Source organism: Strongylocentrotus purpuratus, unplaced genomic scaffold (genome assembly GCF_000002235.5).
Source record: "Strongylocentrotus purpuratus isolate Spur 01 unplaced genomic scaffold, Spur_5.0 spur5_scaffold_7, whole genome shotgun sequence".
In the NCBI taxonomy this organism is placed as follows: Eukaryota; Metazoa; Echinodermata; class Echinoidea; order Camarodonta; family Strongylocentrotidae; genus Strongylocentrotus; species Strongylocentrotus purpuratus.
Window position 1 is genome coordinate 9,175,610 of NW_022145613.1, and position 72,089 is coordinate 9,247,698.

At 37.6% G+C, this 72,089-nt stretch overlaps 3 protein-coding genes and 1 non-coding gene across 6 annotated transcripts; 1 reads left to right on the top strand and 3 right to left on the bottom strand.

The window, feature by feature from the left end:
• Nucleotides 1-549: 549 nt before the first annotated feature.
• Nucleotides 550-15,062, bottom strand: LOC578649 (dolichyl-diphosphooligosaccharide--protein glycosyltransferase subunit 2). Its single transcript, XM_011670761.2, has 16 exons — nucleotides 14,952-15,062; nucleotides 12,573-12,766; nucleotides 11,810-11,905; nucleotides 10,591-10,699; nucleotides 10,007-10,070; nucleotides 9,459-9,579; nucleotides 9,010-9,096; nucleotides 8,174-8,281; nucleotides 7,367-7,560; nucleotides 6,644-6,853; nucleotides 6,169-6,280; nucleotides 5,274-5,471; nucleotides 4,372-4,554; nucleotides 3,740-3,815; nucleotides 2,906-3,046; nucleotides 550-1,362 (listed from the first exon to the last, which is right to left on the bottom strand). Exons 1-15 carry the CDS (start codon nucleotides 14,959-14,961, stop codon nucleotides 2,910-2,912), a joined length of 1,899 nt encoding a protein of 632 aa, XP_011669063.1. The 5' UTR covers nucleotides 14,962-15,062; the 3' UTR covers nucleotides 550-1,362; nucleotides 2,906-2,909.
• Nucleotides 11,045-11,116, bottom strand: LOC115920088. The gene has a single exon (XR_004062176.1). It is a non-coding gene; the product is annotated as a small nucleolar RNA SNORD61 (small nucleolar RNA).
• Nucleotides 15,063-20,412: 5,350 nt separating the features above from the next.
• On the top strand, nucleotides 20,413-43,467 carry LOC578713 (hyalin). Of its 3 annotated transcripts, XM_030974722.1 has the most exons (12): nucleotides 20,413-21,179; nucleotides 27,912-28,133; nucleotides 28,999-29,268; nucleotides 30,069-30,317; nucleotides 36,376-36,660; nucleotides 37,179-37,418; nucleotides 39,091-39,114; nucleotides 40,062-40,166; nucleotides 40,578-40,607; nucleotides 41,181-41,213; nucleotides 42,668-42,846; nucleotides 43,183-43,467. In XM_030974722.1, exons 1-12 carry the CDS (start codon nucleotides 21,086-21,088, stop codon nucleotides 43,402-43,404), a joined length of 1,953 nt encoding a protein of 650 aa, XP_030830582.1. In that variant the 5' UTR covers nucleotides 20,413-21,085; the 3' UTR covers nucleotides 43,405-43,467. The 3 variants fall into 3 exon arrangements, with proteins under 3 accessions (XP_030830582.1, XP_030830583.1, XP_030830584.1); XM_030974723.1 differs by lacking the exon at nucleotides 40,062-40,166; XM_030974724.1 differs by lacking the exons at nucleotides 28,999-29,268; nucleotides 30,069-30,317 and having other exon boundaries at nucleotides 20,415-21,179.
• Nucleotides 43,468-50,331: 6,864 nt separating this feature from the next.
• Nucleotides 50,332-56,469, bottom strand: LOC578973. Its single transcript, XM_779108.5, has 2 exons — nucleotides 55,884-56,469; nucleotides 50,332-51,553 (listed from the first exon to the last, which is right to left on the bottom strand). The coding sequence occupies exons 1-2, from the start codon at nucleotides 56,183-56,185 to the stop codon at nucleotides 50,920-50,922; spliced, it is 936 nt and encodes a 311-aa protein (XP_784201.1). The 5' UTR covers nucleotides 56,186-56,469; the 3' UTR covers nucleotides 50,332-50,919.
• Between the last annotated feature and the right edge of the window lie 15,620 nt (nucleotides 56,470-72,089).

A 72,089-nucleotide genomic window follows, 5' to 3' on the forward strand; every position in this document is an offset into this window, starting at 1 on the left:
AAACCGCATGTCTTGAAGAAGAACAAAATTTTACAAAGAGGGCAGTTACAAATTTAATATACGATGGACAGATGGCACGTTCTTTTAAAAGAACTGAAAGCAACTGCTTTAGTGTTGCATTTATTGCAACTGTAAGCTATCATATATAATTCCAACAGTTTATAGCACATCACCCCAAATAAAACACTGTTTTGCAAGGCGAGGCATCACATGTTATAAATTCCAGGGTTATCAAACGATACAGATAAGTAGTACAGTCAAACCTGTCTATAGCAACCGCCCAAGGGAAACACAAAAAGTGGTCTTTGTAGACAGGTTCCTTTAGTACATGTTTCAATGAGAAACCATTTTCAAGGGAAACAAAAATTGTGCTTGTTGTAGACAGGTGGTCTTTGTAGACAGGTGGTCACTAAAGCAGGTTTGACTGTACCATGATAATGATGCCCAACACCTATGTGAAGATGCTAAATAGACAAAAATACAATAAACTCAATTCGGGTTACAAATGATTCCACATTTTATACTATTCAACAATTATGGGTGCAATTATGGGTGAAAGTTGAAATCCAGTCATCTGTTTTATTTTTTTAAATATACTTTATAAGCATGACAGAACACACATTTCAATATGGTTCACAATAGAATCTGCTTAATTTAACTGGAATTGACACATTTAGACAAAATCAAGAAAACAACCCCATTTTGAACAAGGTACATTGTTGGAGAAACCTTAGTAATCCAAGGAAATAAAGTAATACATTTAAGATGCCCCTGCACAGACGTACAAGTACAAACCAGAATGCAAAGAAGAACATTTATGCAGAGGTTTGAACATATCAAGAATGCAAAATTCCTACACAATAATGGCAATCTTACTTGGAAGTTTGACAAAAATGCAAATTCTACATGCTACCTTATTTAGACATACAGTAGGCTAGTATATTTACTTCTGCTTGTTAAGTTTTGTGTTGTCCTGCATGTATTGTTCATAAACATATGAATAAGAAACATGATCTTTATGGTACTCTACAATTTTCTAACTACATCAAACAAAAGTTCTATAACGTCTATACTCAACTGAAATGTCCAAGAGCGAAAAAAAAACTACAAAAAAGCCCTTCACCAGTAATTTTATAAAGATAAACTATTCTTAGATTCACTAAAAATTAGTGACTTTCAAAAATTTACAAAACAGCAATATTTTACTTGTAATGACTGAACCTTTGTATTTCACATGTATATAAATTCCCCTCAATTAAACAATGAGGTACATTACAGTTCAAATTAAATTGCATTATTCTCCTCTTGTTGTTTGGTTGGTCGGGACGAATTGATGACCTTTCTCTTATTGTTGTGTAAAACCTGCAAGAAAGGAAGAAAAAGAGATTGGAGAATAGGCATTAAGAATTTATTTGACGGTTGAAAGGACTTCATTTTGCCAACACATATTACTGAATTGGTAGCTTGACAGATAATCTGAGGGGAATTAAGGAGAGGAGGTTGAAAATCTAGACTAAGAGAGTGATGCACATATTTTTTTTGTTCACTCTCCTAAAAATGGAAAAATTTTATTCATAAGGTTTTCTCCCCCCACTGCCTGTAAATGTTCTGCCTTGATTTGATACACGCCTCAATATAAAGGCTGAAAGAAGTAAATGACCATTCCATACCACAAACACGTTTTATACACACTTACACAGAATCTCCATCATAGCTTTATGACTATTTATCATTATATATATTTTATATATTTTTCGCATTAAGAAATAATTTATGATACATACTGATCGTGATTTTTAACTCTACAGAGCAAAAGTAATCAACTCTTCATAAAACAAATGAGATTTTCCACAGTTTTGAATGATGGGGAAAGAGAGAATGATTCCTTTTCAGCAAAAAATTGTCATCAATTTATCAAGAATAGATAGTCAAATATTCTCAACCTGAGTTACAGGAACATCATCAAAGGTTTGCAGTCAATCAATTCTTCCATCAAGACTATGGTTGTATAACGCATGCTCCAGTAACAAACACTCTGCCATAAAACCTTGGCCTAGATGAACCCTTGCCCTACCCCAATAGATACCTATACCTTATCTAAAAACTCAAAATGGCAACCCTTGCCAGAACCCTGTATCTTTGACAACATAAATCTTGCAGCCATTGTAATTGGAGCAAAATGTTGGATCACCCAAAAGAAAATCTGTATCGACTTAGTGAGAGAGAGATTCATAGTGAATATTGTGTGACCATCTGATTTCTTTCCTCTGCTCAGCACATTTTGCTGTTCTCCTTATAAAGACAAAAGGTATTTAAATAGTTTTTTTTACGCACTTTGTTACTTCTTTTGTTGCGTGATACGAGATATGAGAGGAAAGGGGAAGGTAATGTGTAGATAAAGAGGTATTGAATAGTTTGTTTCACTCACTATATTACTTCTTTGGCTGTGCAACGCCAAAGATACCCGGTAACAGGTAAGGGATAGGGATCAGGGGCAAGAGTTGGTAGGTAATGAATGAATAGAATAAATTTCAAGATGATGACGTGGATCTTAATTAAATGATTAGTTGAGAGCGTACACGTGACCAGGCATGTATTTTGCCTAACACATAATTTTGATAATGACCAGTTGTTATCAAATACTAATGACCGGTCATTAGTAAAATCATGTTATGAAATATCATTTTATAAAACAAATAAGACATAATCTTATAAAACAAATAGTACACATCATTTTGTTCGGGCATTAGTACAATTTAGCACACTCGGTACCTTGAAAACAGTCCAACCACCCTCGGCTATCGCCTCGTGCATGTTAGACTGTTCCAAAGGCACCTTGTGTTTAATTCTTACTAATGCCCTCACTGCTGTGTATTATTTGTACATAATTTTTGTTTTTACTCACTATGCTACTTCTTTTGCTGTGCGATGCCACTGAGGAGACGGTTACCAAACAGGAAGGTGATGCCCCCCAGGATGGTCAGGTACTGAAGCGTAGAGAACATGTTCAGACACGTCCAGTAGCAGTAGTACAAGGCAAAGATTCCTGCAGGAGGGATACAACACAAGTGGTAGAAGGATATTGGTTCGGAAACATTTCTTTAACTCTGATGCCAAAGAGTTGTCCATCATATCTTAACTGTATTTCCACATATACATCAGCTTAGTGAATTTGTAGAGAAAATTGTTTGTGGGGGATATCATTTTAGACACCATGTAACCTTGTAAAGTAGGGATATGACAAGTGGTAGAAGGATATTGGTGTGGAAGCATTTTTCCAACTCTGATTCCCAAGAGTTGTCCATGATATCTTGTGGACTCTTAATTTTTTTTCTCCAAATATACATCAGCTTAGTGAAGTTATACGGTATATAAAATCGTTTGTGGGAGATAAGAATTCAGACAGCATGTAACCTTGTAAAGCGTAGGAAACCTGTAATGCTATTCTCAGTTTAAAACTATTTTACATATAGCTTGTGACGTGGTTGATGACCTTACTGGCCAACAAAGAAAGAAACTACCATCTGAAATCTACATAGACTCAATGGGATATCATCTAAAAACAACAAGTTTTGAGAGTAAAAAGGACATTGGCCATTTTTTTGCAGGAACATCTGTCCATGGTTTACATCATAAGAACTTACAAATTTATTTTTACTGAAAAATATATGAAATTTGTGCATTTTTTTAATACAAATGCTTCCTTTTATTCCAGGATAAGAGTAGGAATGTAGCTTACCTCCTAGACCAAGATGAAAGCCCAAGGCACTGGGGGATGGGGAGAAGTTATTGATGTTGGCTCCAAGCTTGGCCCACTAAAATCACAAACATACAATAGACAAACAATGAATACCGAGTTCAGAATGCATAATACAATACAATAACAAAGATGTGCAACAATGAACAGATATGTATGTAGTTTTTGTGAAGCCATACAAAAAGTAAAACCAGCTTGTCCCAAATTAACATGGACTCATTAGATTTCCTTTCATCTCAAATATTGTTATAAGAACAGCAGTGTAGCAAAGCAGCCTTCATTTTCCCTCCAGTCTGCTTTTCATCTTGTAGGTGGTTCCAACACCTCCAGAGTATCCATTTAATAGAAGGACATTTATAGTAAACTCTCCAACTTTGGCATAAACCAACCCACAAAACTGAATATAAAAGTTCAGTGTGGATACTTAGTGCAGGCATGGGATAATGAAAATGTGCCTAATATTACAAAAAAAAGTGATACAACCAAGTTGAAATGACACAAATCAAAGGAAACTTATTGGGTGCAACTTTGAAAGTATGTAAATAACATTTTTCATCCTTTCATAGACTATTTCAATACACAATCTGACAGTGATAAGTTCCACGCGTGTTTACCAGGAGGAAGAGAAGAACAAGGGGAGCCAAGACGAGGACGGTGAAAGCATTGGAGACGACCGAGGGAGGACGCTTCTCAGCGACACGGAACATGTGCTCGATCTTGGGTAGCTGCTTGTACTGGCTGCCGGCTGGGAGAGAGGGCCTGGCTTCCGACTCGGGGAACTGCAGGGACACCTCGGCCTGTGGATAAAATGAGGATGGAAAATAAGAATGGAATACATTCCTTGAGGTTCATGAAGGTGTCAGTTCTTACCAACTGCCTGTATTAGTCTGTCTAATGTAAAGATGCTCATTAAAAGGAAACAACTTTTGTGTCAATTGCAAATGGCTTTACAGAACACAGACACCAGGATAATTACTAAAACTATATCTAATTGGAAGACTAATAATATTTTAAGGGTGTCTGGAATTTAGGGTTTCCATTATTGATAAAATAAATGCATTTATGTATTTAAGAATTATTTTTCAAAAGGTACACACTGAAAGAAGACCTGTCATGCCCAAAAGCGCAGATACATTTCAACATTTCGATGTTGAGAAGGAATAAATGTTTAAAATACAAAATTGCTTTTTCCCCGACACAGAAATGAGATACATACACTTTTGAAGTTGATTCTCAAGAAATGTAACTTATCCCAAATAAATCAAACAATACTAACACAGTCAAATCTGCTTTAGTGACCACCTGTCTACAAGGACCACATTTTTTGTTTCTCTTGAAAATGGTTTCTCATTGAAGCATGTACTAAAGGAACCTGTCTACAAAGACCACCTGTCTACAAAGACCACCTGTCTACAAAGACCACTTTTTGTGTTTCCCTTGGGTGGTCGCTATAGACAGGTTTGACTGTAGTAAGACAAAGTTCATTTCTGCTAATTGTTCATCAACTTGAACCTACCAAGTTCCAGAAGAATGGATTCTGGATGACGGCATCTCCGATGATGAGGTCGATGGAGTAGCGTCCAGACAGATCCTTGAAGTATTCCTTGCCGCTCTCAGCGACGTCCAGGGTGAACTTGTAGACCTTGCCGGAATCCGCCTCGGCCGTGAAGATGACCTCCTGCTTGGTCTTCACGTTGGTGATGCGGACAAAGGTCTGGAAGAGAAGAATAGACATTTCTGAAGGTGTGACTTCTCATAAAGCAGTAGAGGAAAAATCATGCAGAGGCAGAGAGCAGTTTAGCATTTTAGCTATGGTAACTAAGTAGGAAACCTCACATTTCTATAGAACACTCCAACAAATACATAAGAAAATAAAAGAAAGAAAAAAAAAAAAAAAGGAGGTTGTCTGGGTATTAAACGCATCGTTTAACAATGTTAAATCTGAGATGCATGGCCCTACGTGTTATCAGTGTCTGTGATATGGTGTAATATTGAGCCCTACAAAAATTGTGCTTCAAAATGATCACGAAGTGCCTCAAAAAAGTAAAAATCTTTGAGTGACCGGGTTTACCTTACTCATTTTCCCCAATAGACTGTAGTGTTATAAAACCCATTAGGAAAACAAATTTTTGAATTTTGATTTCCAAACATAAATATCTTGATAATCATACAGACGATTGGCTTGTAAAAGTCATGGGATTCCTTACTGACCTAAAGGTTTATAATTATGATTGCAGCATGAGCTAAATCCAGGATTTTTTAACTATATATCAGGCTATGTCCTGAAAACTGACAACCCTGTGTACTCTGTAATATGATTCATCCCTACAGGTACTTAACACATTGATCAGATTGCAATCTTATATTGGGTTAATGAACTACAGTTTGGTAATAAATAAACCGTAGTATACCTGGTGAGCCTCGATGGGCTGTCCAGACTTGTCCTTGAGGCTGAACTTGACCACCAGGTTCTGATGATGGTCAGCCTCGATGCCCTTGGTCACCTTCTCAGGGTACTTGACCCTAGAAACAGAAACACAAAAAGGATGAGATTAATGGAGATCACAATGCTACCACTAAGACAGTAAAACCTTTACTAAGTGACAGATTATCGTCTAATAGTATCTATGCATCCTCATCCAGTGATGTTTTTTTCTTTAAAAAATAAGGTTTCTTTCTTTTATGCATGCACTAGGGACTACTAGGTTTGAATACCAAAGCCGGATAACCCCTGCAGTATAAAATTCTAAATCCTTTCAGCACACCAGGGTCTTTATTTTCCATAAAAAAATAAAAGGTCAAAGATGAAATAAATATTTCTGAAATATTCAATACAATGAGCAAGACTGCCATTCCATCAATAAATCTTACAATGGAGTAACTTACCTCATGGTCTTGGCTGTGATGGACTGATCCTTGTCGATCACGTTGATCTCTGCAGTGTCCAGTGTGACCTGGGTCGTGACCTTGACCGTGACCGCACCATCGGCCAGACCAATAAGGCGGGTGTCGGCCTGGGAGGGCGTGGCATCCAGGACCACACGGTAGAAGTCGGGCGACAGCTTAGATTCCATGAGGTTCACTTGGTAGATGGATCTAAAAAGAAAACAAAAATAGATAAAATGCATAAATATGGGGTGGTAATGATGAATGAAGGGTAATCTTGGTACTGGGGAAGGCTGGAAAACTCACTACATGTATATGTATGGATAATGTAGAATTCTATAAAGATCTACAAATATAAAAAGAATTTAAGTACCATATTGAATAATAAACCCCTCCATATATGATGTGACATGCACTTTGCAATAACTTCCAAGACCATTACACTCACCCAATGTCACAGTAAATCAAGTTTGTGTTTTTTTGTTGAGCACAATGCATGTATTAGCTTAGGTAGTAACGAGCGAGCTAATTCACATAGGTGTCGTACTACATGTAAAGATATTATATGATACAACTATATCCTTCTATTGAATAAAACAAACAGAAAAGCAATAAGGCCGACCTTGAAGATAACAACTCCATACAAAATCGTAAATGCATTACTATTAAGATTATTTGGGCTACTTGGCTAGCTCCGTTCAGGAGGAAATAAATCAAACGTACGGGTCACTAGTGCCAGAGAGGGGCAGGTTGCTAGCAGCTGTGTCTCCCTCACTCTGGGACTGGACGGAGGTGGCCACGACGATCAGCTTGCCCAGGCTGGCTGAGAACAGGTTGGATACTCGCACACTGATGCTGGGCTGGGCAGAAGTGACGGCCACTGGGCCGGCCAGGGCGAATGCCACTGGAATTTGGAACTGAAATATAACGATATAACACACAGGATTATTGAATAAAATCATCACCACCAGTATCAGGTTACATTTTTACACAGAAGTCACATTAGTACTGATTAGTACTGACCACTACTGATAGTCCCTGTCCAGGCATGAAATACTCCAGTTTTAATTCGTCAAACATAGCAGGCTAGGGATGCAAATCGGTTTACACTGAATTTAATGTTTTAGGTTTAGTGTTAGGTCCACGACTGAAATATGAGGATTGCAGGGCAATCACTGCTGGTCCATGTGTGGTGGAAGTAGGTGAAACCTTCTTGAGATGTGTACATGTCTAGATGAATAATCCTCAGACTACCACCACTAGATGACTACCTGAATGATCACCTCCTAGGATAATTATCTATCTATGATTGCAGTACTCATCATTGTCTTTGTACCTGTTTTCCAAGAACTTCATTACACTATGGAAATCAGATTTTCTGTAAAAATCACGTGAGACCGTACTTCATATGTGATCTTCCAAGAAGTATGCAGAATCCTGCAAATGTTTTTTCTTCTCCTTTTTCTCTGAGGAGCTACACTTTTGACCATTAATATACATGGGGGACCCACATGATGATTTTCACCTTACCTTGTTATCTGACAGGGCTTTGGTTCCACTGAGGACAAAGTATGCATTACGGACGCTCTGTGTAGATTGTCTGCTAACGATGTAATTTCCTAAAAGCACTACTTGCTCCTGCAAATACACAAGCAGAGAAAAATAAGATTATTAGCAACAATAGGGAATTTGTACAAAATGGGAGCACAGATTGAACAGAACAGCTGGAAACAAGAAAATAGAAAGGGATAAAAACGGGTACCACCTTAATATGGGTGACATTAGTCTTCTTGTTAGCACTTTAGTGAGAAACCCGGGAGTATTCACTCTTATTTTCAAAATAATGGAATTTGGACCTGTAATATAACGATGAAACAAACAGGATTATTGAATAAAATCATCACCAACATTATCAGGTTACATTTTTACACAAAATTCGCATTAGTACTGATCAACTTGAATTACTTAAAGGTATAAACCAGTTTTGGAAACTTGACAGTACTTCAGAGAGAAGGGAATTCCATTTTTTTTTGTAAGCTGGCAATTTGTGACAAAATATACATATTTTACATAATTTCCAACAGTTTCAATAAGCTGAGATGACAAGGTAATATTAAGAGAACAAGAGAACTAACAATTGCTTTTGGTCAAAAGCCATTCTGTGATCCTCAGTGTAGGAAAGAGGGATTTGCCTTCAGCTCTTATGAAAACAGCAACAGTTCCTTTATTTGCCAGCATTTGAATGTCATGTATACTCTATCCACACAATCGTACAAAAAGATCTCCGCAAACTTGCAGAATCAAAACATTTTTGTTTCAATATCATGAGGGGTAAATACGGTTCTATTTCCAGTCAGATATCTTACCTCGCTAATAACTGGTGCTTTATTGACTACTCCAGATAGTTTATATGCTCCTTCTATGAAAATTGTTGTCTGCTGTAACGAATCAAACTGTGGAAAGAGAAATACAAGAATCAAATTAGCAACCGAAACATCCCACACCATTATACAATTATCATCCCTTTTCACACTAACATAATTTAATAAGAAGCCCATGCAAAGTCATCAACTGCAATAAAAATAATACAAGTCTTGAGCACATCACATATATCTTTAATCACACTGGGGATCATTATGTGTAAGGGCTATTTTTGTGCACTGCAATTCTTATCTACTTCATCAACACTGTATTTTTACCATTCATTGACACCTGCAGTAGTTTAAATTCTTATATTCCCTTTTTGAGGGGTTTGAACTATCTTACACATGTGGTATGAGCATTACATATGTTGGTAAATGGGCACTTTTCTCACCTGTAAATATTTTTCTCCTACTTCATCTGCTTGTGCTACAATATCTTCTATGAGATCATGGTATTTATCGACATTGGTTTCATTAGACAACATGGATGCCACATGGAGAGCCAAACTGGAACTGCGGTAATAAAAATTGATAGATGTTATACAGGGTTTTCAACTTTACAAGCACAAGAACTCTTGAGATATTTCATTCACACTAAAAATATCAAAATTTTAAAGAGATACTATAAAACCTATCAAACATACATTAAATGTACATGAAAACACAAAACAAATATGCAACCATGTAAAGAACTACTGTACATACACAATACATATTATTTCAACAAAGAGAATCCTTTCTGTGTTGACCTTGTTTGTCAGTTACACAATAAAAATGATGTTGAGTAATACATCAACCCCCTTCTAAACATCTATAAGTATACCATTAACCCCAAATCAAATTTGTTCATAGTATTCATGACTTTTGAAAAGTTACAGGCACACGTAATCTTTCAATTTATGTTCAAGAGCCTACTGCCAAAAGACCAGGTAGGTCTTACCTCAAAACACTGTCGTCTTTCTTCAGTCCGGCATCCAAAGCCTTTGCCACTTCAGCAGAGTTAACTACAAGAAAACAAGAGAGGATCAAGATTATCAGTTAGAAGTCACTTTAACATTTATATTGGTGGTAAAATGAAGTGCAGTGTCGTAATCATTGTTCTGCATATGTACATTTAGTAGAGAATTGATTTGTTTTTTCTTGCAATAGACAAAAAGAGAGTGATGGTATTTAGAATAACGGGTTTTCCACTTATTGAATAAATGCATGAGCATTATCCCAAAGCATGTACCATTGACAGATAAGAGAGAGGAATGGGAGATAGAGTACTGAAAGAGAGATGTGAAAAATGACACAATATAATATATACAACTTGTAGTAGTGGTGCTTACTGAGTGAGAGATGAAAACAATGAAAAGAGGAATTTTGTAATGAGAAAAATACAAATTAAATAAGATTTAGCTAGATGGTTGGACAGAGAATATACGAGAGAGGAAGGGTGGGGAATGGAGAGATAGAGATTGAGAGAGGGAGCGGAGCTGACAGAGAGGAATAGAGAGAGATACAAAGACTCTGAATACTTACTGGTGAGGCCAAGGGCAGCCAGCGCTGAGACAGCATAGAAAACTGTCGCTACGTCTGAGCTATCGGTGACAGCGGAATTCAACACTTGCTGTCCATTGCTCAAGGGCACCTACAAAGGCAAATAATAATGACCCATTAATTTTCAATCTAGTGATGTCAATTTACTACGTCATAATCAGTTTGTACAATGAAGTGGCTCTAATCTTTTAATACCATTTCCTTGTCAGTGATAAATATCCTTCACTGTTAAGACAAATGCATTAATTAACTAGATGGATCGTATACTGCGTGCAGTCGAAAATGATGCCTCCACCATAGACAATTTTAAAAATATGGTCTCGTATGTATATCAGTAAACAAACAGTATAAATAGCAACTGTATAAATTGTTATTTCTACAAAAAAAATATTATATTTGTCAACTAGCACCTTCAATAACTAAGTTCAGCCATCAGACATTCAGAACTTCTTAGAGGTATTTCAAATATTCCTCATGAATAATATCAGTCAAAGAAAGTCATCCTTATGTCTGTAAATCACATTGCGAATGTGTATTTTAATATAGATGGAATACTAGATGGATTATAAAAATGATGCCTCTGCCATAGAGCAATTTTACAAACCAAAACAGAAGCAATTTTTAAAATTCAAGTGTGATTGTAATCCATTAACAGGTTCTCAGAATATCGGATTACAAGCTTTTTTTCATATAAATGTATGATCCTTTGATCTTTGACTTCATGAGCCCAAAATCTAATCAGTTCATTGGCTCTGCACGATACATACATGTCTCGAATTTGATGGTAATCAGTAAATCTGTTAAAATGATAATATGATTACAAGCTATTTTTGCAAGTTTGGCGGGAATCCCATCAATCAATTCTTGAGATAATGCGATCATGAGAACGGGACGTACAGACGGACGGACAACCCGAAAATATAATGCCTCCGGCATAAAACAGAAGAGCATACTTTCACTCCTAGTACCTCAGTCACTCCAGCAAGACCGACAGCTGACCAAAAACAGACCAAACAAAAATTGATAATACTCCAAATAGCCAAAAATCGGTCGGTTTAAAGTCAATGTGGCGGTGTGATTGAGATGATTAGCAGCGCGATAGTCAGATACCACATGAACATGGGTGTTATACTGTTATTCACACAGTCAATAAGAAGGCATCGGGTCGTGAAATTTTCTTCTTTCGTTTGCTGAAACTCACCTTGCAGTTGCCCAGAGTTTTGGCAGCCGTGGTGGCATGATAGATGGACTGGATACTGTTGGCATCCAGATGCTCCTTCAAAAAGGTGCAGGCCTCCTGGGAAAAATAAAATACATGAGAAACATCAATTTAAATGCCATCAATTCATTTCAAAAGCTGGTTAACACTATATCTTGTTTACATCTGTTCAGAGTCATAACGATGTCACCTCTGTGATGATGTATAGGAGATATCATCGCCCTTCTGGCTCCCAACAAACAATATGTCTTTGTTAACTCAAAAAATATTTCAAGAAAAGAGAGCAATATTTGTTGTCATATACCATCATCCCAAGTAAACATCATCCCAAGTAAAGCAACAAATCATTAAAAGAGGAGTCTAAGATCTAAGTACTCCTTTGACCTGTAATGTTTATATCCAGTTTTTAGAGAAAGTAATGAATCTAGACTAAATGATGTAGTTGATATTAAAGTTTTCTTCTTTATTCTTGAGAAATATCCTCCGTCAAGCTGAGTTCAGAGACTTGCAAGGACAGGAGTTTTAATCCAGAAGCAATGAACAAAATCCTTGACAGCTATTCAAGAGCTCTCAGTCTTACATTGACCAGGGACCTGTTTCACAAAGCTTTTTTTCAATGTCAAATTACAAAAATCAGTGACAAATCTGCTGAAACCAATCAGAAGCAAGGATTTCAGTAGCTTATAACAAAAACTGTAATTTGTCACTGAAGACAAGTTTTGTGAAATGGGGCCCAGGTACTCACCTGGGGCTGGGGGATGGGAGCATTGAGCAGCTTCAGTCCCAAGATGGCATAGTGGGCCGTGCTCAGATCCGCGTAGGGCTTGGCCTGCTCAAAGATGGCCTTGAACCTGGCCTGGCTGTCCAAGGACAGGGTAGAGATGGGACTCAGCGACTGTCCCACAACCGTGAAGACCAGGACCAGCAGAAATACCAAGCCTATGTGTATAAACAAAATAAACATAAATCGATCATTGATATGTTGTACAAGAGGTCCAAGATCCTGTATTAGGGACTTTTAGATTTGCACATCGACATAGTGGATTGCTACGTGTGACATCCTTTAAGGTCCTTTTAGGCACTTTAAAATGACGTCACACGTAGCAGTCCACTATGTCGATGTGCAAATCTAAAAGTCCCTTTTGTTGCAATTACATTTACAGACTACCTGTGTATTAAAGCTGTAATGTTATTTCCACAAAATGAATCCTGTAGTAGTGTAGTTTATACAAAGTTGACAGAAGCTTTAAAAACTAAGAATTTTCAGAGATTTTTTAACACAAACGTGAAGGACAATTTTGTCACCTCTTTAGTGGTTCTGTTTCTTAAAGTCCACCCGGCTCGCAACAATCATTCGTGAACGACCTCTTAGTGGGCTCTCACAAAAATATATCGTGTAAGAAAAACATGGACTCTCATTTCACTCACTCCCGCAACCACTAAATGCATATCGTACTGACAGTGGGGTACTGCGCGTGCGTGAGGCTAGCAACCATAATGATTAATTATTCTCATGAATTTAATGAGGATTTGAGATTTAACCAGTAGCTAACTTAACACAAGCGCACCTGCACCCCACCGTCAGTACGCTTTACGGATATTACAGTATGCAATTTTACTGTGCAGCGATTTGCCGTGAAAACCTGTAAGAAAGTGTAGAGTATAGGAGGGGTTTTTTGCCACTTAAGACAAAATCCTATTTTTTGGACTCTTTACTTCCTATTTATTATCATTTCTTGTTTAAATCATGAAGCAAATATTATTATTATTTAAACAAAAAAAGAATCCCAGAAAAAAAATCATGAATTGCCTTGACAATATTCATTTCAATTTTCACTGTTTAGGAAACAGTTATCGGCCTAGCGAGACAGTTTTCGGTCGCATGTACATAGTCAATAGGAAGTGCGCCGTTCGTTTCCCCGCTGATCTATAGCACTTGCAGGCGGAGCAGGTATCCCACGCTGGAGCTCCCCGGAGCTCGCCATGCCGAAAACTATCTCTGCGGTGATCGGAAATTGGAATCTGAATTAGACAGAGATATCGTGTGTGCGTTGGGGTGTCCGGCTGCATAGATTTAATACATGCGAGGAGATACTTTTGAGCTTGCGACTCACACAAAATCTGGCTCTAAATCTGAAAAATACTTGAAATAAAGCTCATTTTATGGTACCCATATTCCTTACAGACACGTGTAAGATACTTCATTTTTCAGATTCGGGATTTAAATCATGACCGTAATTGAACAATTGATGAAGATTTAGTTGATTTTCTGTATGTTTTAGTAGGGTAACTCCACGCCGCACGTAAAATTCTAGCTTACATTAAGCGCATGCACAGATCGTTTATCCGATCTCGGCAAATCGTAGTCTCATTTCACTAAATTGGCAGCGACAAGGGCCCTTCTTATTGGCTATCGCTGGCTTCTATTCAGTCAATGTTAGATATTGGCACCATATAAACGCCATCAACATCACTTAAATTTGAAGCCACTCGAGCGGATCGGCCAATGAGAGCGCGTAAACTCAGTGCACAGCGCTCAATGCGCAAAGTTCTTTTTGCGCTGGAGTTACAAGTCAAATTCTGGATAGACTTCTGAAGTGAACTAGCGCCAACAGCTACAGTCTGAATTATCAAAATTCAAATTAGCTCCCAATGTGTAATTTATAATTTATTTCATTTTAAATAACTAATTTAGAACCTACATAGGGTCTACATGCCATTTCAAATTAGCTATAAACAATCCAAAGATAAACTGAAATGCACAAACGGCCAAACGATTCGTTGCCCATCCCACTAAACTGCAGCCAAACTTCAATACGTAGGCCTACGGGAGTAGAACAGTCTACGTGTACGTGTACACTCTCCCAGCTCCCCGGAGCTCTTCCTCTATAAATCCTACACGTGGCAACACATCCGCGGGTCGCGTCCGATTTCTCTCGCACACAAATACATTCACCTCGGACAAAAGTCAGGGCAAAGAACCTCTAATTCTCGAGTTTCTCATCTCACACCACTCTCATACTAAAACAGGAGTAACTTGATAACTTCATCAATAATAACTATGTAAAAACATACATATCAGAAAATGAATTCTATTTAAAAAATAATTTAAAGTGTACGTTACCTCTCGCCATTTCGATGATTTTCTTGAACAAAATGTAAAGGTGCAATTACAAAGATCAGTTCAACACGGACTGACCTCAAAATGACGTATCACTACAATTCGACTCATTTGAGTGATAACAAAATGCACTCAACTGTGTCTAGCTAAATAATATTTGTTTTTATCTTTGTTATATTAAAAAAAAAGGGGGGGTGGAATAGTGCGCACTATTTTTTTGTTTGGGCCCTCGAAAATTTGAAAAATCGTACCCCCCCCCCCCCCTTCTTGGAATAGCTCAGGGGTTTTGGGCAATAACGGTCAGATGACATATTTTGATATATTTGTGACACTGGCAGGACACAAATTGGTGTTGGGTCCAGGGGGCGGAGCCCCAAGAAGCTCAGGGGTTTTATACATTAATATTATCGTCAGATGAGCCTATTTTATTCCTTATTTGTGACACTGGCAGGTCACGAATTGGCGTGGGGTACAGGGGTTTTGGGCAATAAATAACGGTGAGATGAGCATATTTTGATACCTTATTTGTGACACTGGCAGGACACAAATTGGTGTTGGGTCCAGGGGGCGGAGCCCAAGAAGCTCAGGGGTTTTATACATTAAATTATCGTCAGATGAGCATATCTTATACCAGGGGCGTAAATCGCGTGGGGGATAGAGGGGGATGCATCCCCCCTGACTTGAAGGTGGGGGGATGGCCTGTACAAATACCCCCCTAAGATTATCCCAAAAAAGAGAGAAAAAAAGGAAGAAGAAGAAGAATAAGACAGAAAAGTGATTGTTTCAATTTCAGTTTCAATGCATGAGAAATGAGTTATTTTTTTTTATGTATGTATGTATAGCCTACACGTATACAGTATGTCACGATCATTAAGAGTAGTTGCGCGACGTGCGCGAACGAGCACTTCATAAACTTCAGAATAATTTTTCGTTATTTTGCAAGGTATTATTATAGCCCAGACGTAAAGTGCGCCAGCGAGCGAACTCAGTGTTATTTAGGGTACGCGGCATATGCTTGTTCCATCCCTTTGAAAGCACCCCCCCCCCCCCATCTCAGGACTGCAAACATTTCTGAATCCCCCTTTCGCCGGCTATTCGCTGGCTTTTCCTGCCTTTTCCTGACTTGGAAAAAAAATTAAAAAACTGGAACTGGGGCCAATGTTTTTATTTTTCAAAATGAAATAATCCTGAATGAGCTTTCAAAGCTAGCAGGAATTTCAGGAATTTGATCCCAGGATTTGATCAATTTTTCTATGATATTCAACATATTTTATAAACCCCTTTTTACATTTCTCAGGAGTCCAAAGAGAAAGAGAAAAAAACCCACCCCCTTTTTAAAGAATCTCCGGGTGGAAAGTCAAATACACCCCCTTTTTTTTACAATTCTCGGGCCGGATTTTGTCGCGGGAAAAAGTACCCCTTTCCTGGAGATTTTAGGGGGGAAGGGGGAACTTGAATTCAGATGAGAATTAAGAGTCGAGAACAGTACACCCAATCGTCTGCTTTCTCTAATAATTTAAGGAAACGTCAAAGCTTCCGCGCTTCGCGCGAGAGGGGGAACTGAATTCAGATAAATAGGGGCTTATTAAGAGTCGAAAACGGTACAACAAATCGTCTACTTACGCCCCTGCTTATACCTTATTTGTGACACTAGCAGGTCACGAATTGGCGTGGGGTCCAAGGGGCGGAGCCCTCAGAAACTCAGAGGTTTATACATCTTATCGTCAGATGAGCATAATTTTATACCTTATTTGTGACACTGGCAGGTCACGAATTGGCGTGAGGTCCAGGGGCGGAGCCCCTGGAAGCTCAGGGGTTTTGAGCAATTACGGTCAGATGAGCATATTTTTATACCTTGTGACACTGGCAGGTCACGAATTGGCGTAGGGTCCAGGAGGCGGAGCCCCCGGAGGCTAAGGGGTGTTAGGCAATAGATTACGGTCAGATGAGCATCCAGGGGCCCGCCTTTGGGCCATTGGTTGGGTTCGAAGGAGGGGGGGGCAGAACCTCGGAAGCTCAGGGCTTTAGGCATTTAATTACGTCAGATGAGCATAATTATAACTTTTTTGTGACACTGGCAGGTAACAAATTGGCTTGGGGTCCAGGGGGCGGAGCCCCCAAAAGCTCAGGGGTTTTAGGAATTTTATAACGGTCAGATGAGCATAATTATAACTTTTTTGTGACACTGGCAGGTAACAAATTGGCTTGGGGTCCAGAGGGCGGAGCCCCCAGAAGCTCAGGGGTTTTAGGAATTTTATAACGGTCAGACAAGAATGCAGGGGCCCGTCTTAGGGCCCCTGGTAGGGTCGAGGGCGTGGAGCCCCGGAAACTTAGGGGTTTTAGGCATTTACTGTCGGTTAGATGAACATAATTACTTTGATACCTTATTTGTGACACTGGCAGGACACTAATTGGCGTGAGGTCAAGGGGGCCGAGACCCCAGAAGCTCAGGGGTTTTAAGCATTAAATTACCGTCAGATTAGCATCAAGCCGTCCGCCTTAGGGCCCTAGGTGGGGTCTAGGGGTCAGAGCCACCGGAAGTCAAGGGGTTTTAGGCATTTAATTACAGTCAGATGAGCATATTTTTATACCTTATTTGTGACACTGGCAGGTAACAAATTGGCTTGGGGTCGAAGTTACAAGTTACAAGTTACCATCAGTCAACTGACACAAATTGGCAACCCTGTGATGTACCTATCTTTTCCCCCCTTTTTTCTCTCAAGTAAATTTTCAGTAATCGTACATGCACCCTAAATATAATTATTACAAATATTATGTTTCTATACAGCCCCTGTATGGAGAAAATAAAGTATGATAAATTCTATAATAAATTATGACATTTTATGTACAGAGCAAAGAAAGGAGCTCGCAAGATTTGTCACAGAGTTGTCAATTGACTGATCGCATCTTCAACAATTCATTACGTTCTTATTTTCTATCGTAATTTGCTCAAACTTTCACTGAGCTGTTTCTCTCATTTTCTGCTTCTATTAAAACAAACTTAATCTCAGGGTATAGACTTACCTTTTAACACCCGGCTGTGCACATTTTGTTGGAGTGCAGTCAGTCTCAGTAGTAATTCATTTTCATGTATGACTGAACCCAAACCATACTTTCGGGGGAAAAGAGACAATGATCTTTCTTTTTTTACCTACCTCAAAAGACTGGTCTCATTTACCAACGAAATACCGATCAACGTATAATAATTGACAATATTATTGTCACAAAGGTGTATGAGACACCATGCATAGACTTGAAATTATTTCTGAATGGTCTATTATATACGGAAATACAAATGGAACGACGAAGTAACCAAAGCATGTAAACTATCTTGACTCGCGATGCGGAAAATTGGTTCAGGAATTGTCAAAAGCATGACAAAATGCTTGGATTACATTTGCCCCGGGCGCCGTACGATAAATTAGTCTACGATTTTTCGTAGATATCGTAGGAGGCTACGGGCTACGATGTTTGTGTTTACATTATCTACGAGCATCGTGCCATTTATTGTATTGGCCCTCGGTGGCAGGCCGGGGCAAATCCGTACAGAGGCTGCTCGGAGATTGTACGGAAATCGTGCAATTTAAAATTCTCAATATCACGGATAGTGCACGGGCAGCGAGCAACAACCTTGCGATAGCTGTGCAATGGCCGTGCGAATTCCCCACGAGTCTACAATCTCTGTACGATTTTTGTTTGTCCCCATGTTCACCGAAAATCGTACGTTTGCTGCACAATCAGTGCGATGCCTCCGGGCGATGCCCGTGCGGGGATTGTGCAATGCCACCTACGACATGTATACGGACTTCGGGCTTACGATTTTTTCAAATTTGTTTAACTTCTCGCGAAACAAAATCGTAAAGGCTGCGGAGCCCGTGAATCCGTACGAAAATCTCACGACCGCCTCCTGCCTCCGCACAGAGGCCGCACGGAAAAGGGGATACGGGCAGGATACGGGCTCCGTAGACTAATCGCAGGCCAAATGTTATCCAGGCAAAAATAATACCTGAGTGGGTGAGTCACACCGCCAAACCGACTCTAAACCGATAGATTCTTCGCTGTTGGGAGCAATGTAAAAGTTTGTTTGATCCAGTGTCGGTCTAGTGTCGGTTCGCAGGTGTGACTGGGGTATCACCCGCTCTAACAGTCATACACGCAAACAAATCATAAAATGCTGAAAGAGGGAGAGAGAGAGAGGGAATCGAGGAAGAGGGAGAGAGGAGGGTGAGGGAGAAATGAGAGGAAGAGAGAGAGAGAGAGCGCGATTAAAGTCCTCGAATTTTTTGTGAAGTTTTTTTTTTTGGAATAGATCTTTATCCAGATGCAAAATCAAGGATAACGTCATACATAAATATTTATAACAATTAAGCACTTCATCACAATCATGTTTAATAGAGATCAAATTATATATCTGTATTTACTTGAAAGCAGATTGTAAATGCTTTTCCTGTAAATCATTAATCATCTTCATCCGCTTAGTAGTATTCACATCTGTTGTCTTAGTTTTATTTTACTCAGGGAGGAGGAAGAGGAGAGAGAGAGAGAGAGAGTGCGATTAAAGTCCTCGAATTTATTATGTTTGTACTTACTTTATAACAGAAATGCATTGATTAATTTAACAATTACTGAAGACTTCTAATATCGGTTTTTTAATATTTGTAGAACTAGATTTAAGTAGCTTTCATAATTATCGTTGTCATTGTCAGGGACGGGAGATATAGACACAATTAAGCCTAAAATTGAAATTATTGGACGGTTGCAGTTACTTCCATTATCTGGTCTCTCTCTCTCTTTCTCTTTCTCTTTTGTAACCCATTATTTTATCGATAAGATACATTTTCTAGGACGATATCAGTCATGGTAGTGGCAGCAGTGGGATATCCATACACGAATTATCATCTTGTATCCTCATCTACAAGGCAATCATTGCTTATAATGAGCCACTAACTCTGGCATACCAGCGGAAACGAAGCAACAGGTTTACTTTTTTATGTCAGAAGTTTAGGTCTAGTTGCTTGCAATGCTATTCAAAGCAATAAGCATAAGTAAAGCTTATACCTTATTCTTCAAACTTATCGTTCCAATTAATTATCTTTGAGCTTGACACTCGTCCGGATGTCCCTAAATATCGTCAGACGTCAATGCAACGACATTTGGATTTGCAAACCTATAAATGTAAACCACATTTCTGCAGATGAAGTCGCTGGATATTTGTTTTTGTTCAATTTGAAATATATGCAAGGTCTTACAAAAACAGCAATAACTTTCTTATTTTATTTGCCAACGAACCTATAACATTGCATTCAACATTATACACAAAGTTTACTTCTTGTACTAGTTGCAAAATAGTAAAAGCTCTTTTCCCGTTGTGGGGGCACTCCGTCTTGCCTATATTATAGACTACGGAGTTCTTTCTTTGAAGATCACTGAGGCATGGACAAGGAGAGTATGAAAAAAAGCTGGATGATATCACCATTAATACACTACACGAACTGCGATTCTTCCAACAATAGAATCTTTCCTATTCTGAAACCAGCATTGTAAACAGGTATAATATTTGCCGAGGATCATTTTTCTATAGTTCACACTTTGGACGCAGACAACTCCAACGCATGTTTAGCACCGAGCAAACATCTTGGACTCTCTATGTGCTCGTAGCTAAAGTCATTCCCGCGTCAGAGTGCATAGTCACATTGGTGTTCTCCTCAAACTTGGCTTTATTTAAGAACCTGAACTCCTTCTTGATCCGCTTATTCGCAAACGTATTTACCGGGACTTTGTCTAACGCGCGCTGTACCGCCAGGCAACTGAACTTCCGCCACTCCCTTTGCCAAACTTATGTGACTGAGGGACAGATTAAACTGCTCGCATTAATACATATTTCCGCTTTATGTACCAGGCGCCTATTTCACTTGATATCAGAACTTAGCTTGTAACAAAACCGATATATAAGTTTCACCAGACGGCATTCTACAAGAAGGTGTATGGCTGTATTCTAAAATACTTCAACCAGTGAAACAAGCTTTGGATACACTGCGGAATTTCTGCCCGAAATAAAGGAGTACACCTATTTATCAAAGCCTGGATTTTTATAATTGACTTGTGACTTTATTTGCTGATTTTTTTTCCTTAGAATTATGGAGCTGTGCAGTTACCATTTAAGTACAACAAGGACGTATGTTTGGATTTGTGGGATTTTCTTCATTTTAAGTAATGGAGCAAACGGCCAGGGTAAGTGAACTGTTATTATAGGATTTCTCGGTCACTTTCGTAAGCTGGCCACACAAATTCATTTTATGTTCATTCAATTTCGCCGATTCTGTCACCGCAGCTGTTATTTTTCGTTCAAATTCGTTTTTTAGCATTCAAATTCCTAAAACGATCATTCAAAAACATTTCATTTTCATTCAAATTAAAACGTGTTTCTTTTTCGTAAAATTGTCATTCAATTTAAAGCGAGACGATTCGCGATTACGTAATAGCGTCTTCCGTGAATTCAAATTCGTTTCTTTGCATACAGTTTCACACGTTTTGCAGACAAATTAAACATGTACATCTTACTCAGTATGATCATATATAGAACCCCCGCAAGCTTAGTTCCATGTTAAATCCATTTCAAATTGTATGGGTTGGTAAGCAACAAACATGTTATTTGCCCTCACTATGGGTGTAAATGTATACCCACTAAATCATCACTATTTAGCAACTGAACGATCATGTGTTAAGTAGATAAAACCTAGCCATATCAATATAGAATTAGCATGGAACTAAGCAAGAGTGTCTTTTTTATGAATATGCAATGATATAAGTACATGCAAAGTGTGTGTTTACAGACTACGGCTATATTTATTGGAGTGGCGTACCATAATGGTGGGGGGGGGGGGGGTGGTATCAATACTCTATACATTGGTTTATTTTTAATGTTTAGTTTGGTTATGTTTTTGATAAGTTATTCGATTTTCGTAACCTCTTTGAAGCCATTTATATTTGTGTAAATTATATTTCGTCTGTATTGAACATGTTAAGAACAATCTATGAGTATCAGTTCAATCACAATCATAATCACATCAAAATCTGAATCACCATCACACTGAATCACAATCACAATCGTAATCACCATCTCAATTACAATCACGATCACCCTACACAATCATCAATGAGTTTGATACATTGTTTTCTCACTGCGCGCACATCTCAATAGCTAATGCCATGTGGACATAAACTAAAGAATACTTACATACAATCTGAAATCTTGTTTTGGTTATATATATTTCAATGAACATAATTACATCATGCATGACATCATCATGTTCGTCTACATCATATCACTTCCAAAAGACGACCGGGTACGATAAAGTCAGTGATGAGAACATCAGTAAGATGATGTCCAATCTTTTATCTAGAGTTGTTTAACCCTCTACATGTTGATGGGCAAGACATCTAGGCATGTTATATAACTCATTTGTTTAATTTAGATGAGAAACATGTGCATATACCATGTATACCATAGGTTTGTAAAGATAGGCGAATTTGAATGAAAACTTTGTTATTTAGAATGACCCAAAGTGAAATTGAATGGTACAGACGTCCGATTTGCCATTGTTGACGAAAATGAATGCAAATTGCGCATTTGTAAGCGGTTGTTAAATTGAATGAAACAAGTGCTGAATCCATTGACCGAATAAGTAAATCAAATGAAAGAAGTGTTATTTTGAATGAAAGTTACACGCCGGCAGTTTATTTCGCGAATTTGAATGAAGTTTGTATCAAAACGAATGAAAAGCTTACGAAAGTGACCGAGAAATCCTATATTAAAAACCAAAATCATTTTATTGGTTTTATTTTGAAATTAACCGGCAATCAGGCTGTACAAGAAAGACGAATGTCTATGGATTTTTTTTTATCATGAATATCTGCACTAATAATCTATTATTTTTCATCAAATATATTTCTCATGAACGAAATCGAGGTTAATCGCATTAAATTGGTACAATTTGCTGTATAGTTTATTAATGAAATGAGGAAGAATCATAATACTATAATAGTCAAATGAAGTTAGGTGACAAGTGCATATTACAGATAGATAAACTTCTTTGTGAAACAGGGTGTATATATACTTGTTGTTGTTGTAATTCTCATTATTCTAAAAGTTTATTCCATTTGTGAAAGGGCTTTGTGTTTTATTTCCATTCCAATATTCACAAGGGAATCAGAGCATAAAATTCATTTCTATGAATGGAAAAGGAAATGAAAAAAAGAAACGATCAGTTTGCAATAATACCTAACCAGAACAAAGTGACAGTTTATAATATATCTCAAAGAAAGCAAGTGGAAATTAATGTTGTCAGCAAGCGTTGTATTAATAGTCTGATAACATGGCAATTCATTGAAGAAGAAAAACAAAGGCAAGATAAGTTAAAGCTTGTTCAGAAGTGATGTATGTATAATTACTCAATTATGATTAAAATTAATCAATGGTATGAATATGTAATGTGATGAAATGTGTACTATTTCCTGAAATAGAGTTTTCTTTCTATTTAGAGCGGGCAATGATAATGACATGACAACGAAATGTTACAAACAGATTTAAACAAAGTCTTATGAAAACACATTTTGATCATGGCCTCTCGCTTTCAGTTTCATTTCTTATTTTGCACAAGGAATTCGAGGTTCATGCGTTTGTTTGATATCTCACGAAAATAAGATTAGTTTCATTGTGAATTTAATAAGGTCTTCATTCCTGGTAGTCATTGTGAATAGCGATGGGTGTGGTATTGTAGTGTTTGTATTTGGTCGTACATAAAATATAGTCTAGTATGACAAAATGATATAGGATCAGTCGTATTAAGATATTTTTGATCCCCAATTGTAAATGAAGCTATTAAAATGGCCCTTTTTTTGTCTGCTTACCGTCATGGTTTGGATTAATCGTTCTGATGAGATTATTACTAAGGTTGAGTGTAAATTGATATTGGAAGGAATTGAACCATATACCATCCACGACTGAATTTATTTTACCAGTCAAACAATAAAAGTTTGTTGTTGTTTTGGAGAAACATTTTTCAAGATTTGTCATGTATATCATTGTGGTCAAATAAAACCACTTTTTCAGAAAGTAACCGCATGCGAATACACCTGTTAAACTCACCCATGTTATCATTTTTACACATCTGTCCTGTCTTGTTCACGTTAATGGAATGTTTAAAAAATATATATTTAGATAGATTACTATGTCTTGTATATAGTGGCTTTTGTATAAACTCAATTACAAAGGAAACACAAAAGAGAAAAACATACATATTGTCCCTTCTTTGCCTTGGCGACCAAAAATATAGCATATTGTCTCAACCTGACGAATTCTTAGTCAAATGACGTCATCCATACACACTCGAATTATCCTATCAATGAACTTATTCATCAGGTAGTGTTATTCTTGGCCCACCACGTTTTTTTTTTCGTTGCTATTATTCCTGCTATTTTTGACATCTTGCGGAGGGCGGGTGATACCTCGTCTCTGTGAACAATATTCCTTAGCTCTCCCTTTCAGTATCATTACCAATCATAACACAATCTCAATTTTATCGAAACGTTTCTTCAAGGTTGGTGCATTCCATTGCGAGAGAAAGAATACATTATTCAAGGTGACATGACGTAAGAGATTGACCTCAGAAGAAAATTCCCATAAAGGATCTACTTCCGCCGGAAACAAAATAATATTTCTGTTTAATATGTTACATATTTCAATATATTCTTAGTTAGTGCACTGATTGACTGAGTTTATTGATTCGGAATATGAAATATTAAAGAAAATATGGGTAATAAAATATGCCTGTTTTCTCTGTTGCATTTCTTTAGCAAATCATTGTCGCTTTGTGAATCTGGATTTATTGCTTGGGTTTATTGATGAAATTTAAAAACAAACATAAAGTAACAACAATTTCAATTGGACAATGAAAGAAATCTTCTTTGATCAATCTTACCTTCTTCAATATTGAATTTAAACAGAGATAACGAAATAAATACATTTACATGGAATTAGTATTGTAGAGTTCACAATCATGCTGTTTCTTCGGACAGCATATCGACCTTAATCCTTCATTTCTAGATACTAATACTATTCTCGAGGTAAACAATTATACAAAACCGTTGTAAACATAATTTTGTTCCGTTTTAAAAAGAATTCCGTTCCCATACATGATCCTTGATATATTAAAGTGATGGCGTCCAAGTGCTTTATCAAACAAGCAAACGCGTGCTGGCGATTAGGAGGATTTTAAAAGTGGATTACAAAGTTTTGGACAAAGGGAAACAATTCATTCAAATAACACTTTCAGATGTTATATAGATCCTTGGGGATTAGAGAACGGCAAATATTTAGAAAGTGTGATTCATTCATTGGAGAGATGTGTTTTGTTTTCTCTCTTTTTTTTTTTACTTGAGGGGCAGTGCTCATGTGAAATGGTGTAATAATTCACCGATAACATCATTTTGTCATATCATTTTTTTTTCAGGGGGGGGGGGGGGAGGGGGTAAAATAACCATTTCTGGTCTTCTTTATTTCACCATAATAATATATATATATATATATATATATATATATATATATATAGATATAGGAGTTGGAAGGTTACACTTTATTGGTACGAGTTATACAGACTGTTTCGCCAGAAGGCTCATCAGTAACTAAATACATTTAGCTCCTACAGTTGAGCACTGTCAGAAATTGCAGTTTCACTAAACTTGCTTATATATATATATATATATATATAATCATTTTCAGTGTTTGCCTCCATTTCTGGAGGGATATACATGGTTTTCTAGTATTTTCTTCTATCTGTAAACGATAATCCAGTAGGTAAAAGAAAATATGAAGAAGTCTCTGTTTTGTTCTTTCCTTTTTAAATTCTTTTCCAACAAAGCTTTTGTAAATAGTGAAACGTGCATAATTCCAAAAAATATCAACATCTTTTTCCTTCTTTGCATTAAAATCAATACCAAATAATAGATGACGTGGTTTGAAAATAAATTTATATAGACATGAAATATTTCTTTATATTCTCTTCACCTTCTTTCCAAAACTTAATGACTTCGTGACAAGAAAAGAAGATATACAATCACCTGGTTGATTACAATAATAACATTGCTCAGGGACATTTACTTTCCATTTAAACAAATTATTGATATTGCCAAAATATTGTACATGAATTTGAATTTAAAATTGATCAGTAAACTGTCTTTTATACCTTTTAGCTTAAATATCCAAACATCTAACCATGAAGGTATATACATTCAATTCCTAAAGCATTTCTCCAAAATTCCTCCGCTCTAGATTCTTCTATTTTAATCAACTCATGATATCTTCTTTTTGTAATAATATATCATTATTGAGTTGGTAATTTGCCTTAGGTGTACAGCCCTTCCCGATGCCGCCACCGATGGGGTGGTATGTTATTTTAGTAAAGGGAAATCTAAAAATAGACGATAAGCGAAAACTAAAGACTTGAACCATATAACATTCATATCTGTACCACGATCAAGGGGAAATCAATGGAACTCGTGTACAGAGCGTTCCTCCTGTGTTCGTGTCTTCAACGTTGTAAATACTGAGGGATTTTAAAAATATGTTTTAATATTGACTATAACAAGAGACTCAAGGAGACGAAAAGAATGAGCGTTCCAAAGTTCCCTCGATCTCTCATTTGAAAAGAAATTCCGCCAAGTTGAATGGAAAGAGGTGTGCCAATAACTACCCATACAGCAACTTGGGATAAGTGATTTTTTACAGGTCATTGCATTTCACAAGATTATGGGGAGTTATTATCGACATAAAGAAAAGTACAGCCTAACACAAGTATATACGAGACACGGAATTTCATACAGATCCCCATATTTGTATTTTACCTGCAGGCATAAACATTCGCTCAAATCTTTCTTGCGTACAATGATAGTTGCACAATATAAATGGGAGGCATATACACTGTTGGTCTGTGTTGCCATGCCTTGAACCATGATGCATGGCCCTACAGAAGAATATTTCCTGTTGGGGGCCGGGGAAAAATGCAATGAATTTTTGACAATTTATTGCATTTTCTTCGTTTTGGGGGATTTGTGGAAGGGGCCGCGTACCCTAGCAAACACTGCGTACAGTCATGATTCAGGGGCTAAGCAATGGCCTCATTACTCTGAGGCCCCAGGATAAAAATCGTGTCGATCAGCTATATTAGTGCCCTTTTGTGAGGCATTAATCCTTATTACTGTCAATTATGACTTAAGGACGTAGGTCCCTTAGCTGATTAGCATAGTAGCACACATATGATTAAGCAGTCACGCAAAACAAATACTCGCAAATTAATATTCAATAAAATCTGAGAATGTATGCCATTATCTAGATCTATTAGAAATAAATAAGTTTTTAAAATCCTTCCCTAAACTGGGGTAAAAATAAATATTCCACCATTATGACCAACAGTGTATTATACTTCAAAAGGGTGGATAATAAATGTGCGAGCAGTAACCCACACAGCGCCACAGACATAACAAACAAGTATCACATTATGATTGATACAAACATTCCTTTGAAAATAATGATTATGCTTGCTTTTCATTGTTAAGACATACATTTATACAATATCAGAAAATAGATGAATTTAAATCACCATGCCGCTGGGAGATTTCTTGAAACGTGCAAAAGATGTAAACAATAAAAGGTTATTAGATATCTTAGCATATATAAAGCCAAACGTCGTTCCTTACCATTATAATCGCCTCCATATTCCTTGTTCTATTTTCATTACGTAACGTAGTGACTTTTCTCTCCAAGGTGAATGCGTCAGCAAAACAAGGGTAGTTACAATGCAATGATTAAGACTTATGATTCATGTTTACGGTTATGACATATAATTTTTAAAGGGTAGATGATACCTTACTTTCCAAATTATGCCTTCGCTTTCTTTCATTCTACAGTTGTGACTTGCAATTCCGTGGACTCGGATAAATCCAACGTCTTTGAAACCTACAACGTTGCCGTTTCTGGGAACGCAAGCTATAACTTTACCTATGAACCCGAAGAATACGGTCCGACTAACAGGTTGCCAGTAGGCACTAATGAGGTCACAGTGACGGCTTATCCGACGTCATCGCCATCGACTGCGACAGGGAACTGTACATTCAATGTCACTGTTAGTTGTAAGTATAATGCTTATCCATGCTACATCTGTCGTGTCTGTATAATCCGAAATAACATGCCTATTTGGTGGGTGAATTCTTTATCAATATTGTGTAAAGCATTTTACCCTAAAAATTAATATTAAACTGACAAAATAATTTTCTCAATAATTACGGTATGAGCCACCAGACATGTTTGCTTACTTTTCACCACATAATTATGAAGTATATTTTACCCAGACTTTTGATGATGTAACTTCGGCGAAGTATATAGAGTATAAATACCTAAAATATTAATTAATATCAAGTAAATGTATTTCTTGAAGGATGCAAGAACTGACAGCCATATTATTAGATGAGGTAACTTATTTTTTTTCTTCTTCTTCTAGAGGGTCGTTATTGTAAGGAAGGTCATTGTCCTAAGGAAGAGTTGTCCTTGTAATGATGGTTACATGCCCAGGCTGATAGTCGAGGGGTAGTTGTCGTATTCCACAAGAAATGCTCTTCATAATGATATCTATATATTCTTAAGTTTCATTGAACAAAATTCAAAATAACAGACAGTTGAAAAATCTTTTTTAAAGTTCACAGAATAAAACATAACAAATAAAAACGTGGAAAGTTAAAAAGAAAACCCACGTCAAATGACACCCTAGTAGGATTGGAAAAGTAATCAACAATAAAACCTCGACAATGTATGAAATTCAAATTAAGACCATTCTGCTATGCTTTTTGAAATGTAATATTATTTGTCAATCCCAATATTATAACTTTCATTAAAACTGCCGATATATTTTGTTTATGTGCTCTCTTTTTTTGCCTTTAGTATTGTCCATTAAAAGGGTCCTTTTTTAAAATATATCCCAAATTATCATGAATGCCACAGTGAGTGAGCTTCCCATTGCTTGCCCTATAACGAGCGACGTCGAGTCGACAGACCCCGGCGAATCAACTTTCCAGCTCACGGTCAGCAACCTAGCTTTGATCTCCGGCTTCGATTACATTCCCGTTACCTCGAGTTTCATAGAAAGTGAAATTTCGACGAACACGACCGGCGTCGTTAGCGACCGTTTCCCTATCGGTGTCCATGCTATGAGCGTACGGTACTTCGATAGTTACCTTGCTAAAGAGTGCAACTTTACCCTCACAGTCGTGGGTGAGTACTTCGATGAAGATGGGGGTGACAAAGTTCTTTGGTCACGTTTCCGTATTAGTGTAGTTGTTATTATTGTCATTATCATCATTATTATCATCATCGTCTTTATCATTATTATTATTGTTACTATTAGTATTATTATCATGAATATTAGTATTATTATCATGAATAGGCCTATTAGTATTATTATCATGAATATTAGCATTATTATCATGAATATTAGTATTATTATCATGAATAGTAGTATTTATTGCTGTTGTCATCATCATTATCATCATTAACTTTATCGTCGTCATTGTTATTGTTTATATGATTAGCATAATATAAGTTTCATTTTCTATGGTAATCTTCGATAAACTGTAGATAAACTGTTGTAAAGAAATAAAACAACATTTTGACGAGCAAATTCATTCATTTTACCAATAGAGAAATCTACTAGAGTCTAGAAGAATCACAAATCATTTTTCTTTTTAATTACCTTTTCTTTCTAAATCTCTGCATCTCTCTCTCTCTCTCTCTCTCTCTCACTCTCTCTCTCTCCCCCTCTCTCTCTCTCTCTCTCTCTCTGTTTCTTTGTATCACTCTGTCATACCAAAGCCGTATGCACATGTCCCCATTACCTATGCTATCGATCTCCATTAAGATTTATGTAGGCCTATGTATTTTAAATAATGCTTCAAGTTGGAGCCGTAAGGAATTTGAAATGAAGAATCAAGGCCCTGATCAGGCGATCGTCGAATGAGATTGGATGGCGGATTACAATTCAACAACTCTTTTTTTTTCTTCCTTAAAAAACGCAGATATGGAGCCGCCAACGGTCACCTGCCCAGCCGGTATCGTAACTACCACCACAAACGTCATCACATACACACCCATGGGTATTGCAGACAACGTTCCCGATCCGAGTATGCTGCAAGGGTCAATCAGCTACATTCCCGATACCCTGTCACCCGGTTCCCGTTTCCCGTTCGGGATTTCTACCGTGACCATTTCGATTACTGATGGCGCGGGGAACCAGGGAAATTGCAGCTTCGATGTGAATGTATCAAGTGAGTTTTCAGAACAGGATTTATGTTGTGGACCAAAATAATCATATTATTTTCCTTCAAATTGGTAATTATAATAGATTAATTTTGTGGCTACAATGATAGAATAAAATGCCATGTCGTTGAAAATGTTTTAATGGCCCGTTTTGATCGAGAAAATAATTTGTTAATCTCTCAGGATTTTCTTATTAAAGGGTTTTCAAATTTATTTTCCTTTTAAAAATTATTAGTATCAAATGCAATATAGTCATGAAACAAAAATGGATGTAGTGCTCGAGAATCGGGTATATCTTAAGGCAGTGGCGTACCTGGGGTACTCCGTCAGGGGGGGCAAGCGACCGAAACAAACAAAAAAGGCGATGCTAATTTTCACTTCTGGCGAGCGAGCGAGCAAAAAAAAAATCTTTAAGTAACGTTTGATATATAAACTGGTATTGTTGCAAGTTGGGGGTGGGAACATTCACTTGTTAGCGACGTTAAAGGGAAAGTCCACCCCCAAAATAAGTTTGTTTCGATAGAGGCAGAATAATAAGAAAATCAGGTGAGTGAAAGTTTGAGCAAATTCTGAAAGAAAATAAGAAAGTTATGAATTATTGAAGTTGTGATCAATCAAATACAAATTGGCAACTCTGTGACTTATTATACGAGCTCTCCTTCATTTGCTTTGTGCGTAATATTCCATAAAATCATGTTTTCTTCGTTATTGATGACGGAATATATATTTGTTCCTTGCAGGGGGATATAGAAACATATTTGCAACTATTATATTTAGGGTGCATGTATGGTTGAAATTTTTCTTGAGGGAAAATGAAAATTTTAGATTTTTTTAGTACTGAGCAAATGGAAGTTGAGCTCGCATGCCAATTTGTGTTTGATTGATCACAACTTCAAAAATCCTAACTTCCTTATTTTTAATCGGAATTTGCTCAAACTTTCACTGACTTGTTTCTCTCATTTTTCTACTCCTATTAAAACTAACTTAATTTCAGGGTGGACTTCCCCTTTAATTTCATTTTTTTGCAAACGAGTGTAGCGAGCTAGAAAAAGAATCACTTCTTTTTTAATAAATGCCACTTAAACTTGGTTCAATTGTCCCATGCAGGGCGCGGGAACAATATTGTGTTTAGGGTGATTTTATACCCATTTTAGCTAGCGAGCGAAAATTCTCTAAATGAATTGCTATATAAAATTTGTTTCATTGTTGCAGGTAGGGGGCGGGCACAATCGTGTTTAAGGCAATGTCAATCCCATTTTGGCGGGCAGGCAACCCCCTACATTTCTCTTTTTAATGATATTGTAGCAGGTTAGTGGTGGGCACATAATTCCACGAGCTAGCGAGCGTAGCGAGCGAAAAAAAAATCACTTTTCTTTTATAGGGAAAATATGGTACATAAAACTTGGGTTCATTGTTCCATGTCAGGGACGTGATTATTAAAAAGCGGTGTTATTTCTATTTTGGCGCCAAAAGAGCGAGCAAAAAAAATCACTTCCCTTTTGTAGGGAAAATATGGTATATAAACTTGGGTTCATTGTTCCATGTCAGGGACGTGATAATTAAAAGCGGTGTTATTTCTATTTTGGCGAGCGAGCGTAGCGAGCGAGCAAAATTTTTGTAATGATAATTGGTTCATAAATTTCAGATTTTTTTTGTTGCAGGGCAGGGCTTACACAATCATGTCTAGGTGATGTTAATTCCGTTTTGGCGAGCACGAGCACACCAAAACTTCTTTGAATAACGTTTGGTACATAATTATTAACTGGTTGTTGCAGGTTGGGGCGGGCACGTTAGCGGTGTCAATTCCATTTTGGCGAGCGAGCATAGCGAGCAAGCAAAAAAAAAAATTCTCTTTTAATAGAAATTAATAAATAAACTTGTTTTTATTGGTGCAGGTCAGGATGGACGCAATCGCGTTTAACGCGATTCAATTCCTTTTTGGCGAGAGGGCGAAAAAACTCTTCCATTTTTAATGATATTGTTGCAGGTCAAGGGTGGGCACAATTGTTTCCAAAGCAATGTCTATTCATTTTATTCGCGAGCGAGAAAAATGAATTAGTCTCTTTTAGTAACATTTGGTACCTATAGTGTGTGTTATTGTTGCCATGGTTGCAGGTCGGGGCCCGTCGAGGCAGGCACAATTGTCCCGGACAATTGTATTCTAGGCAATACTAATCCTTTTCTTTTTTCAGGGGGACGAGCAAGTGAAAACATTTAATACAAAATAGGCTAGCAAGCAGTTCGCGCCAGCGAATAGTTGCAAATTTGTTATATCACTTATATTTTCCTATTTTCATTTGTTTTAATTTTTCAGGGCCGTATGCGGAATATTTTTCTGGTGGGGGAGGGGGAAAGATGCGTTAAAAGTTTTCGAAGAATCTCAAAAGCAAAAGGAGTGAAGGGAGTTTGAGCGACCGAAGTGGTCATGAGGGTATATTTTCAAAAGTAGAATTGAAGGATTTGGTATAGGCCTACACTACATTTTCAGGAAAAAACTGTATGTTTTCAAAATATCTGGGGTCAACTGCCTCCCCCCCCCCCCTGGTGCGTAGGGCCATGGTCTTTTTTTTAAAAAAAATCCCCATTTTTATTCCTTTCCTTTTCTTTTCCCTTTTTCTTCCTTTTCTCTTCTTCTTCCTTTTTTCTTTCCTTTTTTCCTTTTTTCTCTTTCTTTCCTTTTTTCTTCCCTTTTCCTTTTTTCTTTTTCTTCCCTTTTCCTTTCTTTTCTTTTCTTTCCCCTTTTTCTTTTTTTTTCCCCTGGAGCCCGTCAGGGGGGGCACTCTGCCCCCCTTGCCCCCCCATAGGTACGCCAGTGTCTTAAGGGCTCTAAATGTTAAGTTATTGACACAAACCACAACATGTGGAGAAAAAAAAGTTGCGAATGAGTTAAGACCATCGCACACTCTACGATCTGATATAGGCCCACACTCTGTGTAATAAAAACAAAAGAAAGATGGGTAAAAACAATTCCCAAATGTTGATCGTTAGATTGTTGAGAGAAGATCGATCAATTTAAGATTCATTTAAAGCATCAATCCTTATATGATTCCAATTACATTGTACCTAGTGTGCCATATATTATCATTTAGATTATCATACTGCATGCGAGTTCTATCCTCATTAATGTATACTCTTTGTTTGTAAGGAATGAAGATTTCCATTGTAATGAACAGATTTCTTACATGCATTTCTCTCTCTTTATCCATCTAGAACAAGTTCAGCTGTAAATAGTTCAGTTCATCATTAAAAATTTCCTGTTGCCATGTCTCATCAACGACAAAGCATTCTCATCATTATAATGGATAAAATTATGATATAGTTGTGTATATCATTCTTCACAATAACCGACTGGAATATGCTAAACTTGTTTGGCATATTGTTTCATATAATATCTACTGCTACATGTAGTTTTTTCATTGGCATATTAACTTTCATTTTTAAGTAGTTCCGTTTTCATTAATGTATCATAGAGCACTTTGAAAACCATTTAAACACTTTATCCTGTGTTATCATGATGCCATGCTAGTTTATTATCAGCAGAATTCTACAAGCTTGGATATACCATGCAAACATTGTCTCTGTCATACTCGTGTACTTCCACTCTACAAAAAAGTGAAGCATTTAGGAACATACTGATTTGAACACAAGATGCTTATCATTCAAACAACTACATATAATGTGAGAAGTTATTGTTTCAAAGAACTCACTATTTGTGTGTATCATCGCAGTATTTTATAACCATCGTACCGTGATAGTAGGATTGATATTTTTGAAATTAAAGTACATGTATTGAAATGGAGATTTTTGTTTAAATCAAGATCAATCAATCATATAGCTAGCACTTTGTTTTGTTTTGTTTTTCTCTGCTATACATATATAGAATGCTCAGTTTTATCAAGTAAAGAATTTTCATATTGGAGAAATTAAAAAAATTAAAGAAGTGCAATGTACCTGTTTACATTTGATGGATTATTATGAAGTACATGCATGTTCATCATTACAGTTCAAAGAAAAGTTGTACGAACCAAAGTCAGGTGTCAAAGATTTATTTCCTTCTTCGATGTACTTTAGGAAGAAATCGCCAAAATGGCAATGGCGAAATGTATGTATGTGACTTACATGAATGATGAAAGCCTATGTTTGTTATTGTATTTAGATATGAGTGTGTATGTTGAGATTGTTGGTTAACAGTGGCGTAGATTGGGTCCAGCTTTTGAATGAAACTGGTCTTACAATGTAGATAAACTGTTAGAGAACACGGCCATGAAGTTAGGGGAGAGTGTCATATTATGTTCATTCATTGCCTTTCCCTCTTCTGTTTTCTATCTTCTGCTATCTTTCACTCATTTCATTTTTTTTCAATTCATTTATTTATTCAATCATCAAACTATATATACAATCAAAATAAGTTACATCAAACATTTAGCAAAACAGAACACTTAATTTTTTCTCTCACGTTGTTGCTTTTCAATATGGGTAAGCCGGAAAGGGAGGGGCATTTGCATATTAAGCCCTTCCATTTTTGCTGGTAGCTACGCCATTGTCGATTGATTATTGAACTGTAGTTGCATACGTATCGGAATGTATGTATTTTGTAATATTGTTATGGTTGTTGCGGGTTCTGTGAATAAATGTGCTAATCTATAGTGTGTATGTTGCAGGAGGATTTGGAGGATGAAGTTTTGTTTAATCGTTGTAACCAGTGGCATGTATGCAGGAAAATGGGGGATATTCTTCTTCCCTCTTCATAAGCAATTTTTTCCCTCTAAGATCAGAGGGACAAAAACAACAAAACAAGAAAAGAAAAGAAAGGAGACAATAGGACCACCTCTCACACAGAACATTATTTTGCCTTGTTAATTCGCATCTCATTCTCAAGTTAGAACGATGCCCTTGCCATTCATGAGTGCCAGTGCCCCCTTGATCGCAGGAAATATGAAATGCATCTGGTTGCCATGTATATATTGAACTGGATCACTGAGGGAATATAATACAAAATGATACTGTTCATTGACACTTTTTTTTTTATTCTATAACAAGAACAATTGTAATAAAATACCTGAGACAATCCGACTTTCCTTCACTTTGTGACATGGCCAAACAAAAGATTGCTCTACAAATCTCAAAACATCTTTTTGTAAGTTTTTTGATGTATATTTAAAAGTTTAGATGGCAAGGAATGTTGTTAAGGGCACAGGAAAACAATACATGGGACTGTAGTGTAAATGGTACACATAAATAGGCATCAAAGAACGCTTTTTTACAGGGCGCACTTTTTAGGGATGGCAACATTCATAATTGGTTTCAGCACAAATAAATGTGCGTGCTATTGTGTGGTTGCAGGAGGTGACCCACGAAAATGGAAAACTAGCCGCATTTTTCACGTCACGCCCATTGTCTGATCCTACAGCAAGTGGAAGCAAAATTAATATTTAATGTTGAATTACTGGCACATGCACTATTTGCCCTCATTTTCTTGATCAGTGTACGTATTGATGAGGCAATCGTTAGGACACCTCGTGTGCAACGGGAATCGATAATTTGTTTGTTTGATTTTATTTCTGCATTATTTTGTCAGCATATTGATAAAAAATTAATATACAAACTAGGTACATAATTATCAACAAAGTTAAAATACATGTACAAACATAGACTATCGTAATATAAATTATTGTACTCTTCAAACTAACACATATTCAAATGAGTTGACAAATGATAATGCCGTTGGTATCTCAATCCGTGCTTGCCCTAATCTCGATAGCCTGTGATGGATAAGCCTTATACACTGTATATACTGTCTATTTACCGGGGTTATTACTAAGTAAAACAATGGCGGGAAAATTTATAAGAATTATAACCAGCAAACAAATATTGAGCCGAGGACAGTTGGGCCGGTCCAGCTAACAATTTTGAATGATATTTAGGTGGGTTAAAATTATTTTTAGGAAGATAAATTGGACTGATGACAACTTATTATATACCAATTTTGTCTTACTTTAAATATTGTAGATTATAAAAACTACATTTCCATGGTATAACGTCATTTCTTACCTTGTATGCCTACAGTACAAGATCTTCCAATCGTCTGCCCAATGACACCCGTGGATTTAACCGTCGGGACAGATTCTGGTGAACCTTTCTACACTTACCAAGACCCACAATTCATCGTCACGTATCTACCTGAGTCTACGACGTATGATCCCTATGGAAGTATCACGATGATGAGAACTTACGGGGGTAGCTCTAGCAGTCCTGAACTAGCCATCTCACCATCAGCACACACTGTCAACGTTATTATATCAGATGGGACACTCTCAAAGTCATGTACAGAAGCAAGGGTAACTGTAGAAGGTAAGGTTTCAGATACCTGAAATAAAGTCATATGAAGTCAGTTTCAATACAGACCTAAAGTGTCAGTCACACGTTTGGGTGCACCTTGGGTATTACGATAGACTTCCAATTTGTCTTCCCAAACTAAATGATTTGTTACTGATATTCTTGAATGCATGTCTAGATGGCTACTTCCACGTGTGATTGTGTTTCATTACCCTGGTTTAAAGATTCAAACTTGCAAAAGCGCGGTCAAGTAGCTAGTAGCTTCATGACATTCTCTGTTCAAATTGATGCTGCAAGTAAATATCACACTACCTCTGACCTACTACATGCAAAATGTAATCTAAAGAACGAGTTTTGTTTCTTGACACCATTGGATGTGTTAAGATTTAAATAATATCCGAATTATTGAGTGTGACATCAATAGAAAACGTCATAATGGAATTAGATATACAGTAGGCTTGCGGATGCACCATGTGAGAATTAGATGCTATGATCCAAATTTGTTTATTGTTTCCATAATTTATCACTAACAGATCGGGAGCCCCCTGTAATCGTCTGTCCAGATGACATTTACCAGGATCACACCTCAGTGGATTCCACATTCCAGCTCAAAAGCAGTTCTGATAACTCTGGCGAACCCGTAGTAGATTTTTCACTCCAACCCTTCATAAGGGATATGTCTTATCCTATAGGAACGACAACGTACACTTTCACTTCCTTTGACAGTGCTGGAAACAATGCGTCGTGTTCGTTCAACGTTACAATTGAAATAGGTATGCAAAATATATTGAACAAACCGTTTTATCTGTACATTAATTATTATCAGCCAAATACACGTACAAAGTTTTCTTTTAGCAATCAGAGTTCTTTATTTTGCGTGCTTTTTTCAATCAGCTTAACTTCATATTATTCGGTTTCAGTCTTCTTGTTAATATGACGAGAAAAAATTCTTTGTTGAACGCCATAGCCTATTCTTCGAGTGGGTCTCGACGACGGTTTCACAAAACATATGTTAGGTGTGATGTCCACAAACTTATGTATAAGAATATTATTTGAAACTGATCTAATTGTATGGCAATGACGACGAATTTTATTTGCTCATAAAAATATACATTCTAATTTTAACATTTTTGCAAACCCCATTTCTTTTTGCCATCATACTTTTCTATCATACTCCATCAGATAATATCACGGAATTGTTATACATGTACATTAAAGGTAATACAAAGTTTTGGGAATTTTTGAAAATTGGATGGTGGTGATTCTTTTCAATTTTGATATATTTGGATGCCCCTGTGGATGTAATATAAGCACTAGAAATTTTAGCCCCTAAAACACTTCTGCTTTCGAGAAAAATTGAATATAAAAATTTACCGGTGCTCCCGGTAAATTATGATAAATTTCAATTAACGCCGTACGGCCGTACAATGGTAGGTGCGACCATGAACATTTCAGAATATGTAGTTGTGATATATAATTTCCAAACGGGAATAGCTAATCGGTCGATTTTAGTCAAGAAACATATTGGTATAGCTTAATTAATATCTTGACCTTGAGAGGGAGCTAAACAACATAAAGAGTTTATTATTCATAATTTCATAACTTTAGAATCGATTTCAACCGCGACAACGATCACTGAATATTGTAGGGTCACATATGCTTCCAATATGTTCATTTGAACCAAATTCATGACCCCATACCAAAACTTTGTATTACCTTTAAATAAAATGTCACTAATTAGGCCTAGATATTACAATTTGTCGATGTCTGATTGATATGTGCTAATTCTTACTGCTTGATCTCTGACTCATATGGTACAGGTATCAAAGCATATCATATTTAATAATAATAATAATATTCAGTTCTTGTATAGCACATATCGCTATGCGCTTCCAAAGAGCTTTGGAAATGATTACACTAGCTTTAGCTCCGGCAGCCGATATCAGCGCACAGTGCATTTCAAGGAATAATCCTACCCGGTAGCTATTTACCTCACCTGGGTTGAGTGTGGCAAATGTAGATTAAAATTGTCACTCTTGCCAAAGGACATTAGTGCCGCGGCGGGCCTCGAACCGCGGACCGTGATCCACAGTTCGGTGACATATCCACCCGACCACGCGTACTTGTTTCTTTATCAATTGTAGTTAAAAACTGTAAGTGATGATATAAATTCACAAGATAAAAGTACATTGTAAAATGCAGCCCAAAATGCTTGCATTATAGATTTCTTTTGAAAAACAACAAGGTGTAATTTGAAAGATGGATATAAAATGGAAAAATTATGGCATAATATATATTTTATCAGAATGACATGGTTCTAGTGTTGGCGTATAATAGGCCTATCACTTCTCTCGAATTATAAATAAACAATAAATGCTTCATTGTTATGATTGATTGTACAACCAATTAGTAATAGTTCATATTTGTTTTGTTGCTCGTTTACAGCTCCACAGACACCTACTCCACAAGGTAAGAACTAGCTGCACATGCTCATGCATTAATTCATATTTATCATTGCTTTTCTGGGGGCATAATATGTTAATTGGCATGTAATTCATTAACCGTTTCCGTTTGGTTATCCACTGATCATTAATCAATGGCCTTTTTACTTCTTTGGTCACAGCCACCCATGAAACACGTTAATAATTTGTCATGTAATTCATTCATGTGTTGTTATGCTGGGTTTTCATCATCACTAAATCATGATACTGCACTCTAACCTTATGTCTTTGAAAGCATACGATTCCTTTGTGTAATCCTTGTGGTCAGTTAATGTTATCACGTTTTAACGCTCATTGAGGGATTTTCATCATTAATCCATACGTATTATTAATTCTTTAACAAATTATGTTTATATATCCACCGTATCTAATCAGACTCAAAACGATGTGTCTTTGCGTACAATATTTTAATAATATATGCGTTATTTCCATGGGCATAGATGGGTGTGTACTTGAATGTTATTTAATAGAAAAATACATGTAAACAGTTATGCACGATTATGTATGTATGCATACACAACCATGTTCTGCATGTTCATCTAATGCTCTCCTCACTCAAGTGAAAGATGAGGAATTCAAGCTCCGTTTCATTCATAACAGCGCTTCCCTTCTTTAACAAACATCTTCTACTTCTGTCAAAACCATGATTTCAATTCCTGCATCCTATCACAGCTACAAATTCTTCTGCAACTCCATCCTCGTCATCCATGTCTGTTACATCCACGAATTCCATTACTGTTTCATCCATGCCGTCTGTGCCAACTCCATCCTCGTCTTCCATTGCTGTTTCATCCATGACTTCTTCTTCTACTCCATCCTCCTCTACCATTCCTGTTACATCCACGACTTCCGTTCCTGTTACGGTCACATCTTCCGACCCAGTAGGAACGATGAATTCGAATTCCGTCACAACAGACAATATCACTCCCGTCACGTCCATGACATCCACTCCAGCCATATCCGTCACTCAAAGTGAAACGACGACGTCATCATCGACAACCTCACAGACTCTGGGTTCCGGTAATTTTGTTACATTGAAATCTCTAATCTGCTTAATAACCTTCATAATATAAATGTGCATATATCTAATTATCATGATATGAATGTTTATTATAAGATTATATCACATAGATTCACCTAAATTGTTACTAACATAACGTTTTCTATTCGGAGGGTGGGAGTCTAACCCTTCCTCTTCCTCTGTGTGTTTATGTATCCCTCTCTCTAATGAAAATGATGTGTGTTAATAAATAAGGTATAGTTATATTTATATGGTACACTTTGAAATCAATTTCTACCAGAAGTTGATGCTAATGGTCTTGGTAATATTTATATATATATATATATCGAAGGTGGTTTGTTGTAAATAAGTCTCAATTTTATTTTTGTTTTCTTTAATGATGTATTTATTGTGTTGCTTCTGTATTGCAGAGCCAACCAATGCGATGGAGTCAACAGCTGGTAAGATGATTTGATAATGATCAATCTCTGTAATGATAGCAAGCATGGCGAGTGTAGATGTGAAAATGTCACAACATTAAAGACAATAGATTTCTCCTCAATTATTATGCCTTGTGCCGCAGCCCCTGCTCAAACTCTCCTTCACCATCTCACTTTCACTTTCTCTTTGTTCATCTCCTTAACTTTCCTCCCTCTTTTCCACCTTTCTTTTTCCTGCGTCGTCAGGTCTCTTGCAGTTTCTATCACTTACATTTTACAGAATTTCTTATTTCTCTTGTATTCATTTCCCCATACTTCAAATTATATCTTATTTTCATTCGAAGAAAAAAAACCCGGTAGGTTTTCAATCCTAAAACACAAAGCACAAATGCAAGAGAGTTGTAGATGTATGGGCGAGGATGATTCTATGTGTGTGGGTGTGTGGGGGTGTGTGGTTATAACTCATCACCAATGTTTTTATCAACTTTTAATAACTTTTCTTTGTTATGTTTCCATGTATTTTTGTAGATGAACTAAAATGACAAGTTAATTAATCACACTTCCATTACTTTATATCTCACTTTTAATTTGCAGAGTCTACCAATGCGATCAAGTTAACAACAGCAGGTAAGTGATGTCTGTGTCTTTCACCAAATTCTTTCTCTCCTTCCTTAACCCTATTTTAACTGGGCTATTTCAGACCAGGTTTTTACTGGGGGGGGGGGGTCAATTTGACCCCCCCCCCCCTAAGATCTCGGCCGTTTCAACGCCGATCGCCGCGAAAATTTGCATGCATGTCAAGTGAAGTGTATAGAATACTACGGTAATTTCAAATTTTTGAAAAATTCACTCATTTGCATATTTATGGTAATTTATGCAAATAAGGTCATCAAACTCACATTTCTGCCCATAAAGCATAGATTATTCATGTTTACCTATTCTTTTTCAATACATATATTCATTAGACCATTTGGAATAATAATACAACACTAAAAATTGGAAGAGCCAGGTTATTCCTTATGTTATCTCTTGTTTTTATAATTTCTTATGTGTTTCATTGTTTTTTTAACTTATGTATTTTATTGTTTTTGTTGTTTTATTTTATTTATAACTACAATTCAACTATTTTGACCCCAAAACAAACATCTAAACTTTAAACAAGACTGAATTACCAATGTTTTATCTATTTTTAGGAAAAATGACTTTTACATATGTTTTGTACACAAATCATGAAAATGAGCGATTTTCGGGCTGACATGCGAAGACAAAAGGTCACGTGACCTTGTAACCGTAGGTCCGATTTTCGAAAAAATTATTTTAAAAGATGCGTAAGACTCGAAAGTAAAAAGTCATGAAAGGAAAATGTTATATCTGCCGCGGTTTCGGAGTAGTCGCTGTTTTACTGTTCTTCCTGAGGGCCCTGGAATTAGTATTACCATGGCAAAGGAATTTTAAGAGGGAAAATCCTAACGGTATTAATCCGATGGAAAGTGATGGAAATAAAGTCGGTGACGGTGGGAACACTGTGGATTCATAAAAGTATTTTGGTGTATATTGGTTAGGGTTCTTGACTCTTGCACGAGATATCCTGACTTCGATCCTTGATCAGTGCCTACAAGCCATATTCGGAGACTTTTAATCACGTTTGTCCTTCTCGACTGAAGTTTATTAAAGTTATTACCTGGCGATGATGCAGTAATAATGGCTGAAGTGCCCTCTGAAAGAGCGGGAGCAATAGTGATGAGGCTGCACTGGGTAAAGAAGACCATACTATGATTATCTTCATTCTTTTTCTTCCTCTTCTTCATCATCTTCATCTCCTTCTCCTTCTATTATCATTATTTTCATTATTGTTATAATTATTATAATTTGTTGTATTGTTACTATGTTTAATAATAACAATATTACTAGTATCCTTGAATCCTTGATACCGCTGAAGTGTCGAATACCCCCAAAACGCATCAGAAGATGGTATCAGGGTTAGGGTGAGGAATAGGATCAGGATACGGGTTAGAGCAGCAGTTACTAATTTGAATGGTGGGGTATTCTATAAAATGGCCCTATTTTTTCATTGCATATAGGTGCCCTAACGATGCCCAACAATTTACCTATCATCATCGGGTGTTCGGTAGCCGGTGTCGTTCTCCTGATCATCATCGTCATCCTTGCTGTCATCTGCAGCAATCCAGGCAGACGAAGTATCTTTGGGATCGGGGCCAAGGAACCCAGTAAGATAAGACAAGTCGGAGCAAGCAGACATGTTAGTATTTCAATGATGATGACAATAAAAATGATAATGATAATAATAATGACAATAATTATTATAATAATAATAATAATAACAATGATGATAATAAAAACAATAATAATAATAATAATAATAACAATAATGATAATATTTTAACAAAAAAGAAAATAATAACAAATATAAACTTGATCATACTAATAACGATATTAACTTTGCTTACACCGAAAGGCGTCAATGATAATAAAGATAATAACAATAGGAATACTTAAAAATTATTGTGAAAAACGAAAGGTTAAAAAATAACCAAATCCTTGAAGTTTCGTTGATTGTCTTGGTATTTTGCCACAGGGGGTCGCTACCGACCCTGTGCTGCTGGCCGATCGCCTTGAGCGGACCAGAAGCAACATCTACGCCACCAACGACTTCGACGTCGAGATGGAAGAGACCCCAGAAATGACAGAGACCAATGGAGCAGCTGGTGGATTGAGAGAAATGACCGAAACGAACGGAATGGACTATAACGACCTCTACGGCACGACAGACGAGTTGGCGGGGAAGTCAGTCTTATGAAATCTGGACGTCGAACACGATATCGAACCCCTCATCGTCAATTTAATGAACACTTTTCGAACCCAAAAAAACTGTACGCTATTTTTCGCATCTTATATAATTATATTCATGTATACAGGTCTTTGTCCGGGTCTAGGTTAACCAAATGCATGTAGGTTTCCGAAATATTTATACAAGTCCGGATTGTACAGGCAAAATAAAATGTCTGATCCTCGATCGAAGACAGATTTGAATTATTATGCCATGATGTGCAGGAACGACAAGATCAGGGGGGCGTTTCATGAAACAATTAGTCGGTGGTTTTCACCGACTAATATCCTTTTCACCGACAATTCAATAGTCAACTACTATTTTCCAGGCCTCTGATTGGTCAAATTTAGTCAGTGCTGACTAAATTGTCGGTGAAAATGATATTATTTGGTGACAACCACCGACTAATTGTTTCATGAAACGCCCCCAGGGGTTCAGGTTGCATAGCTCTTATGATTATGTGTTATATGTTATGATATAAGAATGTATTATATCTATGGATTACGTGATATAGAGTTCTAAGGTTTTTACGGTATAAACAAATTAGGTGTTGTGTCTGTTGGGAGACGAGGGGTCATCGTTTGTACCTGTTCGATACGATGCGTTAATACGATACACTAACGTAGAACTATGTCAGCGACTGGTGCATTCTTTAATGCACCTTGACTTGTGTGACAGTGATAACGTATACAAAGTAAATGAAAAATGAAGACTGCAAAAACAATGTGCCTTGAATTGAAGGCACTTGCACTAATTTGCTACCATAGGCCTGATTAGTGTTGGTTATAATAGTTTATGTTCTATAACCAGCTATCGGCGTTTATTCAAGTTTTTTAAAGATGATATCTCTTGACACAAATGTACTTCTAAATTGGTATAAAATGTTACAAATGTATGTCAACACTTTTCAGGATTGCTGCTGCTTTTGGAATTAAAAAGCTTATTAAATCATTCGCTTTAAGACCATTTACATATTCGACTAGACTATGATACAATTGGTATAAAAATGTTACGAATGTTATGCTTTTCAGGATTGCTGCTGCTTTTGGAGTTAAAAAGCTTATTAAATCATTCGCTTTAAGACCATTTACATATTCGACTAGACTATGATACAATATTTTGTTAGCCATTGTATAATTAATGTCATTTGCCTTGTTGTAGAGGCTATTTGGAATTTTTAAAGATTTCTTTTGTCATAGTATATCAAAATATATCAGCATTCTTATTGCAAAATATTTAATCGAACATAATACACTATATAAACAATTATGAATCCTCCAAGTTAAACCCTTACTGACATTACCTCCTCATTAATTGGGACTGCCGACGTAGGCCAAAATGTTTAGTTCAAACTATAATGAATAACGAATCTAGATTTTACCAAATAATCATCAATATTCTGTTTTTTAGATCAGATGTACATACAGATATGAAATGATGATACGAAATCACTTAATCTTTGTTTTTATAAATGTATAAAAATATATATATTTTTAATGCTATAACACAGTAGTACTTCTGATTTTTCGTTCCTCTCATCAACATACACATTTTTACTTGAACATTCAACTTATGATGTAAAAATGTCCAAATAATTTGAAACGATATTCATATTCAGTATATTCAGTATTCTGCATATTAGTATTCCTGAAAAGTACAATAATAATGGAACATTAAATAAATTTAATAATAAATTATACCTTGTTTTCCATTGACGTGATTCATTTCTAATACGATCGCCAAGACTTTAACAAAAATCGACCTAAGGCAATTAAAATACACTATGAATATGACTGACAAAGACAGCGGACAAAATATACAGTTCCTCAGGTAGACAAAGGAACATCCCTTCACTGCTATTATGTACAAATGTGTAGAACAGGTGTCACATGCATATTCACCTTTTTACATAATAGCAGTGAGGGGAAGTTCCTTTGTCTAACTGAGGAACTGTATATTTTGTCCGCTTTCTTTGTCAGCCATGTTCATAGTGATAGCCTTGTACTTCACATATTGCAACGTGCGAAGATGACAATGACATGATGCGTAATCGGAACATGATTCCTACAGGCAAAACGATGGGGGTATTGCCATTATTAAAGGTATTGTCCCATTTGCAGGCCAAAAATGAAAAGGTTAAATTCTAACGGCATTTGAAAGATAATACTAATTTAGAACTTCCCTAAAAAGAGGGGGGCTTAAAAATGTCTTTAAGTAGGAAAATAACGACTATTAGTTGTCGAATCGACTTCAGAGCTATATAGAGCCAGTTAGTAACAGTCTGTTTTGTCGGACCATTCTACCAAATGGTCATACGTTTTAGGCTGCGCAAAGATTTAATCGGTTTAATTTTGGCCATTACAAGAAGTGGGTTATTGATGTAGACAAATGCTCATGTACCCTTTACAGCTCATTTTTTGTATGTAATTATCAAAGAAGAAAAGAAAAAAAAAGCCAGACAGTCACTCAATAGTGTCCGACAGTGAAGTCTAGCAAGTAAACGGGTTTGCTTGCATAATTTGAATATTAGGACACTGCTAACGTTTAAATTCCACAGATAGGACATACATGACATATTCATAATTCCTGCAAAGTTCTACAGAATTTGATGTTGGCTGCAAATGGGATGTAGTACCTTTAAAGTGACTTGGTAACATTGTTGAAGGTTGATGAAAAAATTGCTTAATTTTTGTATAAAATTTTATTATATTCCTTCTACTGTACTAACCCTCTGAAATGCCAAAAATCCTGATTTTTTCTTCAAACCACGAAGATATCTATAGTTTTCTTTGAAGGACTCGATGTATGACACCCTCTAACAGTGATTAACAGTAAATTCTCCCAACCATTTTTGGATTTTCCCAACCGTTTTTCCATAAAAAAAGACATAAAACAGGCTATAAAAAATCTGTCAACACTTAAATGTCTGGAATGGACTGTAAAGCCATTTTATTGCTTTGTGACGATTTCCATTCACCTAAAATGTAATTAAATTGTAATAACATAGTTGGGAGAATTAAGGAATCGATCAGATCAGTTTTTCTCGATTCGTACTATGAATAATGGTCCGTTTTCACTCAAATTTTCAGATTATCTTTAATTGTACATCTAGCATTGAAGTCACTACCTTAGCACCACTATCTCTCATCTGAACAATGTTACCAAGTCCCTTTAAGGCAGGGTGTTCTACCGACACTACTTCAGATCAAAGCCATCTATAGATGGTTCTGCTTCAGATTTACGTATACTGCCATCTGCTGCTCACAGTCATTCAAACGGATTTCTTCCTACCGGGGTCCTACTCACACCTAGGTGGAGAGTGACAATTAAAGGACATTATTACTTTTCAAGCTATTTGTTTGTACTGAGGGTTATATTGCGTTTAAAAGAAACCTGTTATGTTACGTACATGTACTGCAAAGGTTTGAATTTCCAAATAAAAAATGTTGCTGAAGTGATTTTCCCGGGGGTGGGGGGTTATCACTGTTTTCGTAAATTATATAGTTGTTTCCGTTTGTTGGAAAATGACATGTAAATTCTAAAATTTATAGTCAGGTAAACAAATCCTAAAGAGCCCTTCTTTGCAAAGGAAAGGTGCCCCCTTTCATTTCAGATGGGCGCCCCTTTTTAAAATTCCAAATAGGTGCTCGTTCCATTTCTTTTAAGTGCCTCTTACCAGCTCTGATAAGTGCCCTTTTACCTCTGATAATTGCTCTATTCAAATCTAAGAGGGGCCTATTCTACTTTTAAAAGTCCTTTTTTCTTTTTTAATAGGTGCCCTTTTTCCCCTGATAAATGCTACTTTTTAAATAAGAGCCACTCACCCTAAATGTCCCTACTCACACCTCTGGTAAATGCCTCTATTAAAATATCATAGATACCCCCTTATCCTACGACATGTGCCAATTTTCCTTTGTAATATATGCCCCTTTCTATTATCCCAGGTGAGTGCCCCTTTTCAGGTGCAAGAAGTGCCCATTATCACCTCTGCCCATTCACCTCTTATAATTTGCTTGTGCAAATCATGCGCAACCTGTGATGTCGCACATCTCAGCAGCGTTCGGAGAGCTCTCCATGTGCTATGCCGGGGCTGTATTTAAGCGTTTTGTAATAGATAATAGGCATTATTTCGAATGTTTCCAAGCACTGAATTTTGATAAAATTGTCCAATCAAAGTTCCACCTTTAAAACAATGAAAATAAAGTGAGTTTTTAAAATCTTCGCACAGCTACTTTAAAGACGTCCTGTGATTATTGTTTTACAAACTTCTTACGAAATCCAGGAAGTGCAGTGGGGAAAAGGTTTTAAGTTGTTTTTTGCCAAGTTTCTTTTTACCTAGTATTAACATGATGAAAAAGTCATAGATTATTGGAATGGTTGTTGTCTAGTTATAATACCTGTCTTTAACATTAATTGCGTTGCATATATGTTTGTATGTGACGTCTAGCTATTATTTAAATTGATTGGTACACCAGTGCAATCGGGCAAACCGAGGTTCAGATATGACATTAAACTTAGTCTGTACTGCTTCTCCCTTGTCCGAGGTCATCTTGGTCATTCATCGTCATCTTGGTCATATTTTCTTAAGCTTGTCTGTTAATCTCAGACCTATAGTTGTTTTGAATAATTCTTGTTATAAGTTTTATGACGGGGCATGACAAAATAGGACCAAAAAGGACATGTGTCTATAGCAGTGGTGGATCCTGCCCCCCCCCCCCTTTGGCGGCCTAATTAGGGGGACTGGAAGAGAAAAAAATAGAACAGAAAAAAAAGAAAAAAAGAAGTTAAAAGAGAAGGAGGCAGAAAAAGGAGAGAGAGAGAGTCTTGATAGTTAGTTTAGTTATCAGGCATGGGTGTCGATCCCCCCCCCCCCGGGGGGGGGGGGGTATAATGTACTATTATCTAGATCTATTAGGAATACATCATTGTCAAAATAATTCAATAAATTGGGGTAACAACAAAAAATTCCAACGATATGAGCAACAGTGTATAAAACCTAATTCCTGACCATGCATTAACCTCAAAATTATATTCATATTCAATATTCATAAAATGTATGTTTCTATCACCATGAAATAAAGGATTTTCTGTCTACATGAACCTTTCCTGTTGCTTATTAATGCATTTGTCCACTGGTAACATAATAATTTCACAAGTTGATATCCCTCACCTTTGGATTTTTGTTGTTGGTAATGTCTAAATTTCGATTAAAAATTGATGATATCAGTCTGGTAGGCCTACACTGCAGGCAAGAGTCATGACTAATATTTAGCATGTTATTAATTTTATTACCGCTCATATATTCTCTGAAATGTTATCTTTACTGAGGGTGACTTGAAAAAGTTAATAACTTGGAAGGGAGGGGTGCAACCTGCCACACGCTTCTACCTCTTGGTTGCTTTGATCCATTGCTGAAAATATTTTGGCACCTATCATCCCCCCAACCACGGATACAAATCGACACCCATGTTATCAGGGCAAATTGGTACATGTCTTTGTTAACTTAAAAGGAGGGGAGAACATAAAGATTCATAAAATGCAGGTCTCAAGAGCTAAAACTATGATAGTCACTTTAGTATTTAATTAACTAACTCCATTTCCATCTCTACATGAAGAAATTTGTATCAAAAACATAAATTAAGAATATGTAATAAACATTTTTTTAATTTTATTAGGTGACTGTATTGGTCATAACATTAAAAAAAATATTAACAATTTAAAAAACCCTTTTGCATTGACACACTCGGCACACAATTTTACAAAGTATAGAAATAATTGATATTTAAACGACACATCCTTTTTGTGAACATACTAAACATAGTTATACATATATAATTTTGTTTTAAAAAAATATTTATTTTTTGCTTTATTATTATATAGTACATTAAAAATAACTTTTGCAAAGAAAGAATCACATGTCATTTACCTATAGAAAAGGGAAAACAATCTGAAAATAATAATAACAATAATAACAGTAATGAAAAATCGTTAGCTCCTACTCTCACGACACTGACAAAGATCACACACAAAAATCAAGTTAGTTACATAATTGATTGAGGCCACAGCTAGGAAACATACAGCATGACCAACAAAAGACACAGTGTTAAGTTCACATGAGAAGTAAAAGGTTAAATTATTAAATGTTACCTTAATATCATTTTTAGGGTATAGTAATCAAAATCTTCTAAGAATCGACGAGTTAAGGGCATTCGCAAAATAAGTGTACAATTCTTAACAAAACGTACATACATCTGAATGTGATTTACCAACACTCTTTAAGTACTTATTGACACCAAGAATGTACAATTCTCAAGCGTATCAAAGGCTTTTGATAAGTCCATAAATACTCCTATTTAACCTACTCCTATTACATGTTCTTTATTGGCCATAGCATTCGTTATTTTATCATATAATTGTACTTAAGCTTGGTCGGTTGAATGTCCTTTTCTAAAACCATATTGGTTTAGATTAAGGAAATGGAGTAAAAACGTATAGAGCCTATTGTAATTAATGTTTTCAAGAATTTTGGATATGCTGGGAAAAATAGAAATAGGGCTGTAGTACTTATTTCGAGAGGATTGTCTTTACCAAAAAATGGATTGCCCTTAGCAATTTTCAAGAACTCGGGACATTTCCCGGTATTTATTGATAGATTAAAAATGAGAGTTACAGGAGAAGCGATAAAATGTATAATGTGTCTAAGTTTATTTGCTAATTTAGGTCCTATATTTACAAATTAGGAATTAAAGGTATCGGCTACATCTTCCGACTTTATAGCTGTATCATCTCTTGTAAAATTGTTATTGGGCGATTTTTTGTTGTTGTTGTTGTTGATTTAAATTTTTTTTTATATATATATATATATATATATATATATATTTTAAATTTTTTTTAAATTTTTTTTTATTTATTTATTTTTATTTTTGGGGGGAGGTTCTTTCCAATCAAATCATTTATAATCTCCCAGGTAAATTTTATATTTGATTTCACTCTATTAAGTTTCTCGAAATATTACATTTTACGAGAATTTCGAATGATTTTATACATATGTTTTATATTTATTTTTGTTATGAATAGTAGAGTGCGTTCCTTGTGTGTATCGATCGTAGAATTGCTTTTGTTATCCATGGCATTTCACAACGCTTATTTTTCTTGTTAGCTGATACTAGAGGAATTTTTTTGTCATAATACATCTGTAATTTTTTATTAAAATGTTGGTATGCCATAATATCTGCATTTGATTCATGTAAGACGTCCAACCATTCTTCTGTTGCTAGATCACTTTTGAATGATTCAATATATTGTGGTGTTTCTTTTCTATACATGTTTGATGTAGCTGACTTTTTAATTTTAATTTCATTATTACATTGTCGCGAGAGCGAATATCGGATTACCTTTTTTGACATTCCTACTCCTAAGAAACGAAGGTCTTTCAGGAAGAAAAACAATTCTAAATACGCCCAAATTGGAAAGACTGCTCTAACTTTATTCCGGTATAAAACGATGTGGATACATTTCGTTGTAGAAATCCACGCACTGGCCGATAATGCGGATGCAATCTTTGGTCAGGTTTTGCGGAAGGGGTTTCGGGTTTGTCTCTACAAATCCTGAGCTCTCAAAGGCCTTCTTGAAAACCTGTGACTGTACCGCACGATCGCTAGTAAACATTTCCATGCATCCGTTTTTCCAGGTCTTATTGATGACGTCTTTTGATGCGTCCCATTTCAGGAGCCCGTCACGATACTCAACCTCCATTACCTCACAGATCTTCTTGAGGAAGGGCGCTGGGTTGGCCAAGAAATCTTCAGTGTCGATGACCAACGGGTTGCCTCCGTCTTTGGTCATGTGCTTCCACAACGCATGCATCTCGCCGAACCAGTGATATGTCGGGTATGTCGGGTGTACCTTCTCTAGGTCGGCATCGGCGAATTCCTCGCCTCGCGGTTCGATGACCATCTTCCTGAAGGATGATATCACCCTAGTCGGATCCCTGATCAGTAAGATGTGCCTGTATCCCTTTGGAAAGTAGTTATAGGAATCAAAGCTCGCCACCGCCATCTCTTTGACAATGACAGTACGTCTTTCGGATTCCTCAATACTTTTCTGGACGCCTGCATATCTGCAATTAAAAAAAGAACAACATAACAATTCCATTTCATTTTAAATTGTCTTTTGAAAATTCTAATCTAGATAGACTTTTAAAAACAAATTGAGAGACGTGACGTTGATGATAATTGTTGAACCGTTCTGAGTCAAAATGCAGTGGCGTGAACATGGATTTAGCCTATAATAGACCCAAGGTAAATCCAAATCCATAAACTGGGATCACTTCAGGTTTTCAGGATAATAGTTATTTCGTTCATTACACGGAAAACACGCTGAAATTGATTAAAATAATGCCTCACATATAATAGGTGGACCATAAATGGACTTTTGAAATCACAGCTTAAGGAGGGCAATGTACTATATAATTATGTAACTTGCACAGTTACAAATGCATGGCATCCACCCGTATCTTATTCCTTGGTATTTTTGCAAAAGTTTTAGCAAGGTCAACCGCAACCAAGTACAACCACGGTACCCTGTTCATCGAATCTTTTTCTAGCTGAGCCTGTTTTGTTTTGTTTGGTCTCCTACGGAGGTAATAATCCTTAGGTGTAATTTTCCGAGGGGGCCATTTTTGTTTTGCTGGTCTAATATGGGGGTGATTGTCCTAGGGGTAGTTGTCCTGATATATACGAAGGAGAGTAAAATGTACAAGATGTAACATACGTTATTAGCATAACACAATTAATTACATTATAATAGTGTTGATTATCAATGATGGAGTGCAATGACATGACTTTTTTAAAGTGAGGAATGACATTATTAGTTGAAACTGGAATTAAGTAATTGTCTACCGGAAAAGGAGGAAAAGGGAAAGAAAGAAAGATAGAAAAAAAGTAAAACGAAAAAACAGAAAGACAAAAATTCCTTTCAAAGTGCTTCATTTTCTCCCGAGAGCCTTTTCGTAATGACTTTATTGATTCTAACGTCAAACCATAATTTCAGTAGGATTTGCACAGATCCTTGTATTGCTTTATCGATCATTTACAGAGCGCATGTTTTTGCTCCTAATTTTTTTTTGTCGGGTTTGGTGCTATAAAAACCAAATTTAAAGAATCAAGTCCACGCTCTAAAGTCCAAATGGTAGCCTTGATTGAAGACAAAAACAAACTTTTAAAGATTATATGAACACGTCTCGTGAAAGGGCTCAATGGCTGAAATATTTTATAACAATCGCCCCTCCCATTAGGCCATAATCCTGTTTCCTTTGAAGTTTGAACGCAAAAATCACTTTACAAAAATGTCCATTAAGAGGGGCACTTCCTTTCATGCCCCAACCGACCCCAATTACTACAGGCTTTACAAAAATGTCATGAAATTAATTTCAAATACTGAGGGATGATGTACAGTATTTTACTGCAAGTAGGATGGCCTTCGGCATTTTAATCTTTATTTTGAGAGGGTTCATCTCCCCGGAATTTTGACATTTGAAAGTACATGCAACATAAACAAAATATATACCAAAATGTGAATTAAAGCGATAATACACCACTTAAATTAGGCCCTATAGTGCTCTAGATAGTGAATTTTCACTATATTAGAAAATTTAATATAAACCTTCTCGCTCCGCGCATAATTACACACTTCTATTGCACAAAAGCAGTAAACTGTTGGTTATTACATGCACAGATATTTTACTTTGGGCCTTTCCATTTCCTCTCCCTGGAAATTATTCTAAGAAGCGGTCGTCCCTAACCCCCGAAATTTAGATAGTCGCCCAAGTTCGTCTAAATGAACGCTATGACTTTCCTCATTAATTTTAAGGGAAGAAAAATAAAGTGGTGAGTATAAGAATCAGACCATTATTAGTATTGTGCAGTCAAAAGTTCTCTAATTATTAAGTGCAAGTCCCAGTCTAAAATAACGTACAAATTTCTCATGAAGTTGTTTACTGACCGATTCCACACCGTTTCTTTCAACTCGAGTTTATCTTTAAAGCATACACAGTTGTATGTATGACGTAACATTCTTCGATCATCCCTTATCGTGTTTGCATAGTTCCATTGTTATGATCGTCCTGTATGAAGGTGTGCACCTCTTGCTTTACATGTACCAGTAATACTAATAGTATACCACATACAACGTAAGGTTTCTTCCGCGTAATACAGACTACATATCTGATGGTAAAGAATATACTCATGCATTGGTAATACAAGGCCGATCTATTATAATACATATCGTACAGAGAGAGATGTATACACATTTTATGTGCTATATATCCCCATATCCATTCTCAAAAAGAAATATTTCAAACAAATATATGCCTGTCAAAATGTATCTATTTGTAGAGTCTATAGAGCAGGGCTTCTCAAAGCCTGTCCACGGTCCTCATCTGGACCCTCGGCATGCCACTCGATCCAGAACGCCCGGGCAGAGTATTAAATAAACAATCAAGAAAAATCAAAAGGAATGTAACAAATACTGAAAAATTAAAAAAATTGCTATGCCTCTCCCTTTAATAGGATTAGGAGAGTTTCAATTATTTTCAAAGTTTTTATCGAGGCTTCTCGCAGCCATTACATGTAAGATACTGAATGAGGATTTGCTTCTGTGAATGCCAATAAATTGCGATACAAAATTATCTGGCGTATAATATTGACCGTCCTGATCATTACCAGATACATTGGATTGCAGTTTATTTATTAAAGGTGATAGTACGTGGTAGGGTCTATGGCATGCCTTCTCAACTAGTTTATTAGAAGCGTTTCTGTTTCTTTTAGGCTGCCTCCTTCAGTCTCTCTCCTCTCTCTCTCTCTTCTCCTTTCTATCTATCGATCTCTCCCTTCCCTAGTTCTCTCTCTCAATCCCTCTCTCCTCATGTTTATTTATGTCTGTCTCTCCATTCCCCAGGTGTCCGTCTCTGTCTTTGTCTCTGTCTCTCTCTTCCTCTCTCAGAAATATTGATTTTCTCCTCTCTCTCTGTCTCTCTCTCTGTCTCTCCGGTTCGCGGCTCTTGTCTTTTTCTTCTTCTTCTTCTTCGCCTTCTCAGTCTATAGTGGCCTAGTCTTTTTTTCTTCTTTATACCTGTATCGCACGGCCGCCGATCCTCAGTCTCTGCAGACTTCCTTCTTGCGTTTCACTTTCTTTTTTCTCCATTTTTCATTTAAGCAATCATTAATGTCTTTCCAGGAGCCACCCCCTCCCCCATTCGGTCAAGTTCTCAGTCCTCAGGTTTTTCCTGGTTGAAAAACCCCATACATAAAAATTGAGTCCTCAACACGGGTTTTGAAACACCCCCTTATCACCCGCGCATTGATAATAACAAGAAAGTTCTCTTTATTTACACTGCACTATAATTTAACGATTTTCTGTCTTGTGTCAGAAGCTTGTTATATCTTAATTTATATTACATGTACTTTTTTTTATCAGTGAATACTCTTGCATCGGAATTTCTGTGTGAATTGTTATTAGGGGGACACTTCGTCCGCGCTCGGCTGCCCAACTCAGTGCAGGCATTTTAGGGTTACTATCACTGACCTCTAGGTCAGTGGTTACTATGGCGATCTGTCAATCTCTCTTCTCCCTTCCAGCAACGATCACTGGCAAAACCACATTGTTAACCTAGGGATCAGTGGTTTTTGGCAGCCTCCCAATAATAACTCCATCCAAGCCTGGAGCAGGGTAGCCTATAATCTAGGCGGAGTGCCGAGCTTTTTTCTTTGCTGCTAGACTAACCCTAAGCAGGACGTCTGATACGGCGAGACTACGAATCGTGAGTTGCGGCTCACGGTTCGTAGTCTCGCCGTATCAGACGTTCTGCTTAAGGTTAGTCTAGCAGCAAAGAAAAAAGCTCGGCACTCCGCCTAGATTATAGGCTAGGAGCAAGGGGGTATTTCAATTTTGCTACGAGGACTTCACGTCAATTGTTGTTGCAACATGAGTCGCGCGCCACTCCGACTGACCGCAAGCGTCACAAGTGGCGCGCGCGCCGCCAGTTGAGAAGGCCTGGTCTATGCATGGTATCAGAAGGGTACAAGCAGTGCAGAATGAAGGAGACTGGAGGTATGTGCTAAGAAACGTGTACTGGAAGTACATAGATAAAGATGAAATGAAGATGAAAACTAAACTAGTGAAATTCAAAAGGAATTTCGAATTCCTCTCTCCTGGAGGTTGGCCTCCCCTTAATTATAGCAAAACAATATTAATTTAAGTATAAATCGCCTTCAAATACTGAGAGTGCTATATGATTCTCAGCAATCTGTAGAGGTGTAATTTACCTATTTTTCAATTTTCAATGAACCTTCTCTTTATAAGTTTAAGCGCCGTGAGCGTCACAGTGTGTCGGACCGATATGAGTGCTTTATAATATTAAAGCCATAATGTTTTATTAATATATAACTTACGACAAGAGAGACGGATTAATTGTCGCTGATGGGATCTTCAATTTGTCTTTCAAGCCCGCAGCCACCGCCTCATACATCATCTCGTTTCCCTTGAATTCTTTGGGTAAGCCTTGACCCATGTCTTTCTTGACCATGATGTTGATCATGCGACAGATGTTGAAAGGTTCGAACCACATCTCGGTGTCCTCGTCGATAAAACTAAGGCACTTCGCCAAGGCTGTCGAACCCGTACGGGGAAGACACCATAATATCAACCGCCTTGCTTTCCCCTTCATCACCTCCTCGTTGACGTTATTCTCCATCTTTTACGCAAATCTTAATCTCCACCACGTAAAGGCTTATGATGATGTCTAATTTTTCTTCTTCTTCTGATTCGAAGTCTGCCTCCTTCAATTGGCTGAGCGTGTGTGTGTGTGTGTTAAACAATGTCGCGGAATGATCGATGCTAGAGTACCTGAACAGTCAGTCCGCAACTTCATTGCCCAAATTTACACAACACCCGGAAGTGCGATAAACCGCGATTTGCGAGACTTTTGCACAGGTCAACAAACTTTATCACAGCTGCTATGGCCTTCACTGTGCTGCATAGCATGCATAGGGGTTAGTGTATCTCCATACTTTTCTACGTATTTTGATATGAAATTTTCCTAATTTTACCGCATCTAAGTGATTGTAAATATTCATTGAAATGTGTCCATATCACAAATCAAAACGCCATTACAATAAACAAGGTCACTGCGGTTAGCGTTCAAGCGATTTTCCATCAACGCTGATTCTATTCGAGCCCAGCCACTCGCATCACACTCGCAGTAAGTCTAGGTCAACTTCGGCGCGCGCTTTTTGGAATTGTTTACGGCCGACTGTCGACTGCTGTTTTGAGCATAGATCGCAATAATAAAACAAAGAATGAGAAGGTGATGGAAGGAAGAAACAAACAATTACATAAGGAAAGACAGAAAGAGAAAGTGATAGAGTTATTAAAACAAAGAATAACGTAAGAGAATGTGATATAAGGAAGAAACAAAGAATGACATAAGGAAAGGCAGAAAGAGAAAGTGATAGAATGCTTAAAACAACGAATTACATAAGAAAAGGTGATAAGTTAAAAAAACAAAGAATAACATAAGAATAGAAGGAAGAAACAAAGAATAACAAAAGAGAAAGTGATAGAATTAAAACAAAGAATAACAAAAGAGAAGTGATAGAATCAGGCGCGTACGCAGGATTTTTTGAAGGGGGGGGGGGGGGGGGGGGGGGGGGGGGGGGGGGGGGGGGGGGGGGGGGGGGGGGGGGGGGGGGGGGGGGGGGGGGGGGGGGGGGGGGGGGTGGGGGGGGGGGGGGGGGGGGGGGGGGGGGGTGGGGGGGGGGGGGGGGGGGGGGGGGGGGGGGGGGGGGGGGGGGGTGGGGGGACACTTTTTTTTTTTTTTTTGGTCTCGAAATTTGGAAATTTGACATTTTGACCCGTTGGGGGGGGGGGTAAGGTCACCTTTTTTAGGTTGGCCATGGGAATAATTTTTTTTTTTTTTTTTTTTTTAAATAATAGTTAAAAAAAAAAAAAAAAAAAAAATCCAAAAGGGGGGGGGGGGGGTTTACACACAAAAAATTACCAAGGGGGGGGGGGTTTAACCCCCCAAACCCCCCCCCTGCGTACGCGCCTGGATAGAATTAAAACAAAGAATAATATATAAGAGAAGGTGATAGAAGGAAAAAACAAAGAATAACATAAGAATAAAAGGAAGAAACAAAGAATAACATAATGAAAGAGAACAAGAGAATGTGATACAAGGAAGCAACAAAGAATAACATAAGGAAAGACAGAAAGAGAAAGTGATAGAATGATTAAAACAAAGAATAACATATAAGAGAATGTGAGTGAAGGAAAAAAAAAAGATTAACATAAGAATAGAAAGAAGAAACAAAGAATAACAAAAGAGAAAGTGATAGAATTATAAAAACAAAGAATAACATAAGATAAGGTGATAGAAGGAAAAAAACAAAGAATAACATAAGGATAGAAGGAAGAAACAAAGAACAACATAAGGAAAGACAGAAAGAGAAAAAGATAGAAGGAAAACAAGGTATAACATAACGGAACAGGCCACGATGAAGAGCATGGTATAGTAAACGCAAAATGCATGAAAAGCAGGCGCGCGGTTTTTGCCCAAACCGGAACAGGTTCCGTCATACAATCATGATTGAGAACTCCGTCCGTTTAATCGAATTTTAGCGACCGTGATTCTGCAGAATCATGATACAAAACGCATCTTTTTCAGCGTTTCATGTTTGTGTTTTCAAACACGTTTATTTTTACGACCGACGAAAAACTCGCTTGAACGCATTGCGTTTTAAACTAAACGTCTTTAGAAACCGTGATTCTAGGGTGAAAAGGTGTCGATTAAACGCACCCGAAACACAGGAAGATTGTGGGAATATTTTGCACGAGGGTAAAAGACACGTGATACATGTACTATTTTCATTGTACATCACCAGGATATCATACCTGTAGAATACACGTCTTGGAGAATGCAGGTTGATGTTTCTTTTGTTAATTTCATTAATAAAGTGTAAGATGTAACTATACAGACAACGAATGAATTTGTGTTTTTCTTTGTGTGTTAAATTCATAACAAACCCCTATACCAACAGAACTAGAACCTATCGCCAGACATAGCAAAGTACAGTGCTTGGATCTGACAAATTATAAGCGATGTTTTTCCCCAATTGTTTGATTTTTCACAAGAACAATGTTGGCAGAAGTGAAAAAGCGCAGAGTTCGATTGATGCACGATGTATTTTATTAGCGACCGTGATTCTGCAGAATCATGATACAAAACGCATCTTTTTCAGCGTTTCATGTTTGTGTTTTCAAACACGTTTATTTTTACGACCGACGAAAAACTCGCTTGAACGCATTGCGTTTTAAACTAAACGTCTTTAGAAACCGTGATTCTAGGGTGAAAAGGTGTCGATTAAACGCACCCGAAACACAGGAGATTGTGGGAATATTTTGCACGAGGGTAAAAGACACGTGATACATGTACTATTTTCATTGTACATCACCAGGATATCATACCTGTAGAATACACGTCTTGGAGAATGCAGGTTGATGTTTCTTTTGTTAATTTCATTAATAAAGTGTAAGATGTAACTATACAGACAACGAATGAATTTGTGTTTTTCTTTGTGTGTTAAATTCATAACAAACCCCTATACCAACAGAACTAGAACCTATCGCCAGACATAGCAAAGTACAGTGCTTGGATCTGACAAATTATAAGCGATGTTTTTTCCCCAATTGTTTGATTTTTCACAAGAACAATGTTGGCAGAAGTGAAAAAGCGCAGAGTTCGATTGATGCACGATGTATTTTATTAGCTTTTGATAAAAGTTTTATGGCCATGAAAGTTACACATTTTTCGATTTTCAACCGGAAGTTGTGTGACGGCTACGTTAAAATAACTCATTTTTGCCGATATGGCGCGAAAAGTGTACGTTTCGCCAACATGGCTGCACTTTCGTAGTCATCACCACGACCGCGTACCGGTCCCATACATAGCCTTTTCTGTACCGATCCGGCATAAAACAAAGCCATATCTGATCAAGGAGTTATCTGGGGCCCTCGACTTACGTGTAATCCCATTAAATTAGCAAGCTCTCTTGATAATATTTATGCTTAATCCATTTATTTTTACACGAATTTAACAGTCAACTGTGAGAGTTAAACAGTGACTCTGGCGTCTGGTCAGACTCAGATAATTATATTATTAATTTAGGCATATTCTCAAACTAGTTTGATTGTGCCTTTTGTTTTGGTTCTGGTCAACTCAAACTTTACAACCAGCCATAGAAATAAGCAGCATTTCCCTTGTGCGAGTTGTATTATGATTATGAACAAAGCAGAATTGAAACAAAAAGCCAAAGTTAAACACTTGTAATGAATTTGACACCTGTAATTTGTTTTCATTAATTTTTTTTTTAATGCAAGCGGGTTTTGTCTACCATAAATGGCTAGCTACTTTGATCAGATCTTTTAAAAATCCCCATACCTGAACTAAGCCATTTTATATTCCTTCTTATCATTTGTCATTTGCCAGGACCGAAGAATACAAGAACAGCTTCTATCCTCGTACCATTACGCAATGGAATCAACTACCAGCCGGCAGCCACCATCATCAAAGTCAACATCAGCCAAGTCTTTCAATACCAAAGTTTGGAGCTACATGCAGAATGACCACTCAGCGCAGCTGTACACAGGCGGGCTAGAGCGTCGATGTGGCTCCTTCATCTAAAAATTAGATGATGTCTGCAACCCACTGTATTTTTATGAGCACCTTTTAATTTTTATTTTTGAACTCTGCACCCTCAGTTGTGATGTTTGTTGACAGTTTGCGATGCCACGGAAGTCTGGACATATATACCAATTGGTCCTGTCCAGTACCCGCCCCCCCCCCCCACTCAGTGTTATTTAGAGTACGCATATGCTCGTACCCTCTTTTTGAAAGCACCCCCTATCTGAGGACTGCCATCATTTCCGAACCCCCCTTTCGCGGGCTTTTCGCGGGCTTTTCCTGCCTTGGAGACCCCCCTAAATCAGGAAAAATACTCAATGTACCCCCCTAAATTCGGAATAATTTCTCAGGAGTCCAAAGAGATGAGAGAAAAAAAGAAAAATACCCCCTTTTTTAAGAAATCTCCGGGTAAAAAGTCAAATACACCCTTTTTTTACAATTCTCGGGCCGGACTTTGTCGCACGAAAAGTACCCCTTTACCGGACATTTTGGCAACACGCATGTGGTCATTCCGACCAGTGGCGGATCCAGGGGGGGGGGGGGGGGCCGGGGGGCCCGGGCCCCCCCCCTTGAGAAAAAAATCATTTAAAATCACGTGATTTTTACCTTTTTTGGGGGTTGGCCCCCCCCCCTGGCGCTCAAGGGGGGGGGGGGGGTGCAAATAGAATTTTTTTTGAGGATCAAAAAAAAAAAAAATGTGCTCACTAACCACCCCCCCCCCCTCCCCCCCCCCCCCCCCCCCCCCCCCCCCCCCCCCCCCCCCCCCCCCCCCCCCACTGAGCGAATTTTTGGCCGGCGCGTTTTTCAAATTTTCGGGAGCAAAAAAAAAAAAAAAAAAAAAAAAAAAAATTGTGCTCCCCCCCCCCCCCCCCCCCCCCCCCCACTGAGCGACTTTTCGGCCGGCGCGATTTTCAAATTTTCGGGAGCAAAAAAAAAAAAAAAGTTGGGCCCCCTCCCCTAAGAAATCCTGGATCCGCGCCTGATTCCGACCTCTGAGTGGGGGGGGGGGCGGGGTCCAGTACCACCTTAGATGTAGATGGTGTTGTTTTTCTGACGGATGCACTCAACCATCGAAACTTGCGGAACATTGACAACAAATCTTCTAAGACACAGACTTCACACATCAGTCTCCATTGCTTTCCTGGATCAGCATTTGCTGGACTTCACATAGAAACAAACAATCTTGAAAGCGGAGTTTGGGAGAGAGCGAGAAGGATTTTGTTGAGCTTATTCTTTCAGTAAAAGAAAAATTCATTTCAAGTGATTACATTTTTGTATCTCTGATACTTCGAAGGTGGGATTCCAGAGCTTTACATGAACAAAGCATTTATTATAATAAAAAAATGATTGAACTGTCACCGTTATACAATTTAAAGATGTTTTACTCTGATAATACTTTTATTCTCAGCGACACATGTTATGCAAGTAATGGTCTCAAGCAGGGAAAAAAAAAAAAAAATATTTTTCGGGGGCTACTTTTCAAGCTTGCCTGCATAAAAATAACACTCTAAAATTTGTTTTGCATTGAACTCTATGCAAATTTATGGGAGCTCTTTTCTGATCTTCGGGGGCTCTTTTGGGCATTTCGGGGGCTATTTCGTCCTGAGCCCCCTGTATTTTTTTCACTGGTCTCAAGTTCTCAACATACATGTCAAAGTCAGTTTATAAATAAAATATGAATATTATAAAATGGAAATGTTATTCCTAGTCCAATTTCATTTAGTCTTAATAATATATTTTTTGTTTAACCAGCTATGGTGATAATGATGACGATGGCGATGATCATGATGGCTATGGTGATGACGGTGATTATGATGATGGTGATATCTGGCTATGGTGATAATGTTGACGGTGATTATGATGGCAATGGTGATAATGCTGACGGTGATTATGATGATGATGGCTATGGTAATAATGCTGACAGGATGATGATTACGATGATTGTGATGGCTATGGTGATAATACTGATGGTGATGATCATGATGGCTTTGGTGATTATGATGATGGCAATGGTGATGGCGATGATCATGATGGCTATGGTGATAATGATATGGTGATGGCAATGATCGTGATGGCTATGGTGATAATGCTGACGGTGATTATGATGATGGTGATGGGGATGATCATGATGGCTATGGTGATAATGCTGATGGTGATTATAATGATGGTAATGGCGATCATGATGACAGTGATTATGATGGTGATGTTAATAGTGGTGATGATGATAATGATCGTGATGGCGTTGATGATTGTGATACTGATGTTGAAGGTGAAAACGGTAGCCATTTTCCCCTAAAATTTTAGATTTTTCTTCAGCCTGCCTATGGAGATTACACTGTTTTCCCCCTTTTTGGTCCAATTTCGCACAGTCAACCAGTCGGCAAATCTCACACAAGTGACGTATACAAAATCTTCGGACGGATTCAGAAACCTTGACATGTATCACCTTTGCGTTGGTGTAACGATTATTTTTATTCGTGGAGAGGAAACGGTAGCCATTTTTCAACCAATAAAAAGTAGCTTTTCATAATAAGCACTAGCTACTCACGACGAGTGCGCCCGTACGAAGAAAAAAAAACAGTTGTAGCTAGTACGTGCAATCACTGTAGAGGTCAGTGCGTGCAATTATCGCGGTTGACTTGCTTGCCGAGTTTTAACAACTCGTCATCTTGTCTTCTTGTCCCATACAAGTCGACTTGCCGAGTTTTAACAACTCGTCATCTTGTCTTCTTGTCCCATATACAAGTCGACTTGCCGAGTTTCAACAACTCGTCATCTTGTCTTCTTGTCCCATACAAGTCGACTTGCCGAGTTTCAACAACTCGTCATCTTGTCTTCTTGTCCCATACAAGTCGACTTGCCGAGTTTTAACAACTCGTCATCTTGTCTTCTTGTCCCATACAAGTCGACTTGCCGAGTTTCAACAACTCGTCATCTTGTCTTCTTGTCCAATACAAGTCGACTTGCCGAACAACTCGGCATCTTGTCTTCTTGTCCCATACAAGTCGACTTGCTGAGTTTCAACAACTCGTCATCTTGTCTTCTTGTCCCATACAAGTCGACTTGCCAAGTTTTAACAACTCATCATCTTGTATTCTTGTCCCATACAAGTCGACTTGCCGAGTTTCAACAACTCGTCATCTTGTCTTCATGTCCCATACAAGTCGATTTGCCGAGTTTCTTGTCTTCTTGTCCCAAACAAGTCGATTTGCCGAGTTTTAACAACTCGTCATCGTGTCTTCTTGTCCCATATAGTCGACTTGCCGAGTTTCAACAACTCGTCGTCTTGTCTTCTTGTCCCAAACAAGTCGACTTGCCGAGTTTCCACAACTCGTCATCTTGTCTTCTTGTCCAATATACATGTAAGTCGACTTGCCGAGTTTCAGCAACTCGTCATTTTGTCTTCTTGTCCAATATACATGTAAGTCGACTTGCCGAGTTTCAACAACTCGTCATCTTGTCTTCTTGTCCCATACAAGTCGACTTGCCGAGTTTCAACAACTCGTCATCTTGTCTCCTTGTCCCATACAAGTCGATTTGCCGAGTTTCAACAACTCGTCATCTTAATTGTCTTCTTGTCCCATACAAGTTGATTTGCCGAGTGTTAACAACTCGTCATCTTGTCTTCTTGTCCCATACAAGTCGATTTGCCGAGTTTCAACAACTCGTCATCTTGTCTTCTTGTCCCATACAAGTCGATTTGCCGAGTTTCAACCACTCGTCATCTTGTCTTCTTGTCCCATACAAGTCGACTTCCCGAGTTTTAACAACTCATCATCTTGTCTTCTTGTCCCATACAAGTCGACGACGTGCCGAGTTTTAACAACTCGTCATCTTGTCTTATTTTCCCAAACAAGTCGACTTGCTGGGCTTTCACAACTCGTCATCTTGTCTTCTTGTCCCAAACAAGTCAACTTGCTGAGCTTCAACAACTCGTCATCTTGTCTTCTTGTCCCATACAAGTCGACTTGCCGAGTTTCAACAACTCATCATCTTGTCTTCTTGTCCCATACAAGTCGACTTGCCGAGTTTTAACAACTCGTCATCTTGTCTTCTTGTCCCATACAAGTCGACTTGCCGAGTTTCAACAACTCGTCATCTTGTCTTCTTGTCCAATACAAGTCGACTTGCCGAACAACTCGGCATCTTGTCTTCTTGTCCCATACAAGTCGACTTGCTGAGTTTCAACAACTCGTCATCTTGTCTTCTTGTCCCATACAAGTCGACTTGCCAAGTTTTAACAACTCATCATCTTGTATTCTTGTCCCATACAAGTCGACTTGCCGAGTTTCAACAACTCGTCATCTTGTCTTCATGTCCCATACAAGTCGATTTGCCGAGTTTCTTGTCTTCTTGTCCCAAACAAGTCGATTTGCCGAGTTTTAACAACTCGTCATCTTGTCTTCTTGTCCCATATAGTCGACTTGCCGAGTTTCAACAACTCGTCGTCTTGTCTTCTTGTCCCAAACAAGTCGACTTGCCGAGTTTCCACAACTCGTCATCTTGTCTTCTTGTCCAATATACATGTAAGTCGACTTGCCGAGTTTCAGCAACTCGTCATCTTGTCTTCTTGTCCAATATACATGTAAGTCGACTTGCCGAGTTTCAACAACTCGTCATCTTGTCTTCTTGTCCCATACAAGTCGACTTGCCGAGTTTCAACAACTCGTCATCTTGTCTCCTTGTCCCATACAAGTCGATTTGCCGAGTTTCAACAACTCGTCATCTTAATTGTCTTCTTGTCCCATACAAGTTGATTTGCCGAGTGTTAACAACTCGTCATCTTGTCTTCTTGTCCCATACAAGTCGATTTGCCGAGTTTCAACAACTCGTCATCTTGTCTTCTTGTCCCATACAAGTCGATTTGCCGAGTTTCAACCACTCGTCATCTTGTCTTCTTGTCCCATACAAGTCGACTTCCCGAGTTTTAACAACTCATCATCTTGTCTTCTTGTCCCATACAAGTCGACGTGCCGAGTTTTAACAACTCGTCATCTTGTCTTATTTTCCCAAACAAGTCGACTTGCTGGGCTTTCACAACTCGTCATCTTGTCTTCTTGTCCCAAACAAGTCAACTTGCTGAGCTTCAACAACTCGTCATCTTGTCTTCTTGTTCCATACAAGTCGACTTGCCGAGTTTCAACAACTCGTCATCTTGTCTTCTTGTCCCATACAAGTCGATTTGCCGAGTTTCAACCACTCGTCATCTTGTCTTCTTGTCCCATACAAGTCGACTTGCCGAGTTTTAACAACTCATCATCTTGTCTTCTTGTCCCATACAAGTCGACGTGCCGAGTTTTAACAACTCGTCATCTTGTCTTATTTTCCCAAACAAGTCGACTTGCTGGGCTTTCACAACTCGTCATCTTGTCTTCTTGTCCCAAACAAGTCAACTTGCTGAGCTTCAACAACTCGTCATCTTGTCTTCTTGTTCCATACAAGTCGACTTGCCGAGTTTTAAAAACTCGTCATCTTGTCTTCTTGTCCCATACAAGTCGATTTGCCGAGTTTTAAAAACTCGTCATCTTGTCTTCTTGTCCCATACAAGTCGACTTGCCGAGTTTTAACAACTCATCATCTTGTCTTCTTGTCCCATACAAGTCGACGTGCCGAGTTTTAACAACTCGTCATCTTCTCTTATTTTCCCATACAAGTCGATTTGCCGAGTTTTAACAACTCGTCATCTTGTCTTCTTGTCCCAAACAAGTCGACTTGCTGGGCTTTCACAACTCGTCATCTTGTCTTCTTGTCCCAAACAAGTCAACTTGCTGAGCTTCCACAACTCGATCGTCATCTTGTGTTCTTGTCCCATACAAGTCGACTTGCCGAGTTTTAACAACTCATCATCTTATCTTCTTGTCCCATACAAGTCGACGTGCCGAGTTTTAACAACTCGTCATCTTGTCTTATTTTCCCATACAAGTCGATTTGCCGAGTTTTAACAACTCGTCATCTTGTCTTCTTGTCCCAAACAAGTCGACTTGCTGGGCTTTCACAACTCGTCATCTTGTCTTCTTGTCCCAAACAAGTCAACTTGCTGAGCTTCAACAACTCGTCATCTTGTCTTCTTGTTCCATACAAGTCGACTTGCCGAGTTTTAAAAACTCGTCATCTTGTCTTCTTGTCCCATACACGTTGATTTGCCGAGTGTTAACAACTCGTCATCTTGTCTTCTTGTCCCATACAAGTTTATTTGCCGAGTTTCAACCACTCGTCATCTTGTCTTCTTGTCCCATACAAGTCGACTTGCCGAGTTTTAACAACTCATCATCTTGTCTTCTTGTCCCATACAAGTCGACGTGCCGAGTTTTAACAACTCGTCATCTTGTCTTATTTTCCCATACAAGTCGATTTGCCGAGTTTTAACAACTCGTCATCTTGTCTTCTTGTCCCAAACAAGTCGACTTGCTGGGTTTTCACAACTCGTCATCTTGTCTTCTTGTCCCAAACAAGTCAACTTGCTGAGCTTCCACAACTCGATCGTCATCTTGTGTTCTTGTCCCAAACAAGTCGACTTGCCGAGTTCCAACAACTTGACTTCTCGTCATTTAACTCGTCTTCTTGTCTTCTTATGTCGTCTTTTCGCCATTTAACCCGTCGTCCCGTCTTATTATCTCGTTGGCACTCAAAACATGCTTGTAGATTTTTATATCGCATTTTGATCCCATATAAATATTTATGTGTACCGTCTTTACTGTTACTTTCTCGGTTATCAGCTTTTGTGGGTAGGTCGGAAATAATAACTGTTTGTATGAGTTCTGAACCGAACAATAGCAACGATCCAAGCTACAAATTAGAGCGATTTTCGCTAAGAAACAACTTTCGTATATAAATTAGTCTACCCCCAAAATGGAAACGATAGGGTCCACTCTGATATTAAAGGCTAAGTCCACTCCAAAAATAATTTGCTTTTAATAGATGCTGAAAAACAATAGAAACCGAGCAAAACTAAATTGTGTAAAATTGGATAACTCATGTAAGGAAGTTATGATTTGTTTTAAAAGTATGAAAAACTATGGAATTTTGAAATTCACTAAACAAATTGCCAATTCGGTTCTCAGTTTATGACGTTGTTGCCTCACTATTTATCAATTGCTTTATATATATATATATATATATCCCATTAATTTCCCTTTTTGTGCCCAAAGAAGTTGATTTCCCCACGCCTTTGCCCAGGTTATATGATTTGTATTATATTGCGTGCATGCCATTTCACAAAATATTTTATGAATTTTGAAGGATACTATATTTTGAATATTGTATATTCACAATTATTGATTTTTATACAAATAGTTTATCAAAATTCACATTTTTCATGATTTAACTGAACAAAATTACTCTTAAATGCATCCGCACAAAAACATATTACTATTAATGTAACTTGGATACTAATGTGAGGAAATAAGATTTTAGGGGGAAAATTGCAAATTTATATTATCAATATAAAGAAAACAATTAGTGGATAGTGAGGCAATGACGTCACAGACTCATGAGTGAGTTACCAAATTATTTTGTGATTTTCAAAGTTGTTCATGTCATCAAAACTTCATAACTTTAATTCTTATTTTGTTTAAACTATTTTTGATTGGTTTGTCTGATTTTTCTGCTTCTATTTGAAGTGGACTTGCCCTTTGAGTTGGCTTCTATGAAAGCACAAAATAAGAGGAAAAAATAAGTGAAATTATGAGCACTATACCCGTTTAAAAACAAGAAAGTTATGAATATTTGAAGTCGACCTCAGTGAAAACCAAATTTACAACACTGACGTATATGTAGCGAGATCCTCTCCAATATGCTGTACAGATAATTTCACAAACTTTCATTTTCTTAGTTATTGATGACGGAATATATTACTTTCATTTAGGGGTTATATAAAAAATAAAAAATAAAACAATATATGGGTGCATGTATGATCAGCAATTTTCTTAAGGGAAAGTATATGTATTTGCAGGTACAGAGCAAATGGGAGGGGACCTCGCAAGGTACGTCACAGAGTTGCCAATTTGTGTTTGATTGATCGCAGCCACCTTCACGAACTCATGATTTCTAAATTTGTTATCAGTTTTTTTTTCGTAAACTTCCATTGACCCGTTGCTCTCATTTTACTGCCTCTACAAAAAAAAAATCAAAAATCGGGTGGACTAGTTTCCTCTTTACCCAACACTTTGGCCGAGAAGTACTACAAGGAAGAATTGAGAGGGCTCATCGTGACGGTTCTAAGATCAGATATTATTATCCATATTATAAGGCTTTCAAGCGGTACAATAAATCAGTGTATTTAATATCTTTAGCGCAGTACCCAGATGACTGATCAATATTGCTTTCGTATTGCTCATTCATTCGGGAACTTCAACTATCGATATCGATATCACACGAAAACAAAACCATATTTACCGAGGTAAGTCAAATTTTGTTATTTTACTTTATAGTCAGCTTGATATAGATAATAATATTATATGGCTTGGTTCGTGTGATACATGTACAAGAATACCCTGCTCTCGCTATATAAATATTGGACTCGTCTTCGACTCGTCCTTTATTGTCAAAGATCGAGCAATACATTATTGTATCACACTCAAAGCCATCCAATGTCAAGGTTTCTTTTAAGGCGTCACTGTGCAACATCCTCTATCAGTAAATTCTTCCAACTATTTTTGAATTTTCCAAACCGTTTTTCGAGTTATGACAATATTGGACGAGTCGAAGATGATATAGCGAGAGCAATATATTCTTGAATCACACTCAAAGCCATCCAATAATTATATAATTATCCACGACACATGTTGGTTAAAATAACGCAATATATACCAAGATAGGAGGTATGTCCTCTCGCAACATAAAGGCATAATTAAATGACAAAATACGTGTGTGATTGATGATCTCATCAAGAAAGCTACAGATGGGAAAATGAAATGGAAAGATGGAGTCCAAAACGCATGTCTCAACAAAGTAAAGTACCATTTTACAGCAGGCGAGACTCATCAAAGTTTGGCCGCCTCCTATTACACATGACTGTCTATGCCTCGCAAATCAATTTTTTTGTCGTTGCGAACACAATAAATCGTCTTCTTTCTCTAATAATTGAATGAAGCGTCAAAAATTTACGCGCTACGCGCGGGAGGAGGGGGGGGGGGGGGGGATTCAATTCAGACAAGGATTTAGAGTCGAGAATGGAACAACGAATCATCTTTTTTCTCTAATAATTTAATGAAATGTCAAAGCTTCCGCGCTTTGCGCTGGAGGGGGAATTTGAATTCAGACAAGGATTAAGAGTAGAGAATGGAACAACGAATCATCTTCTTTCTCTAATAATATCATTAAATAAACTATGAAATTAAGGCCAAAGCTTCCGTGATTCGCGCGGGAGGGGGGAATTTGAATTCAGACAAGGATTAAGAGTAGAGAATGGAACAACGAATCATCTTCTTTCTCTAATAATATCATTAAATAAACTATGAAATTAAGGCCAAAGCTTCCGTGATTCGCGCGGGAGGGGGGGGGGGGGATCAATTCAGTCAAATAATAAGAGTCAAGAATGGTACAACAAATCGTCTTCTTTCTCTAATAATTAATGAAACGTCAAAGCTTCCGCACTTCGCGCGGGAGGGGGAAAACTGAATTTATACAAGGATTAAGAGTCGAGAACGGTACAACGAATGGTGTTGTTTCTCTTATAATTTAATGAAACGTTAAGCTTCTGCGCTTTGCGCGGGGGGGGGGGGGTACTGAATTCAGACAAGGAATACGAGTCGAGAATGGTAAAAACAAATCGACTTCTTTCTCTAATAATTTATGAAAGGTCAAAGCATCCGCGCTTCGCGCGGGAGGGGGGGGGGGAACTGAATTCAGACAAGGATTAAGACAATGATTAATGAATCGAGAAAGGTACGACAAATCGTCTTCTTTCTCTAATAATATCATAAAACATCAAAGCTTCTGCACTTCGCGCGTAATAGGGGGGGGGGGGGGGGGCAGCGAGCTGCCCGAATATGATTTTTGTTTATATCTTTCCTCGTTTATTTTGGTGATAAATACCACTTTTACAAAATACATATTATGCTCAAACTTTTGCTCGCTCGCTAGCCGAATTGTGAAACCAGAAAATTACTTTTCGGGCAAGAGGTTACAGCCCCCCCCCCCCTCCCCGATGAAAATGTCAAAAATTCTACCGGTAAGGTGCTTCTAATATGACCTTGTCAGTATTGGTATGTTGAGCTGATAAAACGGTCTGCGCAATTTTCAAATTTCCGCCCCCCCCCCCCCCCCCCCCCCCCCCCCCCCCCCCCCCACCCCCCCCCCCCCCCCCCCCCCCCCCCCCCCCCCCCCCCCCCCTCCTATTGGAAAATCCTGGATCCGCGCCTGGTACATATATACAAACTATAGTGATATACGTTGTCATGACCAATTTCGCAAGCTTACCAATTACCAATCCAATTGATTTTGCCTGCAGTAAATTAAAATAGTCTAGCCCGGCCTAATTACCATTCGATAGTTCAATTTCACGATAAGGGCATTTAAATTCGTATTTTCATCCGTCAAATTAAAAAAAAATCATCCACATTCATGTGCTATGCACGCTCTTCATCAATCGTTCACTCAATTTAGCATAATGTGATCGGTGATCAATTATTCAATGATTTTGTTAGAAAAACCCTCTCTGAACGGATTTCCGCAATATATGTTACGCGAGTATATATCTATTACATAACAAACAGTGAGTTTTACCATGGAAATATGGTCTTACACTGTATATCACGTACCTAACTTAAAGGCAAAACTTGTCTCAAAAGTGGAAGAAAAATTATGTAAGGAGATGCGTTCTCTGGTCTTTAAAACACTAATGTAAATGCAGTTAAATTTAAAAATTCAATTTTTGTCTTCCTCAAATGTATAAATTACTATTAAGATTTGTTTATTACAAATGTAACTGTGTTTTGTATACATTGTACACTGTATTCTTTATTATGTACTGTATTTTGTTGGAAATGAAAAAAAAAAAATGAAATGAAATGAGATGAGCCCAGTAGCTTACGGCATACCTGCCAACCTGAGACAAGAGAAATTAGGAGTAAATTTTTCTGGATGGACTACGAGGTCGCGAACCACCGAAGGATTGGGGTAGTAGCCCGTAGATTGGGGGGGGGGGGGGGGGTACACAGGACTTCAGGGTCTATTTTTTGTCCATGTCGCTGTGTATATCTTCTATGAGCGCGAGCGCGGATGTCGGCGTGATCTGGTTATCAGTGCTGTGTTATGCTTTAGTCTTATACATACATACATACATATTGGTATTTATTGAGCGCCTTTACATGAACATGCTCAAGGTGCTTTACATTTCAAAATACAAACATAATAGTTATAAACTCTCCAAGTGCATTACACTCTAAAAAAAAAAAAAAAAAAAAAAAAAAAAAAAAAAAAATCGGAGTTTTGAGGCATGCATTCGGAATTCGGAGTTGGTATGAAAAATGCGGAGGAACTCCGCCTAAATCGGGGTGGTTGGCAGGTATGTTACGGGGACCTCTGGATCCTGGCTGGTGCTTTACCTATAGACCCCACGCCTTTGGACAATGCGCTCGCTACGCTCGCTCAGCCTTACTGGATCCAAAACAAATATGATATATACAAACAGAATCTTGAGCTTTCTTTTATTTACAAATTTACATAATATACATAGCATCTTTGACATCATGTAAAAATACGAGATATGCAGTGAAGGAACTCTTTAATGTTTGGCATGGTATATAGAGCCCATCCATTGTTTTGTGACGATTTACATTCACCTAAAATGTAATTAAATTCAATAATATAGTTGGGAGAATTAATGAATCGATCAGATCAGTTTCTGTTTTCACTCAAACTTTCAGTATATCTTTAATTGTAGATCTAGCATTGAAGTCACTACCTTAGCACCATT

Excerpts from the sequence above, each read along its gene's own strand:
- LOC578649 (XM_011670761.2), bottom strand. Across the intron at positions 9,097-9,458 it reads TAGGAGAAAAATATTTACAG|TTTGATTCGTTACAGCAGAC; the intron begins GTGAGAAAAGTG and ends CTCTTTCCACAG. Across the intron at positions 6,854-7,366 it reads CTCTCTGGCACTAGTGACCC|ATCCATCTACCAAGTGAACC; the intron begins GTACGTTTGATT and ends TTTTCTTTTTAG.
- LOC578713 (XM_030974722.1), top strand. The coding sequence starts at position 21,086 with ATGGAGCTGTGCAGTTACCATTTAAGTACAACAAGGACGTATGTTTGG. Across the intron at positions 30,318-36,375 it reads CTTCGATGTGAATGTATCAA|TACAAGATCTTCCAATCGTC; the intron begins GTGAGTTTTCAG and ends GTATGCCTACAG. Across the intron at positions 41,214-42,667 it reads GATCAAGTTAACAACAGCAG|GTGCCCTAACGATGCCCAAC; the intron begins GTAAGTGATGTC and ends CATTGCATATAG.
- LOC578973 (XM_779108.5), bottom strand. The coding sequence starts at position 56,185 with ATGGAGAATAACGTCAACGAGGAGGTGATGAAGGGGAAAGCAAGGCGG. Across the intron at positions 51,554-55,883 it reads ATTAATCCGTCTCTCTTGTC|ATATGCAGGCGTCCAGAAAA; the intron begins GTAAGTTATATA and ends TTTTAATTGCAG.